The sequence below is a fragment of the Zeus faber genome (assembly GCF_960531495.2).
Source record: "Zeus faber genome assembly, chromosome: 11".
Taxonomy (NCBI): Eukaryota; Metazoa; Chordata; class Actinopteri; order Zeiformes; family Zeidae; genus Zeus; species Zeus faber.
In genome coordinates, this window is record NC_137205.1 from 18573437 (window position 1) to 18643825 (window position 70389).

The 70389-nt window shown below is 44.6% G+C and overlaps 7 protein-coding genes across 8 annotated transcripts in view; 5 read left to right on the forward strand and 2 right to left on the reverse strand.

Moving 5' to 3' along the window:
• Positions 1–12327: 12327 nt before the first annotated feature.
• On the forward strand, positions 12328–14395 carry LOC307236648 (G-protein coupled receptor 183-like). Its single transcript, XM_080009124.1, has one exon. The coding sequence runs from the start codon at positions 12967–12969 to the stop codon at positions 14053–14055; it is 1089 nt and encodes a 362-aa protein (XP_079865250.1). The 5' UTR covers positions 12328–12966; the 3' UTR covers positions 14056–14395.
• Positions 14396–14494: 99 nt separating this feature from the next.
• LOC307236647 (zinc-binding protein A33) lies at positions 14495–18253 on the reverse strand. The gene is made up of 6 exons (XM_080009123.1): positions 17701–18253; positions 17293–17388; positions 16972–17199; positions 16873–16895; positions 16654–16772; positions 14495–15941 (listed from the first exon to the last, which is right to left on the reverse strand). The coding sequence occupies exons 1-6, from the start codon at positions 18094–18096 to the stop codon at positions 15403–15405; spliced, it is 1401 nt and encodes a 466-aa protein (XP_079865249.1). The 5' UTR covers positions 18097–18253; the 3' UTR covers positions 14495–15402.
• A 6870-nt stretch (positions 18254–25123) lies between these two features.
• Positions 25124–29620, forward strand: tubb4bl (tubulin, beta 4B class IVb-like). Its single transcript, XM_080009118.1, has 4 exons — positions 25124–25268; positions 27761–27869; positions 27978–28088; positions 28260–29620. The coding sequence occupies exons 1-4, from the start codon at positions 25212–25214 to the stop codon at positions 29315–29317; spliced, it is 1335 nt and encodes a 444-aa protein (XP_079865244.1). The 5' UTR covers positions 25124–25211; the 3' UTR covers positions 29318–29620.
• Positions 29621–30935: 1315 nt separating this feature from the next.
• Positions 30936–32526, reverse strand: crb3a (crumbs homolog 3a; the record flags this gene model as incomplete). Its single annotated transcript, XM_080010037.1, has 3 exons — positions 32414–32526; positions 31262–31308; positions 30936–31145 (listed from the first exon to the last, which is right to left on the reverse strand). Exons 1-3 carry the CDS (start codon positions 32499–32501, stop codon positions 30936–30938), a joined length of 345 nt encoding a protein of 114 aa, XP_079866163.1. The 5' UTR covers positions 32502–32526.
• Positions 32527–34680: 2154 nt separating this feature from the next.
• On the forward strand, positions 34681–38966 carry asf1ba (anti-silencing function 1Ba histone chaperone). Of its 2 annotated transcripts, XM_080008881.1 has the most exons (5): positions 34681–34962; positions 35545–35667; positions 36576–36691; positions 36954–37130; positions 38275–38966. In XM_080008881.1, exons 2-5 carry the CDS (start codon positions 35559–35561, stop codon positions 38464–38466), a joined length of 594 nt encoding a protein of 197 aa, XP_079865007.1. In that variant the 5' UTR covers positions 34681–34962; positions 35545–35558; the 3' UTR covers positions 38467–38966. The 2 variants fall into 2 exon arrangements, with proteins under 2 accessions (XP_079865007.1, XP_079865006.1); XM_080008880.1 differs by lacking the exon at positions 34681–34962 and having other exon boundaries at positions 35270–35667.
• Positions 38967–40011: 1045 nt separating this feature from the next.
• prkacaa (protein kinase, cAMP-dependent, catalytic, alpha-a) lies at positions 40012–60362 on the forward strand. Its single transcript, XM_080010261.1, has 10 exons — positions 40012–40156; positions 53592–53653; positions 54029–54157; positions 54947–55045; positions 55156–55238; positions 55323–55449; positions 57340–57435; positions 58188–58310; positions 59762–59926; positions 60213–60362. Exons 1-10 carry the CDS (start codon positions 40111–40113, stop codon positions 60336–60338), a joined length of 1056 nt encoding a protein of 351 aa, XP_079866387.1. The 5' UTR covers positions 40012–40110; the 3' UTR covers positions 60339–60362.
• A 3698-nt stretch (positions 60363–64060) lies between these two features.
• The window catches only part of samd1a (sterile alpha motif domain containing 1a), a 10891-nt gene continuing 4562 nt past the window's right edge, over positions 64061–70389 (forward strand). The window contains exons 1-4 of the mRNA XM_080009354.1: positions 64061–64619; positions 67610–67973; positions 68356–68495; positions 68644–68695. Of these exons, the coding sequence (XP_079865480.1) occupies positions 64206–64619; positions 67610–67973; positions 68356–68495; positions 68644–68695 (970 nt within the window). The 5' untranslated portion in view covers positions 64061–64205. The remainder of the gene's footprint in view (positions 64620–67609; positions 67974–68355; positions 68496–68643; positions 68696–70389) is intronic.

The window sequence follows — 70389 nt, forward strand, 5'->3', positions numbered from 1 at the left end:
ACACTATATATACTATATATGCTATGTATATTATATATACTATATACTGTTTACATCTCATCTCATCACCGTTCTCAGTCTCGTTCCTGCAGTCTGTCAGTATTCACTACACTAGTGTTCATAATGGCCACGCCCCCTTACCGTGAAATAACACAGGTCCTCGCTTATCGACCAATTCACTGAACGACCTGGTCCTAGGAACGGAACTCGGTCGTTAAGTGAGGAGTACCTGTACTCAAACTCACCCAAAGGTTTGACGTTTTTTCAGGTTCCAAATTGGACAAACTCCCGTTTGTTACGTCCGGGAGAAAGGAGGTGCACACAGTAACGGCTTAAGTATCCGAATAATTTATAAACGATAACTCAGCATAGGCAAACTATGAGGTGTAAAGTCAGTAGTTAAGGGGTTGGGTGCAATGAAACCTAAACTATTTGTAACATGAACCAAGGCTAAACACAATCAATGTTGTGGATGACCGCTTCTTTCCTTGACCTACCTATACTTCTACCTGTTGAATTGACTTTGTTGTTTAGGCTGTATAGAAATCTACCCCTTGTTACAGCGTTCCTCTTCCCTTGCCACTCTTCCATTGCGTCACACCAAATGATTGCCTTGACCTCTGATTTGCTTAATGGGACTTTTTCCAGGTACATCTATGGTGTCTATGCAAAGCTTGTTTTGCTCATCCGTCCACCTCCTCTTTTCCCCCTCAGACCTACATGTGCCGGAACCCACATAACTCCAATTGACGTACCTTGTGGAATGAGTGGAATGTACTTGCAATAGTTTGAACAGAATATCTTCATCACAAGTCTGTCAGTGGTGTTGTGTGTGTGTCCAAGGCTCAATCTCAGGAATTACTACCGTCGGGCTCATCTTGATATTGTTAACCCCCATATCCTTTGCATATACTTTGCCGGCCCACCCGATGCTTGGTTTCGTTCTCTGCCTTGTTCCCAGCACCGCTGTAGTACCACTTTTTGTGGGGTGTTGCTCTTTATGCCCTTTGAGCTTTGCCCAGTAGTTGGTCATTAACTGCTTCCTTCTAATATCAAGTGGAATCTCTCCTGCCTGGACGTGCAGGGCTGAAATGGGGGTTGACTTTGCTGCTCTACAACACTGTCTCAATGCTTGGACTTGTATCTAATTAAGCTTTTCCAACTGAGTTTTTGTGGCTGAACCATAGACCATACCATAAACAAGCATAGACTGGGTTATTGCCACATGAATAGTTTTTGATGAGGAGATGTTAGCCATTTCACCCCACTAAGACGCCTCGTGATATTTAGAACCCCCTGACATTTCCCATTTGTTTTATTCATATGATCAACCCACGTTAACTTTGAATCAAAGACAATTCCCAAGAATCGCGAAAAAAAACGTCCACCCTCTCCAATGCCCTTCCAAACATCTGCGGATTTATTTCAGGGAGAGCTCTTTTCCTGGTGAAGACTGCCGTGTTTGTTCACTCGACTGAAAATTGTAATCCCCGCTCATTAGCCCACTGTTCAACTGTTCAACTTTTTTGACCGCTTCTTAGCAGACTTTGCATATTATCTTTTATATGCAAAATATTCCTTCCCGTTGTCCACAATGCCCCACCATCTGCAAAAAGAGATCTGCCAATTTCTGGTTGGACTTGATAAAAAAAACATCATTGATCATTATTGAAAAACAATAATGGACTTAATACACTCCCTTGTGGGGTCCTGTTTTCCACCACAAATGGATTTGATAATCAATTTCCTATCCTTGCCCAAATAGTTCTACCTACCATGAATGTCCTTTATCCAACTCAGTATCCTTCCTCCCATACCCATCAACTTTAACTTTATCAGAAGTCCCTCTTTCCACATCATATCGTAGCATCAGAGACTAACTGCTCTAACCTGTGCCTTTCTAATCTCATTTTCTAAACAAATAATAGGATCCAGAGTGCCTCTTACTTTCCTAAACCCACTTTGATAATGTGTCGATAGGCCTCTCTTTTCTATAACATGTCAACCGTTCAGTGACCGTTCTCTCCTTGATTTTTCAAACGTCCGATGTAAGGGAGTGCGGTGCCGCCTTGGGATCCCCCGGTTTATAAAGGCTCCAAGCGCGTGACACCAATTCCTCAATGAGGCGGGGGAGGGAGGGCAATCAGGGAGAATCTGGAAAGAGGGAAGCAAGAGGCAGGACAACACAGGTACTGTCGTAATAGTTTATGATAACGTAATACATGATAGATAGCCAGACCCATCTCCATTCCTTGTTTTAGCACTGTGCCAGCTCTGGAGAAGGGGTCTGGCTCAACCCACTGTCATTCTGGTATAGGGTGAAAAAAAAAAAAAAATGCTCTGTATTGTTTGTACAATCACAATCGTCTCTGGCGGCACTAAGTCCAGGATGCAGCCCCGGCGCCTTTGCAAAATAGTGTCGGGCGGGAACTTGTTTTGGCGGAACCTTTTGCACGTGGGGATGGGAGCCCAGGCACTATGTGATATGAATTATACTAGTAAAGAGGACAAACTTAACTTGATCATCGGTGACCGAGTCTCACATAGCCAGTCTACAAACTTCGTTTTAGCGCTGTGCCAGCGCTGGAGTTGTCGTTTCACCTAGTAACGGGGACTTTGAAAACGGTAACGCGCAGATAGCGGATGGGAAGGTGAATGCCCAATGCTCAATAGTCGCCCAATGGCAGGCTATATATTTACAACCTACATCTGGTGAGTCAGACGACTGTCATCAGGCCTAGGGCCGTCATATTGACTACACGATTATTTGGATGTTTTGGGTCAAACGGCTTGCCATATAGAGATGATAATGGATTGAACCCTGAACTGTTAACTGTTTGAATTCTATCCCTTTAAGAACGCCCGAATGCATCATTTAGGGGTTATACGAGGTATTGGTGAATGCATTCATATGGTGTTTGCATGCCTCACTACATCACTATTCATCACATTATGTCCCATACAAACAGTCAAGAATGTGAATGGGGCCATTCAACATGGCTTTATTAGAGGATTGCTATGTCTTTCCCAAGTGCATGTTTTGGGTCAAGAATAAATTCGCCATAATTCACTTATGATATAAACTGTCCCATTCAACACTGTTGTGTCATTAAACTCATATAATGCTGAGCATAAAAATGAGATTTTTTTATTGGAGTACGTTTGCAGTGCTTTGTTGCTTTTGCTGTTCCACCAAATAATTGAAGCGAGAAATGTTATTTAAAATAAGGCTGATATTTGGACCCTTAAGAAGTAGGGCCACCCTTTGCTGTCAGGGCATCCACAGTCCTTCTTGGAAATCTGTCATAGAAGTCCTGAACTGGGTGGAATGGGTTATTGCACCATTCATCAGGAAAAAAAATCTCGCCGTTCTTTGAGGGATGAAGGAGGCTGAAAATCGACTTTGCACCCTCATTGCCGGACTTCCCATTAAGGTTCATTAAATATGGAAATCATGAGGGAACGGTGTTTTTTATGGTTCTGACCCCCGCTATGCAAAATGCGCATTAGCCTTGAATAAAGGTGGTTTTCCAAATGGCAGTCCTGCTACTGAATCACAGCATTATGAAGCTCACAATATGTCGCTTTTGTCGAGGCTTGGTCACAGAGGTGCTGACATATATAACTCACTGACTCAGTGAGCTGTAATTTGTAATTGAATTGTAGTAATTGAGTCATTTTTATGACCCCCCCCCCCCCCCCGGACTTTTGGGGTTTAAGACTGTATAAAACCTCACATGTATTATTTATCCAAATAGATTATTATTCAATGTAAATAACATGTCAGGTTTTCTTTTACATAGAAAATACATAAAACAAAGCATAGGATTATAGACGAGTGGCGTGGTCAACTGGTTGACGTGGTCAACTGTCCCACACAGCGCAGTTTGAGCGGCTCAATGTGTTTGTTTATGCTTGTGTTTGTCTAATCATGCCTGTGTGTGTGAGTGTACACAGTACATGCCTGCTTCCATAGCGGTCCAATACGTATGGAACGTCCTCAACGCGGCGCCCTATTTGTCACCCGGCCAAGTCCCTTCCTGGGAAGAGTTTATACGAAGCGGCAGCTCTGAGGAGCCGCCTAAGATGTTCTCATCCATCTGGCCCCGAGGAGTTGCCGACGCCGACCGCCGAGGACAGCGCCTCTCGCCAAAAACACTTTTCATTCGCACAGATTTTGACCTCAAGGTGAAGACCGTCTAGGAATCGTTGCGTTACAACCACAAGTCTATATATTTTTAATTTATTATTATTATTTTTTTTATTGCTCGGTCAGGTTCTTCTGCTGTTGTGCGAGAGACTCGCTGCGATGCTTTGGCTTTGCGGGCACGCCCAAACAAACCCCGCCGTGTGTAATCGCTTCAGGAGCGGTGGCAGGTGTTTATTTCTTAGGAACCACTTACTGTAGATCCAATGGAACTCAAATCTTGCAGCGTTCGTGTCGCACACCCGGACAGTGTCCCCGGAGGTTCAAAATTAATTGGCGTTTTTTTTGTTTTTTTTTTACACTCAAAGACAAACACACACACACACTCTCTACCCCCCTCTCTCTCCCTCTCTCTCTCTCTCACCTTCACTTCCCCCCCTTTTTTTTTCCAAGTTGCAACCAGAAGTAGTTTTTAGTCACGGCAAAGTGGTCTTATATAAGCCACTAAAACTCCCACCCACGTGGCGCTGGATCAATGGTTCTGGGACTTGCGTTCGTGTTTAGATGAAGAATAGTTCCCGCAGGATTGATCTCATCTGAACGTAATATCAAACCCCTGTGTAAATGAAAGAGCATCCCACGAGAAGACGACAAGCTACAGTTACTCTTTAATTCATGTCAGGATGTATATACTGTATATCTGGATCTGGATTACAGGGCAATGAATCAGATCCTCACCATGTTATTGGCTGTCAGAGCTCTGTGGATTGTAAACGGTGAATTAATGCTCCAAACTGCATTTCTGTCAAGAAGATTACAGTTACATTAATATAAGCAATCAACATTTTCTTGTTTCTTGAGATCATTAGATTTAGCTTATTCTGATTAATCACCGAATTATAAGGGAGTGTGGTGTGTCCAATGTACAGGTAATTTATTAAATAGTGATTTTAATCCTGAACATATTTTTTTGTGTGGCAGCAATCTTTGGATGAAATGTTCTTTGATTCATTTAGAAAATAAATCATACAGACTTAGACCTGTACCTTCATAATAGCTGTTGTTTTGCTGTACGGCGATGGCTTTTATTGTAAAAGATCACTCACATTGCACAGTGAAATGTTACTTGCATTAACAAATGGGCACGCTACTATGTTAACTCGTATGGAAGGCACGATATAGATGCACATCATCAAAATCTTTATTTGACACCTGGTCATGTATTTGTGAATACGGAATGTCTTAGCCGGATTTAAAACTATGAAATTAATCTGTTTCAAATCTTTTTTTTTTTTTCATCCCAACTCAATGAATCAAATCATCAAACGGGCAAATCGTCATTATCATTACAAAGTATGCGCAATGAGATCATACAAGAAAGAAAGATTGATGATGAAATTACAAGTGAATATGAATATAATTGTGTTGATCAGTCAATTCACAGCAGTATGTTTTAATGGACTTTTGTTTGACTTTGCTTTATCTGCTGCCCGCAGAGCTCCTCGTATCAGAACCATCGCTCAAATAGAATGAGACCATGCATGGAAGTCTGTGTTGAAATAATACAGATACATTTTAAAAAACAAAATAAAAAACATATAATAACATATGATAATGGTAAAAAATGGTAGATATTGCCTCATGAATTGGTTATGATGATGTTCTTCGACAAAAAAAAACCCCGATAAAGCACAGAAAACAATCATAAGGGGCCAGGCTAGTTATATATTTATGGGTAGAAAGCTTGTTTCCATATAAACTTCACGTCAGAGTTCAATATTTGGTACCATTTTTTTTTATACATTATTTAATCATTTTTACATGTGGTGCACAGATTTGGACATTTTGAGATCTTTTTTAAGGGATCGGCAACAAGAGTCCACCGCTAGGTTTGAAATAAATCAAACCTCGCCCTCATAATTACAACTAATATGTAAATGGATATATAGCCCCCCTGATGGCGCAATTGATATTCCTTGTGGAAGTGACAGTCGCGGTGCCTTGAAGGGGAATTTTGAACCAACGTCTTATCTCAAAAGTTTTTAAAATGATATACAGTACTTTTTCGCTTTTGGAGGGTGGGGGTCACAGTTGTGTTGATTCCATTTGTAGCAGCCGATCCATTTTCTTGATATTTTCACACTCGCGGGTGTTTGGGTTTGAAAAGTCACAAATATTCAATGCAGACAACCAAAGTTAAACACACAGAGGCCGTTCTGACTGCCGTTCGTGCCTATACCTTTAAAGGGAATTAAGCGTAAATCACATCCTGTTGTTGCATTTGGGGAATGGTCTCCACTAGGAAGTAAATGCCAAATTCATCTCTGAGCTGTTTGTTTGTTGCTTAGCCGTCTCCCAGATGAATGACCATAATTACAGTAATTGTTCCATATTTAGAGTGGCATAATTGTTCTAATACATTCAGAACGCTGCGAGGCAGACAAGCCTGCCAGAGGCCATTTTCACTGTGTGTATCAAAGCAAAAATATCACATTCAATAGGAATCCTCAATTCGTTTTTTATAATTTTATATATATATATATATATTTTTTTTTTTATCCCCATCAGATATAATAAACATCAGAGGTGAATATGCAGTTTGCAGCATATTCACTTCCTCAAATTTGCTAAAACATTGCTGGATATGGCTTTTCAGCCTGGTGTGGTGTCCTTTAGATATAGTCTGGAAAAAGACTTGTTTAAGACTTGTTTTCTAAATGTTGTCCCCCTTCAGGCTATTTAAGTTGGCATTTAAGTTGGAATTTCAGAGCTGATCGCTCTCGGCCTGAGTTTACCAAGATAACAGACCCGACGTCACGGCAACATGGTGGCGCGCAGCGCTGATGGCGAACAACGTTCCCTTTGCATAGATTATTATTTATTTAACGTGTGACTTCACGTGTGAAGTCGCTTTGAACTGCTCCGTACATTTGGTGTCGTGTTAACATGAGGACTCCCAACACGAATTACAGTTTTCCGAGGTTCCCGTGGGACGCCGCGTCGCTTGCTGCTGTCTCTCGAGCCGATTCAAACTTGGAGCGCTTTCCAATCCACCTGAACCAGAGCGCGGGCAGCAGACTTTACCAACGATGGAACGGAACTGGTGGAAAAGATAATGAGTGAAACCAGCTGTGCAAACACGGACGCCCACAATTCAAAGAAATCCCTCGCCCATTTCCATATACGGTCAATGATGTCATGGCAACCCCGAGCCGGAGCTCGCCATAACTAATCATTTTTAAAAAGGTGCGCTCAGACTTGAAAAAATATTATATATTTTACAATATGTCCACTTGAGAGGGCGGAACAGACACCAGCAGCATGTGAGAAGTGCCGGTGCGCAAGAAAAAGTCCCGGCACGGCAACCGGTGAAACACATAAGTGCTGCCGGTGCTGCGTAGCGGTGAGTACCGGCCCACTTGGAGCCCCGGATATAAGTGAACTTTGATTATTTCCGTGCGGCATGTTTATGACTGGCCAAGTCGATGAGGAGAAAGAACCGCCCCCGTTAAGTACCCATTAAACATATCACCAAAATGATCAGCCAAAAAAGACCATGCAAGCTGATTTCAGAACTTCCCATTTCGGGCTGTACATCAGGATTTATGAACTACCTGTTACATGTGATTCATGAGGGGGGTTTTTTTTTTTAAGGGAAAAACAAAACAAAACAAAAAAATGGATGGATTTGCACGTCACAGTCCCATTTTGACAGGACTGTGACAGGATTTAAATGGGGTTGTTGTTTTGGATTTTTTTTGACCCTTCGTTCCCTGTGAAATATGGAAGATGGATCACTACTGCCACCCCTGACCAAGAACCATAACAACAACAACCAGATTTGAGAGACTCTTGTTATCTGTCTGTAAACCTGGACATCTTTATGTTCTCAGTCACTTTTCATCTGATGCTTTGAATGTTATTTTGCTGCTATTCAAGTAGTTTAGTGTCATCCTGGTGCAACTCTCTGGCTTTGATCTTTATGTCGTCTCTTTTAAAACTGAATGAAGGCCCCTTCTTTTTCCAAAGAAATCGGTGGATATTATTATGTATCATAGCAGGGAAACCTCTGTTTTCATGTAAAGAAATTGGTTTAGTTTGAACTTTCATCACAATCTTTATGAGCTGGTCTTGAGCTAAATGAAATATTTTTATTTGAACAATGTCAACCATCATCATATCTCTGTTTATTTACCTCTGCAATTCATCATTGAAGCCATAAGAGAGACTAACATGTTCCTTTTTCATTCGCAACAACCAGATCCATATGATATTTTGTTTGCATGCTGCTCAGCAACATATCCAAATATATCCATATATCCATATATCATAGCACATATCCATTCCCCAGTCCCCATTTAAATACCAGATGGAGATGTAAAAGGCTGAATTTGAATAGTTTATTACATGAAATGAATATTCAGATCCAGACCATATTTCACGAACAATCTGCCTGTAACATTCTGCTTGGATCTGTCAGCTCGTCTTTACGTCTCTTTTTCACTGTTCTAGATTTTAAGATTACGTGAGATAAGATAAAATAAGATAAGATTTTATTGATCTCCAGGGGTAAATCCAGGTGTCGCAGCAGCAGAAGTGGACAGAACAGTGCAAGCCAAAAAATATATGAAAATAAAATATATGTACATTTTATATATACTGTATACACATATATATATATATATATGTATATATATGTTGTTGTTATTATTATTATTATTATTATTACTACTATTATTATTACTACTATTATTATTATTATTACTATTATTATTATTATTATTATTGGAAAAGAACCAGAGAGCCTGTCCCCTGCTGGACGTGCCGGTCCCCGATGCCTAAAAGGCGCCAGGGGACCGGCACGTCAGGCCCAGACCGAAAACCTGAAGACCCCGAGGCCACAAGCAACGACAAACACAACCTTTAAACACCTTTAAAGCTAAAACCAGGGACATATCTTGTCTTTAGTGCAAACTATTCAGCCTTAATGCTTTCAACCTAAGGAAACCACCGATTGGAAATTGAAATGACGCGGGGTACCAAGATGAAATGAAATGAAATGAAATAAATAACCGCCGTTTGATTTCACGACCTGCTTTCCATGCCGGTGCTCTTGAGATTACTTAAGGACGTCAAAGCAAATGAGCATTGGAGAGTCGGCATTCCCGCGGGATATCAAAAAACTCCAAGTGATCCTCCCTTCCCGATCACAAGCAAATCCTGAGCGCCTTATAAAAGGGACGAATGCCGCCGTTCCAACGAGACAATAATGACTTATGATGTGACACGCACCACACTGCACACTCAAACCCACTCTGGTAAGTAAACATTTATCGCTTGTGGTCACATTTGGATTTTTTTTAATCTAATTTGTGTTCCCGCTTATGCCTACCCAAAAAGGGTAGCCCTTCTTTTTGAAATCCCCTAATTACTAAGTATTTACCCAGTAAATATATGGTAAATTTTAATAAATTGTTCGGTAAATAAGTCTGTAAATTCTGAGAAACTACAGCTGAAATACTAAGAAAAACCTCCTCTATTCCCCATCAATTCAAGTTACAATTGTAGTTTTCCCAGGTTGATGTTGGTAACAGACCAAGTTTAATGATGCAGAAATTAAGATAGTACTTTCCAATGAATTACTTTTTCTTATATAGTTATGGCTACACCCCTTTATAAAGGCTTTATTAGATGGGTACCAACCAGATAACACCCTCCGCAGGGACACTTTTCCTCTCGTGTCGTAGTACGTCTTCTTTAATGCTGGATACGTTCTTGCAGATGTTTTTACAGCTGTACTGTAAAATGAAGCCTTGTTTGTTTCCACAGTATTGTTTAGTTCATTTTTCTAATGTGTTTTGAAGGGTTCTGTGTTTTTGGTTTCTACGGTAGGGAGTTGTCTCTTTGAACCCAGTTTAGCACTTTGCCTTTGCAAGGCAGCATAGTTCATAATTCATATTTCAAACATAAGGTTCTGTGTTGTTTTGTTTTTTTTGTTTTGTTTTTGTTATTATTATTATTTATATGTTTACATTGTAACAATTTAAGCTTTGTGTTGGTACATGGTTTGTATTATGTTTATTTTATGATCCTTGTAGCACAAGCAGCCTTTTATTTAGTACCGTGTCACTACTACCAAAGAGTTCTCCTCAGCATAGTTCGATAAAAGGCCCTGTCTTACTCATTAATGTTGTGAAACATATATGGTACAAGTTCATTTAAAGAACAATAGGTATTCTTAGGAAAGGATATGGTAAGAAGATGGTAATACCCTGGAGGGAAAAAAAGCAGAACTGCAGTACAATTTTGGCTTATTTACTCAGCAAATTGTTATGTTTTACTTTGTGATATTTTGGAACCTATATTACCCAAGTTCCTGTTAACCACCACACAGTCAAATGGGGAATCAATGACATCATATGATGTGCCAATTGCAATACGATGGAAAAAAACAGGACATTGTTTAACTGTAGAGTTCCAGCCCACTCACTGAGTAAGTTATATCTGCAAGAACGTATCCAGTATAAAGAAGAAGTACCACCACACTAGAAGAAAAGTGTCCCTGAAGAGGTTGTGACCTGGTAGGTACCCATCTAATAAAGCCATTATAGTGTAGCCATGAACAATAACTATATAAGAAAAAGTAATTTATTGGAAAGTACTACCAACATAAACCTAGGATGACTACAATTGTGACTTGAATTGATGGGAAATAGAGGAGGAGAAAGAATTGCCTACTTTCCATCCGAGTTATTACCCACATCATTAATTTTTGTATTTCTAATGTAGTTTCTTTGTATTTACCTACTTATTTACAGCGGTAATTACCTAACAATATATTATAATTTATCATTTATTTGCGGGGTAAATACTTAGTAATTAGGGGACTGTAAAAGGAAGGGTAACCCTTAAAAATTATATTTTTCGCAATTTTTTGTACACTTAAGATTCGATTTTTACAAGCTTTTAAAATGTTAACTTGTAAACACAGTCCATAACCCATTACCAAACAAGTGCCGCCGCTACTGATTCACTATTGAAACACACTAGTGTTAAATTCCTAGTTTGTTACTGAAATCAATTAATTTGCATGGATTAAAAATGTGTAATAGATGAATGTGATATGACATTTATTTTCTTATTTATTTTCCCTTTCGTGTGTATTTTTGAGGTTATTCTATATGTTAGGAAATAACTCTTTGAATTTTTTTCAAAAACGCTGAAAAAATGAACTGCGACCTTATCAGTTTACTCATGGTATGGATATATTTTCCGGACAAAATACACAAAATAACGCCTTGATGATCAGAAATGATATTATGCCCAAAGCCATTCAATGGTATTATCTTCTGATCTCTTGTTTTTTATTTAAAAGTGGAGATTCTCACAATTATTCTCACAATCTAAATCCAACCTCTAACACTTTTTGACGTTCACTTCGGTATCAAGACATCACGAGGTATTTCAACATCTTTATTTTTTTTATTGCACAACACAGTAAACAAACAGCAGACCAATATGAGGCATCATGTTATCGAACCATTAAGCCGAGTGTGCCTCCATATGTTGAAGGATCGCTCTGTTTGTTTTGTTTTTTCCTTCAGCAGATGAGAACAGCTCAAGAACGAGACGACTGATTAGGTCGTTCTTCTCCAGGGACGAACATCGCTGGTGAACAGCTTCCCTCGTGTCCCCCGTCCGCCGCGCTTCGACGTGCACCACGCGCCTGTCCTGCGGGGCGGGTAAGAGGAGTTAGGCAGCGAACACGGGTTGACTTTGAAATAGAGAAGGCCCTTTCACGGCTGCGGGTTCTGGTGATTAGAGCCTTTACTGAGCCTCTAATGATATAGAAAAGTCCATTGATTAGAAATGAGCTCATCATGTGTCAAAAAGGCGGACATTTTTCAGAATAGGTGTATGAAAATCCGAGCAGGAATCAAGAAAAGGATCCTCTTGAGAGATCTTCGTTAAAAGCCCTTCTTTTTAAACTCTGAGTGTCAGCTCTATCTTTGCCCGTCGGCCGAGCTTTTTAGACTTGCTGTTTCTCTTTAATGGTCCTTTTTTCCTCGCGCTGAGTAAGCTGTAGGTAGAGCAAAATGTCAAAAAGCAAACATCTGAGAAAAGCCCCGAGCCATTAAAAAGAAAATACACGTTTCCATTGTCTGCATAAATGATGTATATTTTGCTATTTTAGTTCTGGGCTCGCTGCCCTTTTATCCAGCCAAAGAAGAGAGGCGGAGCCTTTGACATAAATCCCCGAAGTGAGGTTGATCTCCCAGTGTGTCGAGGGTCACTGCTCCCCCGGGAGCTTCCGCACACTCAATAACAGAATAATAGCCTGCGGGGACGCCCCGACAGTATTTGTAACATGTTTTTCAGTCTTGTAACTGACACATGACGACTTTCGGCTTAATTCCACCGAGGCCGTAGATCGCATCAGATTAGAAAGCAGGACGCTAATCACAAGTGTAATGTGTGTCATGCCACAGGCTGTGTCTCGGCAAGGGGAAACGCCTTTGGACGTGATAAATATCTGTTCCTCAAGTGACTCATGTATTCATGGATTCATTCATTTATTTTGGGTTGTTCATCAAAACTCACAGATACAGCTTTGGTTTGTTCTTTTTAGTGTCACTCGTCCTGTCAACCACTCTATCCAGGCAACGCAAATAACACGCGATACGGAAGAAGCACGTCGATTTGCATAAACGAGACAGCCTTTCCGAACGCGTGGGCGGGCGAGCGAGCAAACAAGCGCCCTGGTTGATTGATTGAATCGGTCGAGGTGGAAGAGGAGGAGCAAGTGAGGGAACGCGTGAATGAGTGGGAGCCATCAGGACGATGATGAATTAAATCTTCTCCCTTGTCTTTTCTGTCCTCCCACCCCCATCAGTGTCCTGGAGAATTTGCAGGTGGCCCTCCGCTGCTTTAGAACGATGGCAGAAAATGTGTTCCCCGCGCTCAACTTCTCAACGTCGCCCTCGCCTTCACCCCCTCTCAACACCACCCTCGTGTCCAACGCCACCGACAACGCCTTCAGCGTGTTCGATGGCTGCGAGGGGATGGTGGAGGGCATCCTCTTCGATCTGACCGTGCAGTGCATCAACGTGATCATGGGCATCCCGGCCAACATCCTCGTCATCGCCATCCTCATCCGCAATCGCAAAGCGCCCTCCACATCGGACATATTCCTGGGCTGCCTGGCCATGATGGACGCGTACTTTGGCGCCATGGTGCCCCTCATCTTCCTCAACCTCTACCACTGGCAGAGCAAGGAGGTGTGGTCGGCCGTGAAGTTCTCCTACGGGGTCAAGGACACCAGCGGACCCCTGTTCCTCTCCTGCATCTGCCTGGACCGCTTCATCGCCGTGCTCTTCCCCGTGGCGTTCGGCCACCTGAAAGACAGCAAATACAGGATAAGCCTCTCCGTCCTGGTGTTCCTCCTCACCTTCACCTACGCGTCGGCCAAGACCGTGGGGGGCCTCCCCAACTTCGAGAAGGTCTTCACCGGGGAGATCCTGGCCGTCTTCGCCTGGGTGCTCGCCTCCAACGTGGGCATCCTGGTCGCCTTGAGGCGGTCTCGCGGCGCGGGCAAAGACAAGATGCACCCCATGAAGAGGAAGGCCTTCACGACGGTGCTCTTCATCCTGGCCATCACCGTGTTCAACTACCTGCCGTCCGTGGCCCTGTTCCCCTTCGAGGACCACTACGCCCCGGACGTGTTCCGCTGCTACGTGCAGCCCGCCGGCTTTGCCTTCATCAACGTCAGCAGCAGCATCCAGCCGCTCATCTTCCTCTCAAATCTGAGGAGCTTTCCCTTCCTCCCCGAGAGCTGCGCCCAGAGGAGCTCCGCATGTTGGAACAAGGAGAACAACACAGCCACACTCACCCTGAGCGTCTCAGCCTAAATTCTACGGGATATTGAGTACATTTACATTTACATTTACATTTAGTCATTTAGCAGACGCTTTTATCCAAAGCGACTTACAAGGGAGAATAACATTCAGCTACATTGCGACAGAGATTAGTGTAATAAAAAAATGAAATTGAAATTGAATGAGAAATTGAATGAGATGAAATGAAAGTTTGGAGAAATGGTAAACGTTTCTGAAACATCTTAGATCAGTGATTTCTCACCGATCAATAGCTTTTGCACACTGTAGACATTGCTGTGTAGTACCAGTCTATCACTGTTCAATTTCTGACGGAGAACATGAAAATAAAATAAACTTTTTTTTTTTTAATGTTTCCATGGAGCATCTGTCAACGGGTTCAACTTCATGAAACATTTTTAAAGTTTACTCTGCATCCTAAAATGTTGATGTAGGTTCCAGGTACTGTATGTAAAGAAGCACAACACCTGATTACGACTGGTTGTGTAGGGACGTTTGTTGTCATTTTTTGGATTATTTAAGACTGGAGCGCCCTCGTGTGCTCAATCATATGTTTCGCCCAGTAGTGTAATTGCGTCATTCCTTCATTGGGGGTGGGAAGGGAACATGGAAACACTTACATTTCCAGGACAATAACACAGATCTTCTGTTCGGATATAGTTGGAAATCTAGCGACGGCCCAGGTGGAAGGAGTTATACCACAGAAATTTCGATTTAAGTTAAACGATAGACCACGGTAGACACGTCCTGCTCTTATTACTTAGTAAATGATGTGTCAACGTTACAGTACATGCGACAGGCCAAGTCCAGCAAATAAATCTATTCATTTGCTGCGTTATTTTGGAGAGTTATTTGAGAATTGCTTGGAGTAATAATAATAGTATTGGAGAATGTAAATTGTAGAATAATTTGCATAGGAAGTATTGTAGCCCCTCAATGTCTTGTTGCAACTTGTTGATTCAAAACTTTGATTTATTAATTTCCATAAATAACCTTTATATCGTATGTATCTTATGTAAAGCACTAGTGTATGAAATGTATTATATATAATATGGCCAAGAGGTAGAATTTGATACAAAAAATGGATTTGACCGAGTTTAAAATTGTAGAATCATCTGCGTTGTAACAAGCAGCTTATGGATGATAGCGATAAGGTGCAATGCAAAAGATATGAAGTGGTCCAACTTAATGTACAATACATCAAATTGATATGATCCTCAAACCATCTTCAACGCAACAGTAATGGTGATCATCAATCCTTCATCATCTCTAAGGCCAAATTAATATGTCTTATTGAATGATTTTTATATTTCATTTACCAAGGCAGGATTCCTATGACGTTCTCAGGTAGAACCTAACCACTCATTCACGCAACATGGTCACAAACACGTTCTCTGGGAGAATCCTCAGTGGCTGTTTGCACTGTGTGTAGAAATATGGAAGTAGCATGTCTGTGAAGGTGTGTGTGAACGTATAAATGAGTAAGTCATCGGCAGAGTCATAGAAACACAGCGTCCCCCTGTCGTAATCCAGCTGCACCCTGACTTGGCGAGGCGCCTTGGTCAAAGTCAGGGCCGTGGGCGGGGAGGTCATGGCCCTGAACTCTCCGTCCCGGAAACACAGGGTCCAGAAGCCGTTCTCGGGCCGGGCGGAGACCTCGGTGCTCCTCGACGCCGTGGCGGAGGTGACTCCCAGGAGCCAGTCCTGGTTACTTCCTGTTTCCACGACCCAGCGGTGGCTTCCTGAGCCCAGGGCGCTCATGCCCACCACCTCGGCGCTGACATGGAAGCGCTCCGGGTTGTCGGGGCAGAAGTGGGGCTGGCTGGAATAGTGCAGGGAAGTGAGGTCCTCGGACAGGATGAGGCAGGGGTGTGCTGTGTTTGGGTCCAGTGTCACTGGAGCTAAAAAGAAAAGAGACGAACTATAAATAGAGTTGAGGCCATTTCACAACTGCAGTGGCCGCCCTGGCCCTTTAAGAGCAGAGCTATTCAACTGCATTCTGCATACGCTTGTAAAACAATGGGAAAGACAGTGGGAAAAACACTCTTTCAGTCTTCAAATGAGCTTCATCTTCATAAAATTAACCAATACAGTTCTGGATAATGCTGCTTTTGCATAGTCACATGGTTGTTGGTTCTTTAATAGTAGTAACTAATGTAATTATAGTTCACTGCTCGGGACTAAGACTGCTAAGCTTTTGGCCTGCGAACCACCAGTTGATAGTACTGATTTAAAGACACCACAACATCCAAATTATTTTATAAAGGGATGAAAGGGTATATTTGAAAAAGTGATCATTATTCAATTAGTTACATTTTTGATATAATAACAATAATTATTATAATTCTTAAAATGATATTATAACCCCTTTTATGATCTTAGTATAACTTAAACGTTTGTAAGACTTCCAATTCTTGGAGAAATCCAGCCAACTTTTGGTTACAAGCAAAATAACTTGTCCAATAACCAGAGACTAATGGAGAGTCTGGTATCTACCAACAGCAGTTTCAAATCCCCATTCAAGCATTTCAGTTTCGTTGTGCTTCTGAGCAGTGGAAACCCGTATTGTCACAGCCTTTTAACAACACCGGACGTTGCCCTGTATGTACTCACTGTACTCAAAATGGTTGTGCATTTTCTCCCAGCTTCTGTACTTGAGATTGTTCAGGTGCTTGCTCACGTCGATCAGCGCTCCAGACATGTTTTCGACGTCAAGTTCTCCGCCGTGATACCTGCGAGAGCCAGCAATTACACCGACAAAGATTGCCCTGGTTATTCCGCATGACGGCAAAAAGTGTAGAAATAAGTGTATAAAAAAAGAAAAGTACATACCTTTTCTCGATGGCTTTGAAGTTCTGAAAACAAACACACTGCGTGAGCTCGCGGGGTCCATGCTAATAGCGGTGGGTGCGGCGCGTGAAGGGGACCAACCTGCAACAGCTCCATGTCGTCTCCTTTTATCTCCTCCAGGACGCTGATGTTTTCTCGGAGGGACAGCATCTCGGCCGAAACGTCGACGATCTTGTCCCTCAGTGCGCCCATCTTCTCCTCCTCCTCGGCCTTGAGTGCCGCCAGCCTGTGCGATTCCTCCTTGTGGAGGACCTGGTGGAGCTGCTCGAACTGCACCTTGATCATCCTGCCGGTTTCCAGGGCCTGGCTCTGAAAAAAGGGGGGTGAGCGCGAAATAGCGACGGTGCGCTTCAATCGTTGTTCACTTGCAGCCAGCGCAAGATATCAAGGCGTGGACGTTACCTTAATGTGTTTAAGCATGTCCTTGGAGGTGTGCTGAATTATTTTGAGTTTGTTCAGTTTGTCTTGTAGGTTCTTGTGTGTCGAACTAAGCACATCCTGAAAGCGCAGATAAATGGATTACCTGTTGGTTCCCAAATAGGTACTCAATGTCGAGATTGACAGCCAAAAAGCACTAATCAGGATAAGGAAGGCAATAATGGACGCAGTAAACCTGATGAGCAGCATTCTGCGCTGAGGGCAGATCCTCTACCGTTTTACTGTCGCCGAAACAACATGGAGCAAGGCAGGGCCATCGTTATTGTTATTTAGAAAGTCTTAGAAAATGACACTACTCGTCCCAAAGAGAGTTTGATAAAGACCAAAAATGTAATAATAATAATAACAACGACAAGCAACAATACCGCTCACCTTGCAATCCTGTGCGGCCTCCTCTATCGGTAAGAAGTCATGATTCTTGTGCGTTTTGGAGGACTGACACACCACGCAGATGGGCTGCTTGTCCACCAGACAGAAGAGTTTGAACCTCTCCCCGTGGAGGCTGCATTTGAGCACGTCCTCCTCCGGCGCCACACTCAGCCTCTTCACCTCCTGGACGGCCTCGCAGAGGTTCCTCAGAGCAAGATTGGAAGGCGGGTTGCATTTCGAGGCTTTCTTCCGGCACACGGGGCACTCGCGCGAGCCCGCGGTGTCCCAGTAGCGCCTGATGCAGCCCCGGCAGAAGCTGTGGCTGCACGACAGCAGCACGGGGTCCCTGAAGATGTCACAGCACACGGGGCACAAGAGGTCGTCCTCCGGGATAGACATTAGCCCGGGAGCTGCGATGCGCAATGAATGGATTCCACAGTTTGGGAGCAAGTTCCCCGAGATGTGATCGATGCTCTCCACCGCGTCGGGAAGGGGAGAGTGACTTATCTCATGTTAATAAGCTTGTTTCCTGAAGGGCCTTCCTCCAGTGCAGACACAACGGTCTGTGTGCGAGGGCGGCTCCAAAACAGCTCATAGCTCAGTGGGAAGCAAGCGGAAACAACGCTCTATTATAGCAGCCCCGAGAAACAGGAAGTGAAGCCTGATTGGGCGGCGGCGGAGTTGCTTGGAACTGTCTGAAAACTAGCTGCACGGTTGGAATGTTATCGTACAGGACATGAATGTGAGACATTCTCAGTGCAGGCTCGTGGCCAGAGGCCAAATTGTCAGACCAGTCGAGATACACCAAGTTGTTATAGCAACTCAAAGTCGACATGGGACAATTTATATGTGCGTTGACCAAGACTTTGAGTGTAGATCACAATAGAAACTTCCCTTTCTATCAAACAACTCCCCCGCCATGTGACACAGTGTCTGCAGCAAAAGGGAGGCACTTCAGCAGGAAGCAGACGCATGCGGTCGGGCTTGAAGGGCTTGTTGTAATGGAGCTTAAGTGACTCAAACAGACTTCTTCTCATCATTGCCACAAACTATTTGAGATTTTAATCACCTGCAGTTACTTAATTCAACCAATCAGGGTCCACCACACCCTCAGAGATCTAATCCTGTTGCTGCCTAAAAGCATTTGTACTGTTGTTTCTTGCTTTCCCAGCTTCCACCTAGCTACACCAGTATCAAGTCCCATGTCCACCAGTATCAGCTCTCATCTCCACCAGTATCAAGTCCCATCTCCACCAGTATCGAGACCCATCTTCACCAATATCAGGTCCCATCTCCACCAGTATCAGCTCCCATCTCCACACTATGGAGTCCCATCTCCACAAGTATCAGCTCCCATCTCCACCTCCATCGAGTCCCATGTCCACCAGTATTAGCTCCCATCTCCACCAGTATCAGCTCCCATCTCCACCACTATCGAGTCCCATGTGCACCAATATCAGGTCCCATCTCCACCAGTATCAGCTCCCATCTCCACCACTATCGAGTTCCATCTCCACCAGTATCAGCTCCCATCTCCACCACTATCGAGTCCCATGTCCACCAGTATCAGCTCCCATCTCCATCAGTATTGAGTCCCATATCAACCAATATCAGCTTCCATCTCTACTAGTATCAGCTCCCATCTCCACCAGTATCGGGTCCCATCTCCAAACCTCTTCTTATAAATAACACAGCATATACTTGGATTCCACTATTTAAGCCTCAATAAGCCCTGATTGCATTAAATGGAGAAAAATAAAATATCTATATCTCTCTATCTGTATAATCTGCACATACATTTTACAAGCACCACCACATTGGTGACTGTGACGTCTGCAGGGGGTTAAGGGTAGGTCCACCAGTGACAATTATTTCTGAATTATTTGGAATTAAGTGAATTCAAGACCAATAATTCAAGATAAATCATTCGCTGAGGAATGAGTCTAATGCCGTTGACAGCATTTTAACTAAATGCATATTGCTTGTTTGATTTTTGATTTTAATGCAATTTTGTATATTTTATCAGCTTATTCTTATCCTGTTTTTTTATGTATTTAATTATTTTATTGTTGTACTTTGTAAATACAGTTTGCTTGTTTGCTGTGCTTGTTTGCATCGCTTTTATTGTTACTATGTGTTGGCCGTCTTTTAATGTAAAGCACTTTAGGTTGCATGTCATGTAGAAAAGGTGCTGTAAAAATAAGTTTATCAACGTTATCATTATTATTATTATTTTATTATTATTATTTTCTATCATTATTAGGGGTCCAGCCCACAAAAGTGTCTGGAACACGACAACCCCTGGCGCTACGGACACTGTTGAACCGGGACGTCACAGACATCCCGTGGTTGAAGTTTATCCATATCAATCCCCACACGAAGCAGGAATTTGTGGAAAAAAATATGAAATTCGTGAATGCGTGTGTGAGTGTGTGTGTGTGTGTGTGTGTGTGTCTGTGTGTGTGTGTGTGCGTTAGTATCGCCTTACCTGCTTGATGTCGGCGGGGCTTTTTGTTTGATATTTTATCTCTTTTGTCCATTTTGTAAATAAACGCATTCTGTTCAGATCTAACCCTCCGTATTTTGCGGCATTCAAGCCAGTCGTGACACACAAACTGGAGGAGTCCGAAACAGCCCAAAACATATTGCGTGTTTGTGTCCTCACACATGGAGTTCGCTTGGAGCTCATGAGCGACGGGTCTGAATCGACACCAGTATCGACACTAATTACAATTTTTCGAGTTGCCATGGAACGAAGCATCAGTTTGTTTCTGTTTCTTTACATCAGCGTTACTACAAAAAACAAGTTACAATTTTCTGAGTTCTCTTTGAACGCAGCATCGGCTGACGTAATGACGCAACACACGCACATGCGCAAATGATGGCTCGCACAGGTCACATGATAGCATTTGTAGTCTAGTGAGAGGTCAACAACTGGGCCCCGACCAATGTAGCGGCACGTGCAGATGGGACTGACGTCAGACTTTCATGGATGTCGTGGATCCAACGAACCCACAGACAATCTGAATAAGATGCTTATTCGGGGCAGTTCCAAGATGGCGTCGTTCGCGTTTCACCCAGATCAGTTCAGTATAGTGGATGAAGTTGAACTATGTTTGGTATGTATGCACATATGTCATCGAAATGATTCAATGTAATTATACTAAACCTTATTACTTCCAGAATACTATCAATTTACATTGTGTTTGGTATAAAAACCTTAAATAAGGTAAAACAACATTTTTATATTCTTCATCAAATTGATGGTTTAAGAATAACTATCCTGGTTGTATGACCAAAATAACACACTACTAATGAAATAGTATGGTTAATAAATTATTACACTCTATACAGACACATATGTTTGAATTTAATTTGTATGTTATAAGAGGAAGCAAAAAATATTTCTGCTCTGTTCAAAAATGTTATTTGTTATTCGTCATGCATTTGCACTCTAAGCAGGTGGAGGGGTGATACGCTAACAATACGTTATAAGATCATCTTATTTTTCTGTCTTAAGTATTAACTTCTTCTTCTTTTAATTTTGGCTGCTCCCGTTAGGGGTTGCCACAGCGGATCATCCGCCTCCAACACCTTCTGTTCTGCGCATCTTCCTCCCTTACACCAACCGCCTGCACGTCCTCCCTCACCACATCCATAAACCTTCTCTTCGGCCTCCCTCTTTCCCTCTTGCCTGGCAGCTCCATCCGCAGCATCCGTCTCCCAATCTAACTCTCATCTCTCCTACACACGTGTCCAAACCATCTCAATCTGGCCTCTTTTCCACCAAACTGTCCAACCTGAGCTGTCCCTCTAATGTTCTCATTCTTAATCCTGTCCATCCTTGTCACTCCCAATGAAAATCTCAACATCCTCAACTCTGCCACCTCCAGTTCAGCCACCTGCCTTTTTGTCAGTGCCACAGCCTCTAAACAGTACAACATAGCTGGTCTCACTACCGTCCTCTAGACCTTCCCCTTCACTCTTGCTGGGACCCTTCAGTCACAGATCACATCGGACACTCTTCTTCACCCACTCCACCCTGCCTGTACTCTAATCTTCACCTCTCTCCCGCACTCTCCACTGTTTTGGATGGTCGACCCTAAGTACTTGAACTCATCCGCCTTCTTTACCTCCACTACTTGCATTCTCAGCTTTTCGCTGCCCTCCCTCCATTTCAGGCACATGTATTCCGTCTTACACCTGCTGACTCTCATTCCTCTTCTCTCTAATGCATGCCTCCACTTCTCCAGGCTCTCCTCAACCTGCTCCCTACTCTCGCTACAGATCACAATGTCATCCGCGAACATCATCGTCCACGGAGGCTCCTGCCTGATTTCATGTGTTAACCTGTCCATCACCACTGCAAACAAGAAAGGGCTCAGAGCTGATTCTTGATGCAATCCCACCTCCACTTTGAATGCCTCCGTCACGCCTACTGCACACCTTACTACTGTCTGACTGCCCTCATACATATCCTGTACCACTCTTACGTACTTCTCTGCCACCCCCGACGTCCTCATGCAATACCACACTTCCTCTCTCGGAACCCTATCATATGATTTCTCTCATTCCACAAAGACGAAGTGCAACTCCCTCTGGCCTTGTATTAATTTACAAAAAACAAAGAAAGGAAAATAAATTGGCCCTTAAACGGAGCCAGCTCCCGTCGTTCACTTATAGGAGTCAGCTCGCAGCCGACACATCATTAGAGGTCACAGCGAAACACAGACATAGCCGCGATTGGACTGATATGCTTCTGAGGACAACTTACACACACTAGAGTAAATTCTACAGAATAAAAACCCAATAACATCACTGTCAGAATTCATAGACATTCCTGAGACATCAATATATACAAACTTCCTGAATTGTAGATACTGGTAACAATATCCATAAGCAATTACATAATATAAGGAACATGTATTTATTGTGAATGTGTTTTGAAATATTTTCATTATTTTTGGGTTCTCTTCCAGATGCCTAAAAGATTTGTTACAATTAAACAAAAATGTGTAGCCCACTACATACAATTAATTTCATTATATATCCTCTAATTGAAGTCAGTTAAACCCCTTTCCTTAGTTCATTTATTTATAGGTTTATAAAATAGATTATTATTGTAAATGCAGTTTTCTATTGAAGGGCCATAAAATAATTCATGTTCCCCAAAACGGATTAATAATCCTGATAAATAATCATACTCACAATATTGACTTCACTTCACACAATATTACTTCAGAATGACAACCGCTGTTAGTTGCGGCCTAGGAAACCCACCCGCAGCCACAAGCACCGTCCGGTCATAGAATGATGGCCGGAACAAATTAACTTCTGCATCACAAAACACACCAGCCAAAGCACACCCGCCCATTGAACTTTAACGGAGGGCTGGACCCTCTTGCTGCCTGCAGCTATTTTTATTATAACAATAATAATTGTCATTATCATCATCATCATCATTAATGGCTTTACATGTGGAGTACCCGCAGAGGCAGGTCAACGGTGGACCAGGTAACGCTACTCACCCAGGACATCGAGGACAGCTTCCAAGATAATGAGAAAGCTGGAGTAGTATTCCTAGACCTGACAGCCGCTTATGACACCGTGTGGCACCGTGGACTACACCTGAAACTGTTGAGAACAATCCCGGACCGGCGCATGGTGAGATTTATTATGGAGATGCTATCTAACCATAGCTTCATCCTACAAACCAGCGATGGCCAGACCAGCAGGCTCAGAAGGCTGAAGAACGGTTTCCCGCAAGGCTCTGTCCTCTCACCAATGTTATTTAACATCTATATTCACGACCTGCCAGACACAACATCCAAGAAGTACGGCTATGCGGACGACCTGGCCATCATGCTTCGATGCCCAACATGGAACACTATGGAAGAAGGCCTCAACCGAGACATGGGCATCCTGGCAGACTACCTCCAGAAGTGGCACCTTCAGCTCAGCATGGGCAAAACAGTGTCTGCAGCTTACCACCTCTACAACCGGGAGGCAAGAAGGGAACTGGACGTGCATGTTGGCAACATCCGCCTGGAGTTCCAGCAAGCCCCCAAGTACCTCGGCGTATGCTTGGACCGGACGCTGTCCTACAAGCAGCACCTGGATGAAGTGAAGGCCAAGACAACCGCAAGGGTCTCGCTCATCTGCCGCCTTGCAGGCTCGACTTGGGGAGCTTCCCCCCAGACCCTACGCATATCCACGCAAGCCCTGGTCCTACCCATAGCGGAATACTGTGCCCCTGCCTGGAGCAGAAGTCCACATGCGAACAAGGTGGATACTGTCATCAACAGCGCCCTCCGGATAGTAACTGGTTGTCTGAAACCCACCCCTCTGTCCTACCTGCCAGTCCTAGCTGGTATCGCCCCACCCAGTCTCCGACGGGAAGCAGCTACCCTCGCCCTGGCAAGGAAAGCCCAGAAGAACGACTGGCACATCCTACACAAAGCCACAACAACACCGGCACCACCATGCAGGCTCAAGTCTCGCCATCCCTACAACAAGGCAGCACAAGAGATGCTACAGTCGATCCCTGACGACTTGTCCAAGGACGCCTGGCTGGCAGCATCCTGGAGACAATCGTGGGAGTCAGCTACGCCCTCCCGCATCCAACGATACATCCGGGACCCAGGAGGAGGTGTCAAAGGAGAAGACATGCCACGCCACCTATGGACCTCGCTGAACCGCCTGCGTACTGGCGTCGGGCGCTTCAAGTCCTCTCTAAAGAAGTGGGGCCTCTCCGACAGTGCGTCATGCGAGTGTGGCGAACCTGAACAGACTGCCGAGCACATAATCACCAGCTGCCCCCTATACAGCCCACCCTCAGAAGCTGGCCTTTTTGACCTAGGACTGGAGACGAGGGCGTGGCTATATGACACTGAGTTGGCCATCTGATGATATACGAAAGAAGAAGATGTGGAGTTCCTGCTTCCACCCTAATTTAGAATCTCTACACACAGGCCTGTGAATAAGCTGCATACAAAAAATATATAAATATAGCTCCCCAAATGTCTTTCATGTATGTGTGTAAAAGGAAGGGCGAGAGAGAAAGCGAAAGAGACGGAGAGACACTACGACAGAGAAAGAGACGGAGAGGGATAGAGAGAGATAGAGAGACAAAGAGAGAGAAACACAGAGGGGGGGAGAGAGACAGAGGGAGAGAGGGGAAGGGGGAGACACAGAGAGAGAGAGACAGAGACAGAGACAAAGAGAGAGAGAGAGAGAGAGAGAGAGAGGGCGTAAGGAGTAGTGCATTTTTCCGTGCAATCCGCAAGAACCCATTCCTGCGGCATCCTACCGGCCACCTCCACGACTCCGGGTTCCGCCCCTCTCTCCTCCCCCTCTCCTCCCACGTGTTCTTGCCGCGGAGATCACGTCATTTTTTTTTTCGCCAACGAGAGAGGCGGCGCCTGACGGACCCAGTAAAAGGCAGGAGCGGAGTCCATTGAGTCGCCATCGCACTGATCTACGAGTGAAGCGCCGTCGCCCCGTCCATCCAGAAAATGCGTGAAATTGTGCACCTGCAAGCCGGCCAGTGCGGAAACCAGATCGGAGCTAAGGTACGACGCGTGCGGCTGAAAAAAATCACGTCGTTCCTGACGACTCCATGCGGGCGTGCCCCCGTGTAATCCACGGCCCTTCGCCGGGAGCCTTTTTTTTTTTTTGTGTGTGTGTGTCTGATGTTGTTGTGTGGAATACATTGCGAAATACATTTATTTGAATGAGGAAATGAAATAGAACGCCGCGTGTTTTTGACGCCCCGCTCTTCTGCTTTTCCTCTCAAATCGACCGGCATTGCGCGGATAAGCGCCCCTGTGTTCGGTTCATTGTCCGCGCGGGCCTCTCCCACCCGCCCCCACGCAGCGCGGGCTAGCTTAACCGTGGATTGGATCGGGGCGTGGTGAGTCCTCTACGCCAACGAGGAGGCCCGTTCCGGTCGTTTTAACCGCGAACCCGCGTCGAGCCGTTGGCGCGGGGCGCGGTGTCGTAAAGGTGCCGTAAAGGTGTGCCCCCCCCAAATTTTAAAAAAAAAATTAAAAATTAAACACTATCCGCGATCCGCGCCGGACAACCCGCAAGGGAGGGCCGTCGCCGGCGTGGAAAGTGGAGTTTGGCCGCTTGGAGTGCGCGCTTCCTATTCAATCCGTGTTAATCCGCTGTTTGGGGCCCACACCGGCCGCGCGGCCTGTACGGACGGCAACTAACTGAATGGTTTTATCGGAGCCCGCGTTGTGCCACGGGCGCAGGGCATATTTCTCTCGACTGCGCACACCTGCCCGACCTGCGCGCGTTCCGTGGGCCCAACTCGGCAATTCCGGGTCGAAATACGCAGGTACGAGATGGCATCCGGAGCTACGCGGAACATTTATATCATTGCCATGTGACGACGGCGACCAGTAGCGAACAACTGCGCACATTTATTGGGTATTTAATCTGCATCCCTCGGGTGGGACCAGATGCGACGACGCGTGGCTCTGTAATCCCTCCCTCCCGCTCAACATCCGCTGTTACGCAGCAGCGCTGAGCGCTGCTTTATAATCCAATCCGGGGTGAAGTAGAAGGCTTGCAATAAAGCACAAAAATGTGACTAATGTTCAAATATAAAATGTGAGATGAACCGATCGATCGGCCACGATCGCAATTGGTCGGTTTTCACCGGCCGGTAAGCGTCAGATCTACTGTATTTTCAGGTTCTGTGCCGGTCACGTTGACGCCCTGTACTGCGCTCATGTGCTGAACTCGTAGAAATGCTCCAATATTCAAAACCCGACGCCAACGTGATGTTGCGTAGTTGACGCAAAAAAAAAAGAGTGAAAGAGAGAAAATGTTGGCGTTTAGAGCTACTTCAAGGTAAAGAACGAAGATTGGATAAATTATTTATTTATCGCCCGACAATATTCGAACATTGTGAGGACTGCGTCTCTACCGCTGTCGCGGTGAAAAGTGACTCTTTTTTTTTTTTTTCTTTTTTTTTGACGAGTCACTCCGTAAAACGAGGCGTTGGTTTCCATTTACTGGGTTGTACGCCCGCCGAGCGAACCAAAGTGAGAAGAGACGGCCATTTATTTATTTATTTTGGATGATTGCAATTCATTTGCGAAGTACCATGTGAATATAATTACATGTCGTCGATCACGTGAGCGTGATCAGATCACGGGATGTATTTGTCAACGATGTGCAGCAGATCGAAAAAAATCGGAATCTGCAGGTCAGACTTGAATAAAATAAAAATAAAAAATCAGAAATAGGAATGGGATATTTTCCCAAGGTTGGTAGGTCTACAACTGGGTCAGAGCATCTCCAAAACGGCAGATCTTGTCGGGTGTTCCGGGTATGCAGTGGTTAGTATCTACCAAAAGTGGTTCAAGGGAGGACAACCGGCGACAGGGTGCCCAAGGCTCATTGATGCGCGTGGGGAGTGAAGTCTAGCCAGTCTGGTTCGATCCCAGAGAAGAGCTACATCCATACATCATGTGGATGGCGGGGTGCGTGTGCATCGTTTACCTGGGGAAGAGATGGCACCAGGATGCACTATTGGACGAAGGCAAGCTGGTGGAGGCAGTGTGATGTAATTGAGAATTGTTCTATTGTCATATAGTTGGTTTTATTCAATTACAATAAATGATCACAGTAAAAACTCTGTTTTCTGGAGAAACGGTAAACCTTTATGCCAGATCAGAGAGAACAGGTCGCTTTATGCCACTCCAGCTGGGATGTTGCGGGTGGACATACACGTAATGTGCTGCGGAAGGGACCTCCCGTTAATCATACCAACAGTGGCGGGCACCAAGCAAGCGCCAGTGAGGAAATTATGCGTAGGCGTGGGGCGATGTTTAGATACTGTGGAAAACATTGCATATGGTGGCAAATATCGCAATATTATCAAATATCGCAATATTATCGAATATCGGACCAGGCCTAGGTCAGAGCTATTTTAGCTGCATGGGGGGGGCCTACACAATATTAGGCAGGTGGTTTTAATGTTGTGGCCAATCGATGGATCGCCCTCTTGCTGTTTTCCACTCGCATCAACGTCTTACTTCTCTTTCAGTTCTGGGAAGTGATCAGTGACGAGCATGGAATCGATCCTACTGGTTCTTACAATGGAGACAGTGATCTACAGCTAGAGAGGATCAGTGTCTACTACAATGAGGCCTCAGGTAAGATGGTAGGGAGGTAGCAGCCGGCCCAGAGGCCCACACTCTTTTCATGTGGACACTTTATTTTAAAAAATTAACCGTATTGGTAACATTTTTTCATGATTTCAGGTGGAAAGTACGTGCCCCGGGCTATCCTGGTGGATCTGGAGCCAGGCACCATGGACTCGGTTAGGTCTGGCCCATTCGGACAGGTCTTTAGACCCGACAACTTTGTCTTTGGTAGGTCATTCAGTTTTTGCTGAATGAGGCTTGGGCTGATATTCGATGATGTCAAACATAGGTGACATTTTCATAGTATCTAAATACCTCCCACCCCCCCGAATATGCATTTCTTTATGCCCCGAACACTATACTCTTTTGGTCAACTTGTCAAATTTCTTCTGTTTAAAGGCCAGAGTGGAGCAGGAAACAACTGGGCTAAGGGCCACTACACTGAGGGTGCTGAACTGGTGGACTCTGTCATGGATGTGGTGAGAAAGGAGTCTGAGAGCTGCGACTGCCTCCAGGGCTTCCAGCTTACCCACTCTCTGGGTGGTGGCACTGGCTCCGGCATGGGCACTCTGCTCATCAGCAAGATCCGCGAGGAGTACCCCGACCGCATCATGAACACTTTCAGCGTGGTGCCCTCTCCCAAGGTGTCTGACACTGTTGTGGAGCCTTACAACGCCACCCTCTCCGTCCATCAGCTGGTGGAGAACACTGACGAGACCTATTGCATTGACAACGAAGCTCTCTATGATATCTGCTTCCGCACACTTAAACTCACTACCCCTACCTACGGAGACCTTAACCACCTGGTGTCCGCCACCATGAGTGGGGTGACCACCTGCCTCCGCTTCCCCGGTCAGCTCAACGCTGATCTCCGCAAGCTGGCCGTCAACATGGTTCCCTTCCCCCGTCTGCACTTTTTCATGCCCGGTTTTGCCCCACTCACCAGCAGGGGCAGCCAGCAATACCGCGCTCTGTCCGTGCCTGAGCTCACCCAGCAGATGTTTGACTCCAAAAACATGATGGCCGCCTGCGACCCCCGTCACGGCCGCTACTTGACGGTGGCTGCAGTGTTCAGGGGCCGCATGTCCATGAAGGAGGTGGACGAGCAGATGTTGAACGTGCAGAACAAGAACAGCAGCTACTTCGTAGAGTGGATCCCCAACAACGTCAAGACCGCCGTCTGTGACATCCCGCCCCGTGGCCTCAAAATGGCCGCCACGTTCATTGGGAACAGCACGGCCATCCAGGAGCTGTTCAAGCGCATCTCAGAACAGTTCACCGCCATGTTCCGCCGCAAGGCCTTCCTCCACTGGTACACCGGAGAGGGCATGGATGAAATGGAGTTCACCGAGGCGGAGAGCAACATGAATGACCTGGTGTCTGAGTACCAGCAGTACCAGGATGCCACCACTGAGGAGGGAGAGTTTGAGGAGGAGGGAGAAGAGGAGGCGGCCTAAAGCTTCCTCCACTTGCACCGCCAACCCTTGTTTCATGGCTCCTCTGCCATTACCCGGCTTCCTGGCGCTTTCTTTATAAATGTAACGCTTATCCCACGCTTTCAAAGACCTTCACCCTCAACTGCTACAGCTCTAGTGTTAGAGATTGATCGTAACCGATAGTTGTTCAAATGTGTTCTTGTATGTTGTGAATGCAGTGAATCTTCGACATCCTTGCATCCATCCCATCATTGCCGAGTAAAATGTTCAAGCAATTGTAACTGTGAAGCCTTAGAGAACAATTAAAAAAAAAAAAAAAATTTGTAACAGATTTCAAGTCTACTTTTGTGCTTTTATTGATTAAATGTATGATATACTTTAATCCTCGAAGATATTTAAATACACCTCTTTACTGTCATACAGAAAGGCTTGTAGTAAATAAGCGTTAGGATTCCATTTAAATTTAGAAATCTGATCTAGAGGGTGCTTAAAAGTTCAACTAGTCACCAATACACAAATATTCAAAGGAATTTATTGGACAAAGGCATACCTTAAATAATTGTGAAACATTTATACAGGAACAGTGCAATTTGTGTTCATTGATCTGAATCATAATCTTGGTTTTACTAAAATCAACTTATACTGAAGGTTACAACGATATAGTTGAATTAGCTTTTGTGTTAAAAATGAATATGCTACACATACAGTAGAGATGAAATGCAGTAAACTGATCAAGACTGGAAAAAGATGAGTCTGGGGTAAAGGAACAGAAGGCCTTGGCCTTTCCAACGGCAAAAATATATAAACCTAATTGTTGGATCACCATTTCGAATGCATATAAACATTGTCGATTTAATAAATGTATAATGCCTGAATGCATTAGAATAGTCATTACACAATTACCTATTGAGACTGCACTATATATTTTCCTTTCTTTTTTTTTACTTAAGAAAATTTAGAAAAAAATCTCCATATCATTACCACTGTTCTATTATTTGCTTGTCATGAAAATTTGCAAGCCCAAGACTTTGACCTACTAAATACCTCCTGCTTTGGAGCTCGGCGGCAGCGAGAATCTGAGCTTAGCGTGCATGAGCCAAAGCAGCAGAGCGATCAGGGAGAAGTGACGGAGGACTGTGCGTTTTCCTTCATACGTACCAAGTATTAAATCAAGACAGGTAAAACAATGATCAAAACGAGTGAACCTCGAAGTGACCTTTAAAGTCAGTTTTAAGTGAGCGAGTTTCAAAGGAGGAACCCACGGAAATGCATCGCCTTGAAGTGACATTCCTATGTGTGATAACCGGGTCCAGTGCTTTTTCATCGTCGGCTCTGGCGTCGCTTGAAATGAAGACAGTAGAGCGGGGTCCTCTGGTAATCAGAGCATCGCTGGTATGATCCCCGGCTCCTCCTGGTAGCATTCCATAGTGCCCTTGAGCAATACACTGAACCCCGAACTGCTCCCAATCAGCAGGTTGACCGTCTCGTGCATCTTGTGGATTCGTGTGTGTGAGTGGGTGAAGTGAATGTGAGGAGCGCTACCAAGAAAGCAGTCAAGTTACCATGCAGTTCAAGTGTCAAGATCATTTCTCCTGCCAAATCTGCACTTCCAGTTGCATAGAAGGGCACTGACGTCGTTCTAAATCAGTCTTTCCTCCTTGGGTAACTTCAGTGCGTTGGGTGTTTCGACGCTTCGCGTCCCAGACTGCTCCTCGGCGCTGGGCCGGTATGTCCCCTCCGTCTGCCTCTTCTTCTTCACCACGCAGAGCAGCCAGGTCAGAACAGCCAGCGCTATGGCAAGGAGACCCAGTATGACCGTAGGGGCCACGATGGCTGCGATGTTGGTGCCCTGTGAATATATATTTTAAAAAAAACGACAAGATGGAGATCCATTAGCGGAGAGTGGATGTCGGCATCGTCTGGACTTTCTGCCTTGACAGAATGAGATTTGAGATCTTGACTCACCGCAGTGGTGTTGGTCGAGGGCCCCTTCATATTTGTGGAATTGGTACCTGCAAAGACAGGAAAACATGTCTAAAAGTGGGACCTGCAACAGCATAACTCCTTTCTCATCTTAATTACAGTTCGACAACAGTTGAACAAGATATTTCCCATCGTGGGATAGGAAATAGGTATATCCCCTGACTTTAGCCATGACATTTAAAATGAAAGGCTTTAAAATAATCCAAAGTGAAGAACAACACGGTTGCCGAAACGACCCAAAGAGGACAAAAGAAACCAGTGGTGGAGTCGAGGTGCAGCCACGGCTCCGAAGCACAATTACTCTAAAGCGTTTAAATCCAGTGGGTCCAACATTTTCCCAGCCGTTTAATCCATGAGTGCCCTTGTGATTACTCAGTGACCCCGCGTATATACACAGTAACTACTTGACCAGAAGACCGGAGGAGGGGACGAGGGAGCGGAGAGCTTCAAATGTGGACTCTACTGCAGCAACGCTATGTATAGAAAAGATGAATTTGGATATTAAAAAAAAACCTGTTTGAAATATCGAGAAAGGTCTGATCTAGATTGCGTTATCAAATACAATAGGCATAGATTCAATAACTCAAGAGTGTGTTGTTTGGAAATTTAGGGACCAACGAAGAATTTTCTCAGTGGGTCAATCATTCACTATACAGCAAATAATAAACTTTCCGAGGACGAAAGTCAACGTGATAACAGAAAGCTCTGGGAGTTTCTGCCTTAAAGAAAAATTTAAATGTCAGCGCTATGATTTATAAGATATAGCAAAAAATAAGTCTTGGAATTTATATTAATTAAGTTGTATCTGTTACTTAATGGTCTATAAACGTAAGGAAAAAAACAGAATATATTATATTGTCTCTTAAACAGAGGCACAGCACAACACGTGCTCGTTCATATTTTGTTTTGAAATCCAAAGTGTTCAAATACAAACAAGCCACTTCATGTTCAGACACATTCAGTACGGACGGTTGCTTTTTTTTTGGGATAACCGGTTCACAGCAGTATAAATGTGTGTGTGTGTGTGTGTGTGTGTGTGTATTCACCTGCATATCAGTGTGTGTGTATGAGTGGTCAGAGGCAAGGCCCGCTTTGTGTGGGAGTGGGAGGATGAAGGTATGGTGGCTGACTCACCCCAAACAGGATTACTAGCCAGCACCAGCAGCAAGACGCCCCCGACAAAGAGGCCAGGCAGAGCCAACGCGTCCGGGACTTGTGCCATTTCTCCCCGTGACCAGGAGGGCCGGAGCAGGGGACGTCTGGCACCGGGGCCACAGGGCATCAGCTCGGGCCCGTTTCATCCGGACCGACATTCATGGTGTTCCTTTAAAGGCCTTGTGGAATGAATGAGAAATAGTCGAGATTAACGCTTTTTATGTGCAGTGAAATGGTAAAAGGGCAAACTCTGAAGGCTGTGCGGAACAAATCAGGAAGAAAAAAATAATAAAATAACCAAACAAAAAAAAAAATATTATATAGGGACAATATCAAAAATAAATAGGCAAAAATATAAGCAAAAAAATATATCCATAGTCAATATATATGTATGTATATGTATGTACACTTTATATGTATATAGGTATGCATGAGATAGTATAGTATGCACACTGTAGGAAATATTAATATGTTCTGTCTGCATAGCTTTACGCCAAAAAGATGCAAACAATGCTTGAGTTCCACCTCCATTTAGATTCATTGGAATACATTTATTTAGTCTAATAGGGAACGTTAAGAAGTTAAGAACAGACCAAAACTGAGTCAGCCATGCGGGCTGATGTTGAATCATCATGCCTCTGACTCTATAGTTGAGAATAGTAACAATGTATTAACAGACGTGGTTGTAAATCAGGAGAAATACATCTTTATTGGTTATATTTCATTTAATTTGGGTCCAGATAGATCGGTTCTCTGACCCTTTACCCCGGATCCCGGTAGAGCTGTCATTGACCCTCCATGGGTTTCTGTTTATACCTGAAAACAACACAGACAACACACACCTTGACATACAAAAAGAGAGAGTGAATCCTGTGTGATTACCTTTTATGTCGCTGTTCCCAGGCGATCCAGCTGACAGGAAATAAAGGCTGTATAGTGTTGGTTCCTCGTATATAACACCAGGTTCGTTCCGCATCACCTGGTGGGGGTTGAAACGAACCCCTTAGTAAAGGGGCTTTCAGACGCTGGATTGTTTAAAAAAGAAAAAAAAAAAGTGTTTGAAATCAAATCGATAATCCAATGCGACGTTCCTCGTGTGGATGCCGATTCCGCGCGCGCGCCGGGCAGACTACCTGTTGGTTTCGCTGGGGAGGAGGTCGCTCCAGCCCCGGTCACGTGGTCCGGGCTCAGGTTACGCCACCTGAGCTCCCGCCCGCAGCTCCCCCACACAGATGCCCTTTTGTCTCGGTTTCTCAGCATCCACCTCCTCAAAATGAGCAGGTGCGCGGTGAAGGCTCCACTACAGCAGACACACACACACACACACACACACACACACAGTCAGGCCCCGTTCAGCCTCATGACGTCTGGGTGTGTGTGTGTGTGTGTGTTGGTGTGGCTGGTCCGCTCGGTGGTTCTTACCAGTGGAAACATCATGGATACCAATCTAATGAAACAGCGCCTCCACCAGGTATTAATACACCCCCCCCCCCCCCCCCCACCCTAAAAAAAAAGGGATAACATTCCTGAAATATTTGAAGGATGAATGGGGGCAACCCACTGGTCCGATGGCCTCTAATCCCTCATCTAATCTCCATTTTACAGAGGAAAAATATGTAGGCCTGCACACGGTGGTCACTGCATGTCTACCGTATAACTACACAATTATCACATGCCCTCATTGATGGAATGAGTTGACGGAAAAAGGCTACCAAATTGAAATCTGTGTTCGTTTATCATAGTCGAATAATAATAATAATAATAATAATAATTACAAAAAAAAAAGCTATTGTTATTATTATTATTATTTTAGTCTAACACCTGTTCACAGATAGGCTCTCACTGTAATTAAAAACGACAATGAGTCGCTGCATCATATTTGACGGAGCGGTGGTAGAATCTATTAGGGATGGCATGGTAGAATAATTGAATAAATTGCTTGGCCAACTAATTGTTATTAAATGGGGTTTTTATCTTACACGACGCACGTAACAGCCACAACGAGCGCGGTATACGCAACACCATGTACCACGCGACATCAAATGTCCTTATATATGAACAGTTCCCTCAGCACGGGCCTCCTAAAAACTCGAATCTCATCGTTATTGTTGTTGAGGACATCCAGTCGCTTCTAGGTGTCGCACGGGGGAGACCCACCCCACCGACGCCGTCATTAACGAACCGTTCACGACTTGAAACCCACTGCCCACCGGGCGGCAGCATTAACGTCTCAGCCGACGGAGGGAGAGAACGCCGCTCCCGTTGATCCACGCCGCTGTGATGAAGCCCCCGCTCCGCTTTTGACAGCATCGGCGAGTTAACGGCTTTATTCGGGTCTTCTTGTGTGTTTACCTGTTGATTTGGGGGTTTGACTCGGTTTATTCATTTGCTTGTCAAACTTGTTAGACTCGGACCTCGTGAAAAGTGCACAAAGGAACGGCCACTCGGAATTCCCAAGTCGCTCATTTCGAGTGCAGCGGGACAACAGACCCGACGGCTCAGCGACAACGGGAAACACGCCGTTAACCGTGAGCAAAAGTTCATGTTGCGTGTTTGTTTGGTTTGTTTTGTTTTGTTTTGTTTTTTTGTGCACGAAAACACGTCTCATACCCCGAGCAGAACCAACATAACAACAAAGCTGCGTCTCTCGAGCGGGGGCGGGGGCGCGGCCTCCCGGGTGGCGACGGAACGCGGCACAACCCCGCCCGCCCGCCCGCCGTGCGCGCCTCCGACCGCCGGGGGGCGGTGTCCGTTCTTGCCGCCACGCTTCAACACGCAGGGTCCCGCCCACAACCGCGCGCGGCGGTGCCCGGGCAAAACCCCGTCAAACCGGCGGGAGAGCGGACGCCGTGGAGCGGCACGGGCGGCGCTGGAGGCGACGACGACGACGACGAACTGGCGTAAAACAACAACAACAACAAAAAAACAAACAAAGACGCGACCGGCACCGCGCGGTCAATTCGGACGAGACAACACCGTTTTGCAGCAGTTATAAAACCGTGACCGACGAACCGTTGTTTCCGCGCTCGCCGTGTCTCAGCCCCGGGGAGGGGAGGGGAGGATTTGCCGGGAAATTCTTTGTTTTGAATATTTTTCGCCGTCCGCTTTAGCGCGTCTTCCGACGATGGCGAAGGTGCAGGTGCTGAACGTCGCCGTCCTGGACAACCCGAGCCCCTTCGGGAACCCCTTCCAGTTTGAAATCACATTCGAGTGCATGGAGGACCTGCCCGAAGGTGAATATGACCACGGGGGGGGACCCGGACGCCGCTGCGTTAGCCGCGCTAGCAAGCGCCAGGCGCGGGACTTCCGCCCCGCTCTTATTGAACGGCGACGTGTGCGCGGCGCCACGGTGTGATTCTAACATGTGTAGCTGCCTCGTCCAGTGCGTGTCTTTTTTTTTGTTATTATTATTATTATTATTATTTTAATGTCGATTTATTTGGAGAAAGGGCGTCTTTGTAGCTGTCGCGAGAAATGCTCAAACAAACCCATTGTATTACACTCCTAATTGAGAAGTCATCACTTAGTTGTGCTGTAAAAGTGAAGCCTGGATTTTGCTTAAAAACAAACAAACACAAACAACAAAAAAAAAACATGTTTCCCTGGTAGTTTATTCATTGGCCACCAGGTGATTTTACTATATGGACAATCCTAATTCATACCCCTTGTACTTGAGCTGATGTGAGTAGTTTTTCAAACCCGACTTTGACAGCTGCTTTATCAGACATAAAGGAGCAGTGCTGCTTGGCTTCAGAGCCAAACCCGACTTTTTTTTGAAACTCAACTCCAATATAACTCCAATACAATATTTCATTTTAGACCTCATGTCATGACAATTTCTAGATCACGTCATCTTGTGGACATTGTGTAGACTGCAAAATACTGCATTCTAGTAATATGAGAATCGTGGCTATGCGATACCACCAAAAAAAAACAATTTATAAAACGTAATTTTCATGGTTTGCATGGTATTATGTAGGTGGGTAGTGACAAAGTCATAACCAGGTGACTATAGAAGTAACCTGGACAAGGAAATTTCCCTAGTAGCATTTTATTTCTGCACATTAAAATGTCTTGTGAAATAGATTATTTAAAAAGCAAGGCCTTTAGTATTCAAAGTCATTATGTTTTTGTTTTAAAGACTTGGAGTGGAAGATCATCTATGTGGGCTCAGCAGAAAGTGAAGAGTACGACCAGACTCTGGACTCCGTCCTGGTCGGACCAGTCCCAGCCGGGAGGCACATGTTCGTCTTCCAGGTGTGTTCCAAAACGATGCGAACGTTGCTTACCCGTGTTTACACTGTCATGTTATTGTCCAAGCGGACCGACTGTTAGGGGGGAAAACTGGTTGTAGTTCTAAGTATATAAATAAAATACATATATTTTTAGTTATTGGTGCTATGTTACCACAACTAAAGACATGAATCTACTATGAATGATCTCTTGAACTTGAACATTCTACAGCACACAACCACGAAAGAAATAGATGAACAAAATGTTTTGTTGTTTGTCGTTCCAGGCAGACGCCCCAAACACCGGCCTGATCCCCGAGAGCGATGCTGTCGGTGTTACTGTCGTGCTCATCACGTGCACGTACCGCGGTCAGGAGTTCATCCGCATCGGTTACTATGTAAACAACGAGTATACTGACCCAGAGCTGCGTGAAAATCCACCAATCAAGCCTGACTACACACAGGTGAGAAGCGGGGGAGGGGGAGTTACTGGCCCTGGTATATTGTATGTATTGTTGTCTGTAGCAGTATCCTACAAACAGGGGAAAAAAATAATGCTAAAGTACCAGTGGCTAATGCGACGCCATCAGCAGTATCGTATATTACAGCCTGAAATTAAAGGAGAACCCTGTCCCCTGGCTAATCAGCTGTGACACGGCCAACCATGTTAAATTTGGACCAATCGCAGATGGGGTAGTGGAAGTCTGCCAACTGGTGATTAGTTTGCGGGCTCCCCCCTGCCACATAGAAACTCACAACAATGTCTTTTTATTTCTCTTGTTCTGAAAACCACTAAAATCCCTTTCATAAGGCTGAGATCAATTAAAAGGACATTACTTCATAAATCTGGTTGGTTGTGTCGTAAAGTAACAACTGAGTTCAGAGAAATTTTAGTCTACATGAAAAGAGCGGTTTGAAGTGTAAATGTATCAAAAACGAAGTTTTGGCTCTTTTCAATTTTACTGCTGGGACTGCACTTATTAGATGCTCTTAGATACTTCTTATTCATAATTCAAGTAATGGTTTTCGTTTGTGAAAATCAATATAATGGTGTTCCCCGCATATCTTTGTGAAAGGCCAACGGACAAGAAATAAACACATTTTGACAATTTTATCTCTAACCTGTTTTGTTTAAAAAGACCCTCTAAACCCAGAAGTTTCATTTTTTTTTTCCTGCCTTGTTTTTTTTTTCTAAATTATTCTTTTTATTCTCACTTTGGGTGTGGTTCTGCTGTTCAGCGACGATAGCTCGGAGTGGATTGCAGGACACGCCCCGTTTACTCAACTGATAACACTTGGTCTCTTCCGTCTCCACTACAAACAGCTGATCAACCCCACAGCGCACACTGCTGTTAGTCCTGTTGATATCATCTGGATTTTTGACTTCTGAATTTGAAGGCTCAAGGCTATGTCTATGGCTCACTTGCAAGCACAGTGGTGTTTTTCAAAACCATGGAAATGGCTTCTATAAAGCTTGATATTTCTAATTTACACAAAAATCATCGTGAACCATAAATTGCGACCAAAATGTGTTTTTCGTAACAGGCCTGAAGTATTGATGTGCTTAACTTGTGTTTTGTATTTTCATTTTTGTTCGGAACCTTTCAGCTCCAAAGAAATATTTTGGCGTCAAACCCACGCGTCACCAGGTTCCACATAAACTGGGAAGGCTGCCCGGAGCGCGCGGAAGACTCTGAAAATGTCGACCCCGCCTCAAATTCGATGCTTCCTCCATCCTGTCTGCCCGGCAAGGCTCCGCCTCTGGGGCTGCTGCCTGATAACTCCATGGACTGCTTATAGAGAAAAGTGGTCACTCAGCACGCGGCCCGTTTTTTTTTTTTTAATAATGCCCATGGACATTCTGACCTGGATGTGCAGACAGGTTTGCTTCATAGCTGCCCTCAAATGCTGAGCGTGGAGAAGGTGGAGCGTCTGACTGGTGTAACCATGGCCAAAACTGGGAGTTCCTTATCATGGTGTTAAGAATGGTTGCGGTTACTGGTCGTCCCCTCTTTCGCTCTTTTATTGATACTGATTGGATGACCACCATTAAAGATTGCTGTTGGGGGGCGTTGCAACAACAGGCAAACAAAAAAAAAAAAAAAAGGACGATAAAATACTGTTTGTGAAGGGTTCCAGTCGGCCATCAGACATTCAGAATGTTGTTGCACTTAGAATACGTTTCCCACAACTGTTATTGATTCGACTTGTTTGGATTGTATAACTTTCTACTTTTTTTTTTTTCTTTTTGACTGTTCAACCATTTTGTGTTCAAAATAAAAATTAAAATTGTTTGTTAATATGTATGCGTTGTCATCTGTTGCTCGTAGTCCTAGGTAGCAAGAGTCCGCCAAATAGAATATAAATGATCTTTCCAGGATTAATTATAGATTTTATGAGGAAAATTGGTATTTTTCTTTTTCTTTTTTTTTTTTTTTTTGGGCATAGGTGGGCAGTTCACACATCTATCCGCTATGATTTGTCACGGCAGCAGAATTGGGGGAAGTAGTATTTGGCATAATTATGCTTGCATTTGTCTACGAAATGGACACTTCGACTGGCGGGCGTGGCATCTCCGAATGTATCCACCGGGAATATACAACAGATGTTTTTGTTTCGTCGAATTACCGTCACCGTCGACTCGAGCCCCTCGGAACCAGGACGTCTTGGTCGGCGGCGGTAACCGCGCCGACGCGTCGTCTCCATCGTCGGGGGGCGGGACGCAGCCGCCTGACGGGCAAGTCCTATTGGCTCAAATCATTCGCTGTGTCCGCGCGTGTCCAATCGGCGGTTGTCTTACGATAACGGTGGCCGAGGTATGGCCCAATCCGAGTCGACCGGGGGGGCGGGCCCAGCTGGATGGACGTGCTGGAGTTTCTCGCTGTGGTCCGGAGATTAATGGAGAGGGGCTGTTGACTTTAGGCAGAGCCTGCTAGATGGTCGCTCCCAGGAAGCTCCGACTTGACGCCGCGGGTTTTTTTTTTTTTTTTTAATTCATTAATTCGAACAGCAGCGTCGGTGTCGTTAAATTAATATTTTTTTTTTTTTTTAAACATCCAGGTATTCGCTGCCGAGGCCCGGCTGCACAGACTTAGCACCTGGCTAGCTGCTAGCCGAAAGGAGGCGCAGGCCAGTGTCGAACGGTACAGGTAGTTAACGCTAGCAGGCTAGCTGGCTAACTAGCTCGCCAAGGGTCGTTGGAAAACAATCCGGTTTTCGACGGCTAGTGTCGGATGTGCCTGGCTGGAGTTTCTCAAAGTCGCCCCAGAGAGGTGGCGGGTGGCAGATTTACGTTGGCGGGTTAATAATGATAGCTAGTGAGAGCTAGTGGTTAGCTAGCCGCTTCACCCAGCCCGGCAGTGAGTCTGCAGTGAGCACCGCTTTAAAGGCTTGTAAAGGAGAAAGTCAGCCCGAGCTGAGGGACTCGACCACCGGACTGCAACCATGGGCAACACGCCCACCGCCAAGAAGGGCAACGAGATGGAAAGCGGTGAGTTCCTCTCCCCGCTGGACACCGCGGTGGTATACCGCGATTAATGGCATGTTCACAAATAAGGCGCTATCATTTTTATGTTGCTGATAATGGCAGTCAGTTGTAACCGTACTCAATTCTCCGTTCTTGACAGTGTGAATTCTTAATGCGGAGTTGTATTATATGTTGTTAACCTCTTTATTGTATATTGCCATTTTAGATCTATCTATCTATCTATCTATCTATCTATCTATCTCGTCTAAATACCGAATGGCTTTTAACAACCCCTTCTCAACTTGTGTATTATTTCCATCTGTAGGCAATAATGGAGCCTATTAAGGCAGTTCTCTGAACCAAAAACACCATACGCCCTTGTGGATTAAGTCCACATAGCGATGATATAATAACAGCAAAGCATATTATGCAGGCATTATCATATTTTGTGGACAAGCTCGTGATGAAATGCCCCAGGTTGTTGTTCTCAATGGGGCATAAGTAACACAGCCTTACACCACATCACAGTCTGGGTCCGTATGAACGCTTCCTCTTATTTCCCCTCTTACATTTTTTTTTTTTGGGGGGGGACAGGCTGGGAAATGCATATCAGTTCCTGACAGAAAGTTGTTTAACCAACGGTTGACTTGCACGTGAATACTTGAGATTTGGTTCAGTTGTTCCTAAAATCAGAATCAGAAATACTTTAATAATCCCAGGGGGAAATTACTTCACTAAAACACGGGCTCAACGTTTTATAAATGAATTAATGTTATGCCATTGATGTGTGACTGATGAGAATTGAAATTTCATGTAGTAATGGGCCCCTCTAAGCTTCGCACAACTGTCTTTGACAGTAAGTGTGTGTAAGTGTGTGTGTGTGTTTGTGGGGGGGGGGGACAGAGCCAGCAGGGCGGGGTCATATGATGCTGGTAGTGTGATCTTCTCCAGGCTGAACCTTAAAGTACAGAAGTCTCTTGAACATCATGTGATGATTAGCTTCTAGAACAAGAGCACTTTATGTGTCCATGTGCCCAAACCACCTTTTTAAAATTTTTTATTCTAATATCATTGTCGCATCATCTTTCCTGATTTTGTAAGCTTTAATCATTGCCATCTCTGATTTTAAACAATTTCTAATAATACATGGCCAGTATTGCCTGATAATGGCCAGATTATTATCAATGATGTTATTATTTTTTTTTTTTTATCTTGGCACACATAATCTAGTTGGATTATTTTATCATCACAGGAAACAACAAACAAAATAAATATTTATGCTCTTAGAAAATCAAGGCGTGCATTAAGTCTCACTTTTATATGAGCTCAAGAAATCTGCCAAAAACTCAGGGCAATAGTAAATGTGTAAGGTTGGATTGATGGCTACGCGATGATGTGAATTTCATTGTTGTCCGTGGTGGAGTAGAATGACAGAACACAGCAGTTTAGGGCTCTATCTCTGGAGTCGATACATTAGATTAGGAATTGTAATGTATCTCTCATCACCATGTGAAAATGCGGAATGTACGCATCCAATATCTGGAAAGAAAAAAAGCGACTATCTGTGCAGGCTACGCCTCCGCACTCTCCATGTCGGCCCATTATCCGATCTGACAAGGCCTTTCAAACACGTGATGTAAATGCAAACATTAGAGATGGACAGACACATGTGAAGAGTTAACTATGGGTGTTTTGACATAAAGGCCCTTTTAAACAAATCAAACTCAGTCCTCTTTAAGTGGGCCAACTGAAAAAGAGCTATGATTGGGTCTCAGTCCACTTACGTTTCACAATACTGGTCCTTTAGAACTCAGACCCTTTTTGCTTTGTATTGTGAGTAGTTTTCAGGTGAACAAGATGGCTGCACCTGCTTTGTCCATTTTCTTGTTTTGTACTAGTGCTACTTATTTCTAGAGAATGTTTAGCTGGCTGTGACATACAGTTGGTTTTGATACTGTAACAAAATGTGCTTATTGTTAATCGCTTTGGTTAAACGCGTCTGCTAAATGACAATGTAAATAGAATCGCTCAAATAACATCTGTAGAAAATAAGGGCTGGATTTGCTGTGATGGATGTGACACTAATAAATGATGCCGAGCCATCCAACGGTGGAGCTCCAGTCAGAGAGCAGATGCTTCAAGATGCCGAGTCAAGCAGTTGCAGTTAATTAGGATGTAGTTGTAGATTGTAGAACAAACAGTACAGCAAGCAGTTACATAAGCATAAAGTTGAATAAGGATGCATTTATGTATGTTTTTAGAGAGACAAGAAATTATTGTTAATACTAGGTATTGTCAAACATAAATATCAATTCAGTATTTTCTAAATGAATAACTATTTACAATGAGATAATAAATAAATAGACGCTGAATCAACCTAACCCCAAACCTCCCAATCGCAGGGAAGGTGCAGCCTCTCTCAAGTGTCAAATACCACTAATCCAATACACACATATACAAATCCAAAATCAGAAAACCACAAACGGTCTCTTTTTTTCATTATTTTGATTTTGTTCTGAAGTTAAAAATAGAACACGGAAAAAATGGGCTACTTATTGCGGGAAGCATGGTGGCTCCCCCATCTCCGTGCGCTCCCGGGAGCAGGGCTCTGTTCCGGCTCCGTGCGCGGCCACCACGCTCGGAATGGAACGGAGATGTAAATAAGGAGACCGAGCTGTTATGAACATTCTGGCGGCCAGGGAAGATACGTTTGTGGGGCGAAGGGGCCGTAACTAGATAGAAAACTAGTGTAGGCTGTAGTAACTCATGATTGAGTGGGAGAATCACTGACTCTAATGCATGCTACTCTTATAGAGTGTTAGGGGAAGGTCAATGCCGAGTATGACCGCTCTACGTCATGATTCAGGCCCGCCCAAAATATCAGGAACACAAAAATGGTGAGCAACAGTTTAACGGTCTAACTCCACATTTCAGTACTACATCATTCACATGTTTTTAGCAATTACTTTTCTAGGACGTATAATGAGTTTGGAAACAAATCTCAGAATGAGCTTCACAGGGACTTTAACAATAGGTATTTTCAACATAAATTTACCTTTGCTCCCTAAACGCAAACAGCGACAGATTCGATAATGGTCAGTATTAAGTATCAAAATTATTATTTCCAAACACAAATCTGACAAACTGATAATTAAGTTGAGCTTTTAATATATCGGATGCATACTTTTCAAAACTCACTTTTTAAATGTATGCGCACAATAACGTGAATGCTTTCTCGGGCCGCTTTGTGTTCACAATGCAAAAATCAAAGAACTCAAAACGAGCCATACTCGGACCACCTCCTGAGGTGGTTTGGGTTCGTTTTAGAGGGGTCTCATTGTTTGGAGTATCCACATATGCGCAAAAATTCTTACGGGGGGGGGGATACACCTGTTGTGTGGAGGTACTTTGAGATAACATCTCACAAAGAGTTTTGCATAATGTGTCAAGAGGTAGTGGACAAGACGTCCATTACCAGCACTAGGAAACAAAGACTTCAAGATTCAAGAGGTTATTTGTCACGTACATATATATACTTCACACATATATGCAGTGGAATGTCATAACACCTGGTGATTACGCACAATAAGCTCCATAAGCTCTCAAAATACTAAAATGTGCGTAATCGACACGAGGCGGCCACAAGGGGCGGCGCCACAATCGCGATTCTGGGTTCTATAATTACATAATTGAATTAATTGTCTGTGTTGTATTAAATATACATTTAAATCCTCCTCAATGAAACTTCCCTTAACTTACCTCCAGTACTTGGCTCACAGAGTAGAAGTCCTGGGACGTCACAAAGCTTCAAATGGCTCAACAGAGAGAAACTCGTATATGAAAGATATCACATGTATGTTATCAGGATAATAACATAGTAATTAAAGAAACATTATACTCATAATTTTGTTATTAGTCATTTTGTAAGAGTATATGTTTATTTCATACTTGCCATAACATACTCCTCGTGCATGTCATTGCACCTGCCTTGACTATTTCCTTAGATTTTTTAGATTGGTTCTCCATTGGTCAGTCTGGAGCTAACAATGTAGATGTTAATTCCCCAAGACAATTTACTTTTTCGTTAAATTGTAGTTGGTAAAATCCAAAACGTATGTTTCTCTGATATCCCAGTGGGGGAATCACTTGTCCCAAAGCAGTTTTGTGAGGTGGCAGTGGCACTGTTGAGTTTTCATCCATAACGCACCACGGAACTCAAGTGTGCTGGGTCTGAACAGGTATCTGTGAAATGAGCCTCAGCCGCTCGTCGCTGCTAGAGTGTGGGTGTGAAGAGTGGCCTCTAGTCTGCATGTTATGTTAACCCTTGGCTATGTCCCACTGTTTCAAGGACAACTGTTCGTAGTTGTCACAGCACAATACTTTATTAAAATGTTTTGATAATTTGGGTAGTGGGGTTAGCATTCTGTAGGAGTACTGGCAGAGCACTGCCAGTTGGAAGTTAGTAAAGTAGATTTAAAGCCGTTTCCCCGTCGCTAAGTACTAGCTCAACTCAACTCGCCTCACCTTTTTTTTTTTTTTGCCATCGGGCAAAGGTTGTGGGTAGTACCTGGTAGGCTTGGGCGATCGTGCAAAATTCCAATTTCCCTATGGTGATGAAATGTTTTAATTTTTCAATTTAAAACAATTTTTTTTTAAATAAATAAAACTCTGCTCCAATTCTCTGAGTTAGGTTTGGGTTTTTATTTTTTTCTATACAATTAAGAAACTGAGTAAATAGACTTTTTCTATGATGTTATATGTTGCTATATTACAATTAGAAGATTTCCATATAGAGCAGCAGGCGGGGGGATGCAAGCACCTGCCCCCTGGACACCAAGGTGCCCTATTTATTAGGTGCGTGTTTTTTTTATTTTTTATTTTTATTTTTTTTTATTATTCATTTATCGGTTGATCTATTTGTTTATTTATTATTTATTTATTTTAAAGGGTGAATGGGCATCGAGGTAGCGCATTGTCTGGGCAAGATATGCATATTCATGACGTACGTATCCTCGGCGCACCCGCGATACCTGCACAGTGGCGCGCAGATCACAGGCGTCTTATTTATATTTTTATTTAAAAAAAAACAACAACATTTGAGCACCTGCCCCTCCTAATGTATCTGCATGGGCATCTGTCATAAATGTCAAACCGTGATCGATGGAGTCATTTAACGATTTAATCATAAATCTGCCTGTACCTGGTACTGTTTTTGGTATCACCTCCGTCAAAGTTCCAAGCAAGCTGAGGCGATACCAAAAGGTGACGAGAAAAGACGGCGGACTACTTACTGGTCAGAGAGAATCATCACTGCATCACTGGGACATCCTGAACAAACCCGCCATTTCCCAAACTCCCCTGTTTATTTCCGCAGTCTTTTGTGTTGTTGCCTTCAGCCTCTTCTGAAATCAAATGTCTGCTTGCCATGACAAACAGCCACATTCCGAGAATCAAGAATGCCATCCCTACGATATCCTCCATTGTTTCCTGTGTGCGTCGCGTTAAAGATGACGTCACGGCAGTATCATGCTGCGTCGCTATGACGACGAGCAACATTGAGGGGATACTATCTGCAGTGGAAAACTAACTACCTGGTACCAAAAGCGAGTCGAATTGAACCGATACCATGTAATGAAAACACGCCACTACTGTAGTTCACATGCCACGCTTCACATCCTTATTAGCCTGATCGCTGTGGGCCCCCCCCCCCCTGATCCCCAGAGACAGGTGCAGACCAGGGGTCCAGAGGCCCGCACCCAGGAGCATTTTCCACTGAGCAGAAAATGCCCACACGGCCCAACAAATCAAGTTGGGACAGACCTGGACAGGATGTACAGACAAACCGTTATTTTTGATCAGGTTGCTGTTCAAAGGGAGACAAGCTGCTTTAATGTGAAGAACTGAGCTCAGGCCCACAGGAAGGATCAGGGCGGACAGTTTGAGCGGCTGCAGGAAGTGGAGGAGCAGCAAAGGTCCAGCCCAGCCTCTGCTCCGCACTCTCCACCACTCCAGTGTTAACCTCAGCAGGGCGGTCCAGGTCAGGTTCCAGTCTTGGGCCCTAAAGGACAAACCCTGTGCTACATATTTGGGATTTCCCATTTGCAAGAGATTACCAGGACTTGGTGAAGAATTAAGACACAGCCTTTCCAGTCTGGAGCTCTACGTGATGTTTGTTCTGCACAGGCTGGCAGAGAGGCTTCTTCACCGAGCAGGGCCATGTTTCGGGGACCCAGGCAGTGGAGAGGGCCGACGTTGCCAACAACAGGAGGAGCTAGAGCCCTGCTGGAGTGAGTTTTTAGTCTGAGGGTGGAGCCATCTTCATGGTCAGTCACAGCCTGAGTTTGAGGAGATCTGTGTGTTTTAGTATGTCTATGTGTGTGTGCATACCCCTGAGGTCTCTGTGTATCTCGTAAAATAAAAGGCTCTTTGCCTGGAGATGTATTTTATATTGGATACCTTTTTGGGTAGGAAATTGTGGCGAGGTGCTGAGTCGTGTGTCCATACACGACATCCACAAATGCACACACACTAGGGTTGTCCCAGTCAACTTTTCAGTCTCTCTCAATCGGTCAATATTTAGAATCATGTAATCCAATCTGATATTGGTATCATGCAGCTACATGTTTGAAATATGACCAATCCAATATAGGAATGTTAAAGTAATTTGGCTTGAATGCTTTAATAAAAAAAATAGCATACTTTTGTGCTGTTTATTGAGCGCTGCAAGTATAAAGTATCTTTAGATTGAGTAGATCGTATGCATAACTTTTCAAACTACACTACTGGAAACCTACCAGATTGTCGCCTGAAGTTTATTTGTTTTGCATCAATGTTAATCTGATACATTAAATTAGCGTAAACAATTCTGTGAGCGACTTGTTATTGTTATACCGTTTTTGTTTGCCTTTCCTCTGACTTTTGTTATTTTATTGTGGCAAAGTTCAGTTACGTTTGTCATAGGGATGCTAATTTAGAATTTTTTTTCTGACCAATAGCCGACCCTCGTTAACGATCATGAACCGTTATCAGACAAGATTAAAATGTACTATTTAGAATGGACGAATTTAAAAAAGGTATATCGTGATAATGGCAATATTTGTAATTGTTGCCATAGAGATGGCATGAGTACTCGCTTTGCACATCAGTATTTGTTCAACGTATAGAGTAATCGCATTTTTTAATTTTTAATAGAGGGTGCACACAATTAGGTTGGAGAAAAATGATTGCATTATTTTAAATAACATATAATCCAGTCACACACTGTTAATTCATTCATTCAAAAAGTTTATCATAAATATAGCATTTTCATTTCGTTACCCTCTTTTGTCTGTAAACAGCTTAGCTTACCGTTGTCGGCACTTTTGTTTGGGAAAGGACCTCACCCGGCCGTGGGTTGTATAAGCTGTCTGTCCTCTTACGGAGGAAACAACTGGAATCAACTGGTGCAGTATTCCCAGTATTGCAGTATTGTTAACCGCAAACAAATTGCAATCTCATTCATAGCAGAATTAGGGCTTTAGCTGGTTATGGATTTTAGCATGTGAAGAGCATCCTTATGCACTTGAGCCTTAAAGCAATGTACAGCTAAAGTTCAACAGTGCACGTTTTGTTCAGAATAGAAAATGAGGCATATACGAATCGCAAACCGGTTTTAACTTTAAAGATGCGACTACACCGATACGGGGACCCCTAGTTCGACCTAAATGTACCATGAACCATTCAATGGCCCGATTCTAAAGTAACAAATCGGTGGACTGAAGCTTTGCTGCTAATCCTCCTTTAGTATAAACCAAGCTGCTGCGGAAGACTCACTGATCTAACGTTACAAGTCATGTTACTCTCACGCCGTGGAACCGACACCCGAACACTTCTTCCTCGCGCTCTCTCTCCCTCTCCGACTCCGTCTCGCCACACACGCACCCACACACCAGATCGTGCACACACACCTTCCCCCTCGCGAGACTTGTGAACCGCCTGCAGTAACCAATGCATTCAGGGTCATTACAATATAAAATTATATATTACTATATCAGAAGCACAATAGATGGATATTATAGTTATTATAATAGATATTATTATATCAAAATGCCATAAAGTAACAAAAACACCTGGTATTCCCTGATCTTTTATGAAATATGTGTTTGAAGGTAAGCAATGCCACTTTATGAATGAGAATCAGAATTGGTTTATTTTCGCCAGGTACATTTACATATACTAGGAATTTCTTACAGTGAGGTTTGGTGAGCTTCAGTACAGACCATTAGCATTCAAAAAAAGAAAGCTTAAAATTCTGGAAAAAAGGAGAATAAAAAATAATAAAATTGGAAAAAAATTATATTATTAAAAGTTTATTATATATATTACACACACACACACAACATTTAAGATACATGATTTTGATGGTATTTGTCTGAGAAATTTTTGTAAGTGTCCTGTTATTCTGCATAACAATGACATTTTGAATTGAGCCATACCATATGATGGCAGATTTCTTTTGGATTTCGTCAAGTATAGAATCCTTGCGGTAGGAATGGAAGTATCATATGCGGTGAAGCCAGAGGTTTACACCTCTAGTAATTTCCTGCCAGCCTCAGTTTGTGGCGTAAGTGCCAGTTACATCATAGCCTGTGTATTTGAATTTGCTCACATAATAAAGTGGCACCCTGTCAAAGTGCAAGTTTCACACTGTCTATAAATATCTTCATGGTTCATGTCTGCGCCACGTGCTTGTGTTACAGGGGGGAGGTTTCTATTTGTATTCACTCAGCACTTCCTGCCCCCATTGTGAAAGGGGCTTTGTTGTAGACGAGCGGCTCACCCTTGATGCGTGTCCCTATCGGGACACATCTGCCATGCACGGTACTCTGCCACAGACAAGACGAGGAGATGCACCGGAGGAGAAAGGTCCAGCACACAGCGGTACGCTACACAGATTATAAAGCTTGGTGCGGTCAACAGGATAGGACAATGGTCTCGTCTGCTCGGGATCAGTCAACAGGTGTGCTGGCTGTGTGCGCGCTCAACATGAACCAAACACATTTGTGCAAACCCTTTGACAGACATTCTTAGCATTCATCATTCATTTTAAGCTTTTTTTTTTTTTTTTTTTTTTTTTTTTTTTCATTAAACTAATGATTTTCATGCCCAAAGGGAATTTGCCCCTAATTAAGCATATATAGTCAAACTCTACCAAAACCTAAATTGTATTACAAACACGTAATACAGTTATTTGAAGTGGTTTGGACAACTCCAGATTTATTTTTTATATTTATTTTGTATTTATATTTTCTTGATTTTTTTTTTTATTAAATTTTATTTTTTTTAATTGAACTTGAAATCACTCTACGTGTTAGCATTTTATTTTCTGAAAGAAAGTCTTTGTCAGTGTGACACGTTTACAGGCATCTACTGTATTTGTAATGCCCTACTTGTGCAGACTTGGAATTTTTCACACAAATAGGCCAATTGATAAATACTTAAATACTTACTTCAAATACCTGCTAATCTCCTCGCAATGCATGTGAAGCAGTGTTTACCTACTCTCCGCTCAAGTGCAAAGCCAAAATCAGTTTTCTGTCTTCTCCAAAATGGCTAGATGGGGACAGGGACTTTTCATTTTTTGCGGGCCTGACATCCAAATTTAACTTTGGATCAGTGAGCTCCAACATGCCTCCCAACCCTTCCTTGCGTCAGTATGGGTGGGCCATGGCAGCCCAGGGGAGAGATGTACTGTAGGATTGATTTGGAAGATCAATTCAGCGCTGGCACAGCAGAATCCAGGGATGCAATTGGGCAGGGAGCAAAAGTTTTTCTGGTTTGTGTGTCCCTGTTCTGGTAGCATCCCTTGATATCGCTACTTTTATCTTGAAATAAATAAAAAATAAACCCAGTTAGACTTCAGAAGTATTTCATCACAGCAGAATCTGATTGGTTCTGCTAATGAGAGAAAGTTTTGGTAGCTTCCAAATGCTTTCACTTGCTCTCAAGAGTCTCGACTCAGGCCTAGTTTTCTGCTGAATACCGTCTCTGGGTTAGATAAATATAACATCTAGTGTTGGTGAAGCCCCTCCCCTTGGCGACCATGTTTAGATCAATTGTGTGTGTGTGTGTGTGTGTGTGTGTGTGTGTGTGTGTGTGTGTGTGTGTGTGTGTGTGTGTGTGTGTGTGTGTGTGTGTGTGTGTGTGTGTGTGTGTGTGTGTGTGTGTGTGTGTGTGTGTGTGTGTGTTAACGGTAGACGGAACTGCAGAGTACTCTGTGTGCAGAATAAATATTGATACAAACCAAGCGAGGATTCAATTGATCTGCAAGTGTAACGGGACTGGTGCTACTGTGGACATTCTGCTCGGTGGATGCCACTTTCTGAGCTCTGCGGCCCGACACTGTCCGCGTCACCGTACGGAAGAGACAGGGGACTACGCTGCTTTCACTGAATGAGCGGCGCTGCAGATCTGACCGGGGTCCTCACAGCAAGAGGTGTGAGCGGGTCATGAGTCGCAGGTTTTAAGGAAGAGAAGAAAAGGGAGACTTTGCAGTGCTAATGTGTGACCGGAGGAGCTCCAGGAGGCACGCAGGGAAGAAGGAGTTATCCTCGCGGTCCGCGGAATCAGGGTCGCGCTCGGCAGAGTCTTCAGCACCAGAGGTGCCGATAGTCGTCCCAGATGGTAAGTTCAAGAGATTCTGTAAAGGGAGGGGCCTGGTTTTGAGAGACCGGCCATCAGGCTTGAGTGAGTCACGTCCCACCCCCACTGTAGCCATGGCAGCCAAGCCTCCCGAAATTGAACAAAAGCAAACCGATGTGTCGATGGGACTTTTTTCCAGACCGATTTGTAGTTTAGCAGTTAAACTGCAAACTAGGTTTGCAAAGTCTCCCACACTCTTCATCGGTCAGCTCTGGTTGCATGTGGAATACACACGCCATAACTCAATGTGATTGGAAGTGGCAATTGAGCAACTTTTCACTGGAAATGTTTTCTCCCTGGTGACCAGTCTGCTTATACTGCTCTCTATGGGGGTGACGTGGTTTTAGACATGTTTATGCGAACTTTGGTCTTTAGCATTTTTGCTGGCTTTCTCCATTCCTATTGTTGGAGTTTTTTGCCTCTGGAGTATTTGCAGGAAGCCACATTCCTTCTGTATTGTGCTTTTTAGTTTTGGTTATGTGTGTGTGAGAATATAGTCTAGACCATGGTTATATTTAAAGGCCATCATTTTCTATTGAAATGAATGTGTTGTTGAGACTGATATAGAAACATTTCTTCCCACAATTAGTTAATCTCCTATTTTGTAAATTCCCTGTTAATTAAATCTAAAAGGGCATTTCAATCATTTATTTATTTTCAAATTTCATGACAATTTATAAAGCTTGTATCGTTTTCTTTTAGTTTGGAATGGATGAACTGCCTATATAAATGGGGTTGGCGGCAGAACTTATGAGCTTTGCTCTTTTAAACAGAAAGTTTTGGCTTTACAATGACCTTGATTGATGTTCAATGCCGGGCTATTTTTAGCAGCACAATAAACTAGCAGTAGGTCAGAGAGCTGGGGCTCAGTGTTTGACTGACTTCCTCATCCAGAAGTTTAACATTGGCACCCTCCTCCTCCATCTTGTGCCCCAGGCTCGCAGTGGAAAAAAAAAAAAAAAAAAAAAAAAGTTTCCTCCAACGTCCTTTGCACCGGCAGATATGCCAAATATGGACGAGCTGATGGTTCCCATTGAGCAGTTTGATTAGTCCCATAAAGATAAGGGGGAGAAGAGTGAACTTCTGCTTATGAGCTTCCGCTTGAGTTTAGCTTCAGCCTTTGGAATAATGCTATGTAATGAAAAGTAAAATAGCCTATCTGGCGGCCTGCTACGTGGATGGGCACTCGGCGCTCACGGCCGGGTGGGGCGTCTGGTCGGCTGCAGTGGGGCGGGCCTCCCCCTTGAGCGGGGCGAGGGTGGGCATGGGGGTCCCGCCGACTTGCCGGCATTGTGGCCGTTTTGGGTGGGCTGGGCGGTCTGTCGGCAGGGGTCCCTGCCTGGCGCCCAACGCCCTGGGTTCTGCGGCTGCATCTTGTGCCTGCACTTGGAGGTGGGTTGTATGTGCGCACCCCTGGGGTGCGGGGTCTCCTCGTGCTCCCTGGGACTGGGTTATGCTCCTCGGGGCAGGGCGTGGGCGTTGCTGTGAGGCCCTCCGGCTTCTCTCAGGGCCTAGGGTTCTCCTGTGGCCGCTGGGCAGGGTGCTTTCCTGCTGCAGTAGGGTGTCTACGTTGCTGCCGAGCTCGGGGGGAACCTCAGGGCCCTTTCCGCTGCTTGGAGGGGCCACAACATAATACCGAACTTATACACCAGAACCAACTGGGATAAGTCAGGTACTCTCACCGGTGGACACATTTATTTATTTATTTGTGTGTGTGTGTGTGTGTGTGTGTGTGTGTGTGTGTGTGTGTGTGTGTGTGTGTGTGTGTGTGTGTGTGTGTGTGCGCACACACACACATATACACACCACCACACCTGCTTAGAAAGCACCCGAGCACCCTCCTTGTTGCATTCCTCTCATTTTTTGCCATAACTATGACAGGAAGAGGCCACATGCCCAGTTGTAGTTCTTGTTTTCCTGGACCTAATTAACTGTGTTTCAATACATGTTGTCGTCCAATGTTTATATTTTCATGTAAATGTTGCTTGGTTCTATGTTTATTTGTCTCACCCGTGGTGATTCTCCCCCTCTTGGAGTAGTGATCAGTTGTTTATAGACCCAAACATGATAAATAGTTCTTCAAAGAGGGGGGTTGGTGGTGGTTCTCTGTAACCAAAAACTGTGCTCTTGTCATCCTATAGGTCGTCCACTGGACAGAGTTATTGCAGCAGTTCTTGCTGATTTAAGAATTAATAAAGAGTTGCATTGCAGGTTGAGAAGTTGAACTCCACTTACAGACTAACTCTGTCCTAGATGCAATGGCATACAAATACTTTGTTGTATGGCCAGCCTGCTGACAGCACAGGTTTAAAAAAGGGAAAAAAGTAAAATAGCCAGTTATTTTCCATATTTTGGAAGAATTCAGCTCGCCCTAATTATTTGTTTGTGTGTCAAGAAAATGTGAGACGTGCTTTGGCTAACTGGTGCAGGGGAATATGATATATATATATATTCCCATGGCTAAGAATTCTTCATTTAGTTACAGCAACTTACAATCTTAGAATTGCGTTGGTTATTGGTTACTGTTTTGGGCCTCTTCATGCACGGACAAGATGGAGGTGATTAATATCTGGCAGAATTCAATTGTATGACATGCAGGATGTTTTTATGTTTTTGCTGGTTTGGATACAAAGTGTTGGGCAGAACCAATCATAATGAATAGTTATATTGTATATTATGTTGATGGATTACTGATTGCCCATTTCATTTGGACATGCATTTAAGTTGACCGCACGAAAGGGATGAACTCTTTGTAACGATTTGCATGTTTCTGTTATAGTGAAGGAATTCCTTGCCAAAGCAAAAGAAGATTTCCTCAAGAAATGGGAAAATCCCGCACAGGTAAGAGGCCAAAGACACATAAAAATACGCCTGCACATTCATGGAAGTAGTACAGCCCTGCTCAAACGTATCCATTTATGTTTAGTGCAGTGTGCCCTCTGCTGGACATTAGAATGTAAGCATCCTATACAAATACTAGGATGAGAACGTCAACCCAAATGGCAATAAAATGTTGTATTTGAAGTTGAAATAATCTCGCCATGGATTGTTTGGAATTTTTATTTATTATTATTATTATTATTATTTTTAATGGCAATTAATTTTATACCACTTTTTTTTATTTAAGGCAGCGTGGGGTGAATCCGTGGGTTTCCATGTATGTTGTATTTGATGTGTCGTTGACCTTTCCTCCTCCTTTGCTCCGCTGTCTTCCAGCAAACTGCGGCGTTGGACCACTTTGAGCGTCTGAAGACCTTGGGTACCGGCTCCTTCGGTCGAGTCATGCTCGTCAAGCATAAAGAGACGGGCCAGCATTTTGCCATGAAAATACTTGACAAACAGAAGGTACAGAGTCAGAGGTGTGGCCATTACGGGGCTTGAAGGCTGTCAAGTAAAGAAAAAAAAAAGTGTCTATTATTCTGGCAGCACTGAACAACCTCCTAATCATTAGTAACCCTTTTAAGTGTAAAAAGCCTCTACCATAATGGAAAAACGGAACAATATTCTCTACAGACTTATAGACAGGAAGGATGGAGCTGCTTTTTCACGTTAGCGATGTGTGAACATTTCCGATCAAATTTGCAATGGTTTCTGTGGTAAGGTCAGTTTGATTCTGGATCAGGAATCCTAATTTGGGGAAAAAGAAGGAACTGGAAGCATGGAAATAGACATTTACTGTACTAATCCAGTAGTTCTCAAATGTTTTGGTTTTTTTTGGGGGCGGGGTTTTCAAGCCCACTTTGTATGTTTATGAATATGTTCTACGCCCTAATATCATTTGCCCTCAGTCAATCCTGAACTAAACCAAAATAGCAGAATTCGAGCAGAGAATGAAAACAAGATGGTTGACGGAAATTGTGGATGATAATTTGTGTAATGATGAAAAGTGGGACAGCACAACAACAACAACAACAACATGGAGAACTTTTATAACTAAATATCATTTGCCCTCAGTCAATCCTGAACTAAACCAAAATAGCAGAATTCGAGCAGAGAATGAAAACAAGATGGTTGACGGAAATTGTGGATGATAATTTGTGTAATGATGAAAAGTGGGACAGCACAACAACAACAACAACAACAACAACATGGAGAACTTTTATAACTAAATTCTGCCCCCCCCCCCCCCTCCAGGTGGTGAAGCTGAAGCAGATCGAGCACACGCTGAATGAAAAGCGCATCCTCCAAGCTGTGAGCTTTCCCTTCCTGGTGCGGTTGGAGCACTCGTTCAAGGTAAGCAGCACAGACCGTCACACACACTGCGCACTCAGAGTTGCACGTTTTCCACAGTCACAGTTTTTGGGATGGCTGAAATGAGGCTTGATCTCTCGCGCTCTCTCCAGGACAACACCAACCTCTACATGGTAATGGAGTACGTTCCCGGGGGGGAGATGTTCTCTCACCTAAGGAGAATCGGCAGATTTAGGTGAGTGACCGACCAAAGACGTTTCGTAGCCCTGCCACGGCTCAAACGGCGGCTCCGGCTCTGACCTGCGGACTTGTCTTGCAGCGAACCGCACGCCCGCTTCTACGCAGCACAGATTGTACTGACATTCGAATACCTGCACTCGCTGGATCTCATCTACCGGGACCTGAAGCCCGAAAATCTGCTCATCGACCAGCAGGGCTACATACAGGTGTGGGGTGGACGCTGAAGCCATTTTCAACCCTTTTTCCTCATTGATTCCCATTGTACAAATGCTCTAACCTGAGCTTAGTTGTGCTTCCCTTTTACATTTTACAAATGAAGATACTTGGCAAGAGTCACATGCTGCCGAATGCTTTCTTCCATTTTGGGAGAAAATACATTTTAACTTGTAATTAATAGCACACACACACACACACACACACACACACACACACACACACACACACACACACACACACACACACACACACACACACACACACACATAATAGGCCTGGGTTAAAAAAAATAAAAGGATTCTGCTGTATCAATTTATGAATATCTGGAAACTATACTGTGCTATTCTACTACTTTGCTATATCCGCTATACTTTGTTTGGGACTATTTTCTGATTGAATTAGTTACCACCATCGTCAAATGAATGGAAATATGTCTGTATTTGAAATGTATTTGAATTAATCCGTTCTATTAAATATCGAACTAATGTGCATTACATGGTATTCAGGAAAAGTTTGCTGCAATTCTTATTTTTTATATATATATATATATATATATATATATATATGTATATATATATATATATATAGTGTAGTTGTTATAAAATATTGATATAGACTCTAAGGGCGTAACGATTCACCAATACGAATGGGAAACCGGTTTTAAGGTTAAAGATGCCAATACAATGCACGGACACCTGGATCAATCTAAATGTACCATGAACCGCTCAATGGCCCCATTCTAAAGTTACAAATGGGTTGAATGAAGCTTTGCTGCTGATTCTACTTCAGTATAAAGTAAGCTGCTGTGGAAGACTCACTGATCTAACGTTGCAAGTCATGTTACGTTCAAAATAATTATTTGTTTTATTTGGAGACACGGGGAATGGGACGCCCAGTGGACTGGAGATCGCTCCCTCTCCATCCACTGTCCTGATCCAAGGCGGAGTGGGACAGCCCCTGAGTTCGGTTCAAAATGTTCGCTTCATTCAAGTCGAAAAACAAACAAAATTAAATGGATCTAAAATGAAAAACACGGCGCAACTCTGTCTGGAGGAGAAGAGGAAAGAACTCTCCAAGTTCTTCGGTTTACGTTTTTCATATTCCGTATGAGTGAGGAACTAAGGCAATTAATTCCTCTACATCTTTCTCTAAATTCCTGTTCCGCCTCAGACCTGCGCTGCGTCCCAAAGCGCCGTTCAGAGCTTCAGCTGATTAGGATATTGTAACGTTCTAGACTGGAAGAAGCCACGCGGTTGTTATTACACACTGAGGTTTGTTCCCTTCCAGGCTACTGTTTTGGCCATAACCTACGCCGTTGAACCCACGACCAAACTCTCTCTCTCTCTCTCTCTCTCTCACCCCCCCCCCCTCTCTGTCTGTTCTTAACTCTGTCTCGCCACACACCCCCGCACCAGATCGCGCGCGCACACATTCCCTCTCGCGAGACTTGGGTACCGCCCACAGTGAAACACTATGTCCGAATCCCAATATATATTAGATATTATTAAATCTAAATGCCATAAAGTAACAAAATAATTTGTCTTTCATGAAATATTACTATTTAAAGGTAAGCAGTGCCACTTTTGCGGAATTGGCTTATATTAATTTGTGATGGATAATGAATGTCTACATTAAACAAATGTTAAGAACTGTATCAGATTTGATTGTATGGCATGCCACCGAATGGTTCCATATTAAAACGTGTCCTCCCTGAATCCTACCGTAGCCCACGTGTCCAGAAACGTGTCGGAAGTCTACCTCAAGTCCATATCAACACAGATTCTCGACGCCCGGCCATAACTTGCTTCCAGGTTGCCACTGTCGTTGTTTTCACGGCGGCGTGTGTTCATCACTCACGGCCGATGCTCTCATTTCTCCAGGTGACAGACTTTGGGTTCGCCAAAAGAGTGAAGGGGCGAACCTGGACACTCTGCGGGACCCCTGAGTACCTGGCACCAGAGATCATCCTCAGTAAGGTGAGCGCTCTGGTCACTCAGGCCTCTGTCTGGCGAGCTTAACTTTGGGGACTTCATGTTTCAGGTTCCCGTGGCTGGGAATCAACTGTCACAGTAACTGTTGCCATTTTTTGTGATGTAGATGACATTATCTCTGCTTTATTTGTGAGTAAGAATATTAATAACATTAAATTATAAGCGCCTTTCGCAGAACCCAAGAATACTTACACATGTGTTCACGTTAGGCACGCAGGATTGATTTGCTCAACTCAACTTAACTCAACTTAGTCTTATTTTACCAAGATTAAAAGTGCATTTGTGTTAGATTTTTCTGTTTGAATCAAGGAGGTCGTCTATTTGAATCAATTACACAAAGGTGAGCGGCCTTTCAGGTAGCCAGGAAATACACTGCACTGTTTTGCAATATCCGCTCATGCACACAACTCATTTCCCCCTTGTCTGAAACCCCTTTGTCCCACATTTCAATGTGCAAAGTCAAATCATTTTGCAGCAAATATCTTTAAGTTCATTAAAATACTTAAGCATTAACGACCAGTGGTGGTAGTACACTCCTCCTCTCCAGGTAGAATAAATGTGTTCTGTAACCCAGTTAGTTTACCAACCAACCAGAATCTCCCCATAGCCATGTTTATGATGGTGTGAAAGTCATTGCTTTGCATTTTGTCATTGGTGTCCTCGCACGTTGTAACTTTGGTACGTTGTTGCTGTGGAAATGATCCGTCATCGCCCTATCTGCCACCCCCGTGTCGCAGGGTTATAATAAAGCTGTGGACTGGTGGGCTCTGGGAGTGCTGATCTATGAGATGGCGGCTGGATATCCCCCCTTCTTCGCGGACCAGCCCATTCAGATTTATGAGAAGATTGTATCAGGGAAGGTGAGTTTGTGGTGAAAGGGTTCTTAATAGATTTGGCACAATCCCATGGCACATTGATGCTCCTGCGAGCATATTAAAGTACACATATCCGCCAGACGTGCGTGTGCGCGTGTGTGTGTATGTGTGGCCTCTGCACCACCAATATCTTGCGTTTTAACAAATTGCATCACTCTTACATTTTCCTCCTGATAATCTTTGCTTCGTGTCACATGTAGCATCCGTAGGTAAACAAACAGCCTGACAAACGTTGCCGTTGTCACACCAAGACAAAAAAGTTTCACTGCAGTTGTCCTGAAGTACCGTGAACCGAAATGACCCGCGGGCAGATTTTTCTCTTTACTTTCTGATCGATTGAACAATGACATTGATAGTCTTTATTGATCCCGATAGTTCTAAAAAAACAACACACACAGCCGGTTCCCCTGTCCACGTGTCGACGCACCACAGAACGTTAGCGAGGGCGCGCGGCGCTCCAGCTGCTCTGATTTCCCCTTCTGGATCCAACGGAGCCGCGCCGCTGGTCACGCGTGAGGAGCGTGAATTGAAAGGCATTGTGCCACATTCCACTTTGGATCGTTTCGGAGCGGGGCAGTGGCGACGCCATAGTAGGACGGAACCTGACGGGAACGCCCGTGTAAAAGCTTTGATCTGAGAGGCTGAGTTCAGACTGCCCGGCCGCCAGCCCTGTAAATATCAGCAACATTTTATTCCATTATGAACGTTGAGACGGCACTTTAAAGGCATCTTGTTTTGTCTTTTTTGTTTGTTTGTTTTTTTCCCCCTTCTCTCGACCTCTATTTGGATTTGCGCTGCGTGTTAGGGTTGTGTGGAAGCAGTTAACTAATCTACTTTATCCTTTGTGGTCAGTGTTGTTGACTTTTTATAGTTAGAGAATTTTAAACAAGTTTCAAAAGGAATCTGAATGAGATCACCCGAGTTGCTAAGTCCACTAAAAAAATGGGAGCTGTGCGTTTATTGATAAAGTAGACAACCAAAGTGATATACTTCCGTATAATTGTACACTTATATAAATACTCCCACACAACGTGAAGGGACCCTAATGCTACGCCAGTGCCATCGTGAATTCAGTACCAGGAAATGGCGGCCCTCATGGCGCCGATCAAAAGAGCTCCGCGCTCCCACCCCTTTGGTGCACTCCGTTCAAACATCCATGTCTTTTTCTGCCGGAGACCCGCCAGATCAGCGGCATTCCGGCACCTCCTGACTTACAAATCGGGGACTAGCAGATAGTGTGACGTAACATTTGGCTGAGAAAACAGCGGTGGAGCCTGAGAACCACAGGCGATGGAACGTGCGCCGCAGCACGACGCCGAGCAGCTCTCCGTAAAGGCGGATTGTTGAAGACATTTTAACCGTCGACCATCTAACTCCGTCGTTTCGCACGCACCCCCCCCCACGGAGACTGATCCCGCTCGCGTCTGCGTCCGCAGGTCCGCTTCCCCTCTCACTTCAGCTCCGACCTGAAGGACCTGCTGAGAAACCTGCTGCAGGTGGACCTGACCAAGCGCTTTGGCAACCTCCGCAACGGAGTCAACGATATCAAGGGCCACAAATGGTTTGCCACGACTGACTGGATCGCCATCTATCAGAGAAAGGTAAGCACTGCCGTCTACCACCTCAGCGTTTAAGGCGCGGCGCCGGTCCCCCCCTTAAATTGGGACGATATATTCTGCTCGGATTAAAAAAATAAAAAATAAATAATAAAAAAACGCCGAAGCGAAATAGTTTTTTTTCCCCCGTGCAAAAATGTCTGGATTTCAAAGCTTGTAACAGCTCTCTGATAACATATGACATCAAACCCATTGTCGTTGCGACTAGATGCTGCCATTCTAGTCACTGGTGTTTATTTTTATTTTTTATTCTTCTGTTCCTCTACGTCAGGTGGAAGCTCCCTTTATTCCGAAGTGCAAAGGCCCCGGAGATACAAGCAATTTTGACGACTACGACGAAGAGGAAATCCGAGTGTCCTTCACAGAGAAATGTGGAAAGGAGTTTGCAGAGTTCTAAGTAGCACGAGCACCAAAAAGAGACGGAGGATTTGGAACACAAAGACGGGGGTGGGGGCGGGGGAGTGGGGGCGGTGCGGGGGGGGGGGGGGGGGGGGGTCTGGGGAAACGGAAACTGCAGGAATGAGGGTGGACTGCTTATTTGCTTCTTTATAATGATGACAACAATGTACCCCCCCCCCCCCCCCCCCCCCAAAAAAAATAAAAACCAATTGAACGACGGGCGAAGCAAAGATAGATCCAACAGAACCAGCAGTGTTGCCTTTTCTGATTGTTTCTCAACCTGTTTCCGTTTTTGTTTTTATTTGATCCCTCTTGTGTTTGCGTCCGGGGGGGGGGGGGGGGGGGGGGCACAAGTCGTGGGCGTCGTCCTCGCTCTTCAGCGCGTTTGGGGAATATTTTTCTTAGGCGTAGCGACACGAGCTCGGCCCTGGCACGTCGAGGCGTCCGTGCCGAACCCTCCCCACAAGTTCTTAAAAAAATAAAACCACATAAAATAGCGACGGTGGATAAAAGTTGACGCCCTGTACCTGCCTTCAGTCGACGTGCCGTGATTGTCGGCCGGACCAGTCTTACTGCTCGAGGTGGAGGCAGCGGTGACCTCCGATCAGAGCGAAAACCATCCGTCAGTTTCCTTCATCTAGGTCTTACGATTTTTTTTTTTGTTTTTGTTTTTGTTTTTTTTTGTTTTGGGCTTTTTTTGTTTTTTTTTTGTTTGTTTGTTTTTTGTTGCCTGTGAGGAGGAACAGCGAGCTCTGCAAATTAAAGTCTGTCTTTCTCTTAGCTGAATTTATTAGCGCATTTTTAAAGCCCTCTTGGTGATCAGTTTGTCATTTTTACGTGAGTCTCTGTGCTCGTGTGCTTTTTTTTTTTTTAAGTTCTCTGAGGTGGGGTCAAAGCCATGATTTGGCAGCAAGAGACATCCTTGTCGCACACTCCTGAATTATGTTAATGCTACTAATTTTGCACTTATATTTATGAGTGTGATGTTAATTTGATTCAACTTAAATTCCATCTCTCTCTCAATATTGTTGTCATAGCTGTGAAACCGAACGTAGGATTTCATAAATCAACAGGTGTGAATTCTCCCCAAATTTGCTGAGTAAGGACGTTAAAAAAAATTGTATGTATCTATGATGGTGGTGGATTTGAATACGCAAAAAAGTAGCAATGTTTTAACAAATTGTGCATGTTATTTTTGTACAATATAACTTTTAAAGAGGTAACAGAGCATTAAGCTTTATATGTGTTGAGGTACATGAGGTTGTGAATATCACGGTGACTGTTGAAATTGACTCAGCTGTGCTATTTTGAAGATGGAACGATTTAACCTGTTAATTGTTCACTTGTGGGGAGTGAGCTGATAATTGTCACTTCACTTGGTCTACTCTGTTTCTTTTTTTTTTTTTGTTTTTGTTTTCTTTTCTCCCCCCCCCCCCCCCCCTCTCTTCTTGTATATACCCTTATATTAACACCTCCCACCAAACTTCTGAGGCTTATGAGATTGCAATGAGTTTCTTTCAGCTTTTGGCTGAGCAAATTGAACCATGGAGGGTATTCTCAACCTTTCCCCGAGCTTAGTCATCGCCACATTTCGTTCTATAAATGCAAGACAATCGCAGACCAAATCCAATGGCTGGTTTGTTGACTGAAAACATTGTCTTGGTTTTAATGAAGGCTGTTCATTTTTGCCCCCAACTTAGATGAGCCTAGGTGTTCGAGGTTGTCCATCCTAATAAATGCTTTTCTGTGAGTTGTTTGCTGTGCATCAATCTCTCCTAAGGTCACTCACTATTGCTTATTTTGACAATGTTTATCCAGTTTAAATTATTTAAACAAGCCATTGTTTTGGCACTCAATGTAATTAAGATAAAAATGCAGAAGGCTTTTGAATGTCTTGAGTTGTTTGATGGAATTGTTTCCATGCCGTATGGAAGTGGAAGATGTTTGTATCTAAGTATTCATGTTTCTCTGAGGAGCTTTTTATTATTTTGATTTTTTCCGTTTGCATGTGACAAAATGAGATGGCAACAGTTCCCCTGGACCGGGGATATGTTTTAGGAACCCCGCTTGTTCCGGAGCCCAATTACACATTGCTATCCTCATTGCTGTGTATTCTTCGGAGCATCACAATGGACAGTGGAGCGGATTGCCGGCAGCCATCTCTACACTTTAGCAAATATTGAAGCACACACCGATCTAATCAAATCTCTACTCGGAGATTTATGCTAATGCATTTATTATTTTGCTCGTAATTCATGATATAATGCTTTGAAAATAGCACATGTAATATACTTGGTCTAATGTCCATGTTATGGCAAAAAGCTGAATAGTGTTGGGTGTGTACACGGCAAAGCCCCTTGATCGATTAAGGACACTAAGGCCATAGTATTAATATATACATATATATTTTTTGTTTGCCAACATTTTGACGTTTCTTTTTCCCCCAAATACCCTTATTCTATCAGCCTAACACTTTAAACTGCTTTGGGCTTATTTTCTTCCCTCTGTTTGCCTTCTGTTTGCATTCAGTTTATACGCTCATCATACAAACATTACTCTTTTTACATTTGGAACGTTATTTTGCGTTCATATTTTCTAATTGTATTTTCAAAAAGAACGTGAATCTCTTTCCTTCTAACATGGGTACAGTGATTGTGTAGTCTATTGTACCTTTTTGGGGAAACAATACTGTATATTTCTGCCTTTTGACAGTCTTAACTATCTTACCCTCTGGAGAACTTGACAGATACCCTTAGAAGACAATGAGTATGTTTAAAAAAATAAATAAAAAAATACATAAAGTAATATTTTGCAAAATGTATCATTCCAATAAAGTTACTTGTTAAGACTAAAATCTCTGGGTCATTATTTAACCATAAAAACCACCCACCAAGCATAAATGCACTGATGTCAACCATCAGTTTAACCTTTAAAACGGGAGGCATCGCTGCCTTGACTAGATTTTCTTTTTTTTTTGTAATTTTTATGGCAAGGCCCCTTTGGCAGAATAACCCCTGGCTGAGGACTCATCACCCACAGACACTTACCTACACTTTGTCAACCTTTAATTAACTGTAGTGTGGTTTCATTTTAGCTTCAACCTTGCTGACAAAACGTATAAATCTCCCAATAATAAAAAACACCGTCATTAATGAGGTTGAGCATGCATGTGTGGAAAAACAAACAAAAAAAATATATATATATATATGTATAGAATAAAAAAAATGGAAAAACAATGTATTACAAATACCACATCTTTTAATAATATAAATAAATAAAAAATGAGTCATGGATCCGGATCCAATACATTCTTTAGAGGACCCCTGTTTGGCAATATACTATTGTTGTATATTACAGTATTTACTTTTTCGCTGGTGTTTACAGTCGGCAAACAGCGGAACGCTGTGTGGATTACTCACGGCAAGAAATCAATAATCACAACAGCTTGTTATAAATAAACTTCAGTGATATTGACACGGATCCCAATCGGTAGCGCATCATGTGTTCTTGGTAAGAGTAGGTGATCGGGCGGCGACGGTATCGCCAATGCGTCGTCTCCACTTGGGGGGGGGGGGGGGTTTGCGTCGAAGGCGGCGGCGGGTTTGCACGCCCGCCGTGCGCCGCCGCCACGTCCACCTTAAATCCCTCTTGCGGCGAAACTTTTTCCGCATCTCGGCCGGTCCACCTTAAGCGCACACGCAACGCAGGCGCAGCGAGGTTTCCGCTCCTCCGCTGGGGCTCGGACCGCGGTTCACGGGAAACACTGTGCAAGGTTGACGCACCAAGGAACCGAGGGAGCGGGAGGGGAGAGAATAAAGCCGCCGCAGCCTCTGTCGGGGAGAGAAAATAAAAATAAAAAAATAAAATGTCCAAGTACCGAGAATGGATCCTGGACACCATCGACTCGCTGCGGTCGAGGAAAGCCCGACCGGACCTGGAGAGGATCTGCCGAATGGTCCGGAGACGACACGGGTCCGAGCCGGAGCGAACCTGCGCGGAACTGGAGAAGCTGATCCAGGAGCAAAGTGTCCTCAAAGTGAACTACAAAGGCTCCATCTCGTACCGGAACGCCGCCAAGGTGCAGCGGAGAAGTCGGAGAAAAGATGACACGACGACGGCGGCGTCGGCGGCGGCGTCGGCGGCGTCGGCGCCGGCGTCGGCGTCGGAGGCGGCGGCGGCGGCGAGGCGGAACGCGGCGGAGGAAGCCAGCCACTCGGACCTGAGCAACGGGGACAGCGCGCTAGGACCCACGGACCAGGATGAGGCGGAGGACCTGGAGGTAACGCGGAGGGGGGGAGGGGAGGGGAGGGGAGGCGGGCGGGGGAGAACACACACACACACACACACACACACACACACACACACACACACACAAAAAACCCCAACAACAACAACAAAAAAAAAAAAAACAAGAAAAGGGGGCTTACAAGTTAAACCGTGCACTACGGAGGCGGGGGAGGGGGACGGGGGACGGGGGACGGGTTCTTCTCCACCACGGGGTTTGCGGTGACGCGAGTGAGTGAATGCAAGTGCACCCAAAAAAAAAAAAAAAAAAAAAAAAAAAAAAAAAACTGCCGCAGACGGGGAGCGGCTGTTTCTCCTCGCACGAGCGCTACCGGAGGTGGGGGAGAGAAGGAGAAGAAGAAAAAACACACACACACACACACACACACAGCAACAATGGAAGCGTCGGGTGTATTTTTATTTCCCGAATAGCGGCGGAGGAATCCCAACAAACTATTCGTGATTTATTCGAAAGAAAGAAGAAAGAAAATTAAAAAAAAAAAAAAAAAAAAAAAAAAAAAAAGTTGTCCCGGTCCCGTCCACGCAACAACCCGGGCCGAAGCGCTGCTTTCTTGCTTTTTCTTTTTTTTCTCTCCTCTTTTTCTTTTCAGGCACGAACTCCAGCGCCGCGTCGCGTCGCGGGTCTGGGGTGAGGGAGGGGGAGGGAGGGGGGAAAGTATGGAACGCTACGGGCTCGGGCAGCCTGCGGAGAAGGCGCTGTTTGTGTGCGTGTTTTTTTTTTTTTTTTTTTTTGGTTTGTTTTTTTGCGGGGCGGGGGGGGGGGGGGGGGGGGGGGGGTTATTGTCGCGTTTATCCGAGCGCGTTAGCGGCGCCTCTTCGCGCCGTCGCGGGGGGAACCCGACCCCGCGCCCACCCGCTGCTAAGTCACCGCGGGTTGCGTTGCTTTCGAGCGCTGACAAGAAGAAGAAGAAGAAGAAGAAGAAGAAGAAGAAGAAGCGCTGCGTCGTAGTGCGCGCTCCGTGAGACCCGGAGAGAGAGAGAGAGGGGTGGAGGAGGTGGAGGAGGAGGAGGTGGAGGAGGAGGAGGTGGAGGAGGGAGGGAGGGAGGGGGGGGGGGGCTGGGGTGTTTTTCGCGCGGCTCCCTCAACTCCGCGCGCACTTCGCACTTCGAAGGAAACGCGAGTTTTTGGGTTTTTGTTTTTTTTTGTTGGTTTATTTATTTATTTATTTATTTATTTATTTATTTTTTATTTTTTTAAAAGACGCCCAAGCGCGGCCTCTACCCCGTCCGCTCCTGTCAGAATGAACTAACCAGAGGCCGGAGGGGAGGGGAGGGGAGGGGAGGGGACTCGCCGTGTCAGCGCCGACGGCCGTGGCCTCCCGACGCCTCGGGACAAATCGACGCGGCTGCGAACGGAGACGCGCGGTCGACGTGAAAGTTGGGGCCGCGCGGGCCGGCGGCGAGACGCGAGTTTCGCGACGCGCGATTGGCGAACGCTCCGTTCGCCGGGAACGGAGCGTTCGGAGCGACTCGGGAGTCCGGAGCCTCCCCGGCGAAAGAGTTGCGGCGAGGTCTGGTTCTTCCGCTCGCAAACTAATAATAATCCCTGGAGATCACGTTCATGTCGGGGGTTGGGGGGTGGGGGGGCGAGTCGGTATAATTCATATCGGACGTGATTTGTTTACACTTTCGCATTCCATCAAAATGAATAATTGTGACGGAATGAAGTGATTCGCGCGAGAATTCCCCTCGCGAGTCGGAGCCGAACCGACGCGCCTGACTCTCCCTCGCTGACCCGCGCGTTAACACGGACCGAGTCACGACAACCGCGAGTCGAGGGACCGACTCGGCTCCTTGCGCCGAGTGACTCGTCGGGGACCGGATCCGAGAAACCAGCCGAACCTTCGGTCGCCGAGCGCGGCGGGCGCTGTTGTGTCTCGGACGCGCGGTCCAACGCGTCGTCGTCGCTCGTTTGTTTCGCTCCCCAGACACGGGGGGGGGGGGGCAAAAAACAACAACTAAAACAGCGTGCTTGACGCGAAGCTGTTTTTTGGGGGGGAGGGCATGTTGTGACGTGTTTTTAAATTGTGTTTCGTTTTAACTGGATGCTCGTCGCGTATTCCTGACGGGGTGGACGTGCCGGTGCGGTTCTTATTTACCGCCGTAGCGGTCAGATTGCGACATCGGTACGAGCGCGTTTTACGTTGACACGGACGCGGCCCCGCGTCCGTGACCGCATTCCCCTGCAACCCCCGTAGTCTTGACAGGATTTGGGCTAGAATGATCTTTATTCCTTTATTTTATTCATTTATTTATTATTATTTCTTTTTTTTTAATCAGCGCTTATGAGCTGAAAAGAGAGACGTTCTCCCGTCGGCCTGTCGGCCGGGACATGTGTTGCGAGACGCAGTGGAATTTGTGCTGCGGTGTGGACAGACATAATAATGAACTTAATATTTGCGCCAGGACCGTCTCCCACAGAATTACTGGACATGTCGCATCTCGCCAACCTGCAACCCTACACACACACACACACACACACACACACTCCCCAGATCCCCGTCACCCATATGTTGCCTCGAACACCTCCAGGCGCTGTTTCACAACCTTTTCTTGCAATGAAACGATCCCAAGGCGCCGTGGGGGGGGGGGGGGGGCTGGACCCCACTGAAAACGTCACAGACGTGTATAACTGTGCTTATTGTTACTGTATTAGCGCTCACTTTAACTGCAAAACCTCAGCTTGTTTCACCGAATTAGCACAACATTTTGACTGCCACACAAGAGTTCATTTCCGTTACTCAAAATGTTTGATTACAAATTAAATAAGTCACATTTTAAAAATCTGAACAATTTTGACGGCACTCCTGCGGAGCTACTAGTGTGCCGTGGCGCAGAGGTTGAAGAACACTGTCTTAGGACACCGCTTTGTTCTGACGTGTTGACCATATCCCATAGTGTACATGTTAAATGGCTTGCCATCGAGTCTCGACAGTTAGGAAACCCTGTGCTCATTCACCGCAGGGCGATGGCTCCATGGTCATGGACACGGACAGCAATGCCGATGAGGAAGGGGCGGAGGAGAGTCGGGACGGGCAGGATGGTCCTTCTCCACCCAACAATACATTTGAAGATGCCGCCGTGCAATTTGCTTCCACCCACGCCTTCTCCGCCCCGTGCTCTCCCCTGGGCTCCCGCCCCGGCCCCGGGTCCGCGTCCGGGGCCAGCCCCGTCCGTGGCCTGATCTGTGCCTCCGCCTGGAAGGCCAATGAGCGGGCCAGATCCTTGCCCCCCTCCAGCCCCAGAGCGCTCGCTCACAGCGACTGGGCCTACGATGCTTCCGTCTGCCCAGCGGAGCCCCATCACCCGGCAGCGCAGAAAGACAAAGGTATTTGGACGCTCCAGACATCCAGACCGCTGGAGAAGTGTTTTTTGAAGTCAAGAATAAGAGGACGTTCTCCCTCCTTTGCCCGTGTGCTACACCAGTGGAATCACAAGAACATAGAGTATATCGAATTGGTATAGCTCCTCAAAGGCATTATGCAGTTTAATACATACGATTACGGTTGAATATTAATGATAGCCTTTATTTGTACAGCACCTTTCATACACAACGTGCAACTCAACTGCTTTACATTAACAGGAGGCAATCAAGTAGAAATAATAAACCAAAGCAAACATACAAAATGCATTTGATAAAGGTAGATAAACGCGCGGGTGTTTTGCCGTGCGCTGGGATGTGATACACTTGCTTCCCTCCATATTGGCAGGAGCACTAAAGCCTGCAGAGCCGTCTTCAACCACCAGTCCGCCTGTTCCAAAGAGCACTGTGAAAACGGAAAACGGAGGACGGATGGAGGACAGCCCTATCTCCACGGACCAGCTGGTCCCAGACTTTGGGACGAGACCGGTAATTGGTCCATATTGCCGCCGTGATCGACAGGCTCACCTGTCTGTCTGTGTCCCTCCTCATTACTCCTCTTTGCCTCCTTCCTATCTGATGTATCCATGTATCTTGTCCTTTATTCTCTCGCTCTCTCTCCCTTTCTCTCGAACAGGATGAGAGCAGTGATGGGGGAGCGCAGACTCTGCCCTTGCCCTCTGACAACTGTGAGTTATTCCTCTTATCTCTCTCTCTTTTTTTTTTATCCACTGGCTCTGTGGTCTTGTTACGCAGTATATATATATATATATAGTGTCTTGAACGTGAATTAGATACTAAACAGATTTTTATTGGATCCCCTGTAATTTTCAACAATGGTTTCGAGCAATAAATCTGTTGACGTTGGTTGGGGTTATTTAAAGTCCTCTTGACATTTACAGATAAATGGACCATTCTCATCTTGATGTTGTGGGGAGCCATCGGGTCTTGTAGTGTATCGTGGTTAAAGACTGAATTCAGTGAAACACCATTGACAGAAGCAATGAAATCCAAGCAGCATTTTACTGTTACCGGGTGAAATAAAAAGGAGGAAAGACTCTAATTGTGATTCAGTGTTGCATTCTCACTCCAAGTGAACTGTTTCTGAATATGCTCGGAAGTGGACAGAGACCCATGTTTTTGTCATGGTCGAGGAGTCGTGGTTTTGACCGTGGTTAAATGTAAGAGGTTAAATGCATTATAGTTATGAAAAATCAAACCCAAACAGCAGTGGTATGATCACGGGTTTAATGTCTGTACTCAGCATCTCCTTCAACCTAATTATATAGAGTTCAGTATTAATCTGAGCAAAGACTCCCTAATTCCTCAGTGTATATGATTGTTCCCGACTTGGAGCACTAAACACAATTAAAAAAAAAAAAAAAAAGATGGGGGTGTCAAGAACCATCCTAGCCCGACGCTAGGGCAGGTTGATTAAAAATAATAAATCTTGCCATCACTTCCGTGTCGTGAACAACACTGTCACTTTTAACACTGCGAAAAGAAAACTTCCCTTCTCCGGCAAACAAAACAAACAAGAGTAGTGTTGAAACGCATAGATGTCCGTGTTTCAAAGACGATCCAAACCATAATTGAATATGGCCGCCTTGTGGTGTGGCCGTAACAATGGTTCCAAAGAGCCCACGATGGCGATGTTCGTGTTTGGGAGAAGTACGTCACTTTTGACACAGACTTCCACCCTTTCCCTGTCAGACAGATCTACAACGGGTGCGATGGTGTTAGTTTGCTCGCCAGCTTGAGTATCCGACCGTGTGGCACGTTTCCCTTGATTGTTTTCCAGGATAGAACATTAATCCAGAGCGTGAATGGTAGCCCTCACTATATATAGAGAGCTGGCTGCGATCGGATTTTAATCCGTAGGTTGGTGTCACTCCGTGAGATCGTCCCTGTCTGGTGGATTGCGCCGCGAGTCCCAGGAAGTCCATTTAAAACTCAAATTCCAAATATTAAATTATTTTGTTTACCGGACCCCGCCACCATTAACGGAGACAGCATAGTAGAGGAGCACGTGCATGATACATTGGATGGCTGTTTCTTATAAAGTGCCAGCTCGATAAAGTATAAATTGTGAGATTTTTTAGCAACATACTCTTGTGGAATACCACATTGTGTATTACATTGTTTTTAATGTTCCAAGTCAACTCAACTTTTTAAGGTTCCGATTTTAAGGTTCCAATTTCATTCATTCATGCATTCACATCAATCATCCCTTGGTACCAAGCTGAGTGATGAGTGGATTGAACTGTTCTTTAATCTATTTGCCATTTCCATTAGCATTGGGTCGATTGCTGATGTGACATTGAGAGTATTCAGAATGAACAATTGAATGATAAGAATATTGAAGGGTTATTAATCTCCTTTT

Bases quoted from the DNA above. Each gene is read 5' to 3' on its own strand.
- asf1ba (XM_080008881.1), top strand. From the start codon at position 35,559: ATGGCGAAGGTGCAGGTGCTGAACGTCGCCGTCCTGGACAACCCGAGC. The intron at 35,668-36,575 runs GTGAATATGACC...TTTGTTTTAAAG, and splicing joins CATGGAGGACCTGCCCGAAG to ACTTGGAGTGGAAGATCATC. The intron at 36,692-36,953 runs GTGTGTTCCAAA...TTGTCGTTCCAG, and splicing joins GGCACATGTTCGTCTTCCAG to GCAGACGCCCCAAACACCGG.
- tubb4bl (XM_080009118.1), top strand. From the start codon at position 25,212: ATGCGTGAAATTGTGCACCTGCAAGCCGGCCAGTGCGGAAACCAGATC. The intron at 25,269-27,760 runs GTACGACGCGTG...CTTCTCTTTCAG, and splicing joins GAAACCAGATCGGAGCTAAG to TTCTGGGAAGTGATCAGTGA. The intron at 28,089-28,259 runs GTAGGTCATTCA...TTCTGTTTAAAG, and splicing joins ACCCGACAACTTTGTCTTTG to GCCAGAGTGGAGCAGGAAAC.
- LOC307236648 (XM_080009124.1), top strand. From the start codon at position 12,967: ATGAGTGGGAGCCATCAGGACGATGATGAATTAAATCTTCTCCCTTGT.
- prkacaa (XM_080010261.1), top strand. From the start codon at position 40,111: ATGGGCAACACGCCCACCGCCAAGAAGGGCAACGAGATGGAAAGCG. The intron at 53,654-54,028 runs GTAAGAGGCCAA...GCTGTCTTCCAG, and splicing joins AATGGGAAAATCCCGCACAG to CAAACTGCGGCGTTGGACCA. The intron at 55,239-55,322 runs GTGAGTGACCGA...CTTGTCTTGCAG, and splicing joins AGGAGAATCGGCAGATTTAG to CGAACCGCACGCCCGCTTCT.
- LOC307236647 (XM_080009123.1), bottom strand. From the start codon at position 18,096: ATGTCTATCCCGGAGGACGACCTCTTGTGCCCCGTGTGCTGTGACATC. The intron at 16,896-16,971 runs GTTGGTCCCCTT...GTTTGTTTTCAG, and splicing joins ACGACATGGAGCTGTTGCAG to AACTTCAAAGCCATCGAGAA. The intron at 15,942-16,653 runs GTGAGTACATAC...TTTTCTTTTTAG, and splicing joins GCACAACCATTTTGAGTACA to CTCCAGTGACACTGGACCCA.